General features: G+C 47.1%; 1 long non-coding RNA gene across 1 annotated transcript; it reads right to left on the minus strand.

Annotated features, from left to right (window-relative positions):
* Nucleotides 1–20,818: 20,818 nt before the first annotated feature.
* On the minus strand, nt 20,819–53,971 carry LOC137154062 (uncharacterized). The gene is made up of 3 exons (XR_010920054.1): nt 53,114–53,971; nt 27,780–27,903; nt 20,819–20,987 (listed from the first exon to the last, which is right to left on the minus strand). It is a non-coding gene; the product is annotated as an uncharacterized lncRNA (long non-coding RNA).
* Nucleotides 53,972–72,089: the final 18,118 nt, after the last annotated feature.

Here is a 72,089-nt window from a genome sequence, read left to right on the forward strand (position 1 = left end):
TATACACAGAGCATTCATAAACTCACCCTGACCTCTTGAGTTGTACAGTTTCCCCAAATGGCCAGAGAGGGTGGGGGGTCCCCTTTGGGCACATCCAGTCAGTCAGCAGCTGCGCGATGCAGTTGGGGGCACACTCAGAGAGGTGAGCTTTTAACGTGCCAAGAGGGCATGTGAGTGTGGGCGACAGCTCTGCTCCTCCAGCAAGAAGGGTAAAGCTTATCTGTGCAGTAGACAGAGCCTTCTCGGGGGCTGGTCCTAGGCCGTCAAACAAACTCCCCTAGGAACTAACAACCACCCCAAACGTCACCACCTTCCACTCTAGGTTCACTGCTCCAACCGGCTTCCTCTGCTATAAAAACAGAACAAAAAAAAAGAAAAAGAAAAAGAAAAACTAGTTTTTTCAAATGCCTGCATAACCAAAATACAACATTGCACCCACTGTTGACTTCCTGAGGAGAGGACAGGCCACATGTGACAGATTTGAGTCAGGTCACTTAATGCCTGACTGGAAAGTGCTCACACACGAAATCGATGAGGGCGGTCTATGACCCTACCTAGAACAGAATAGACACATCAGCATGACTTTATCACAACCTTCAGATGGGATCTTGGGTAAGCCATGAACTGAACCCAGCTTTATCCTTAAACACAAAATCATCTCTCCACTCCCTCTTTTGTGTTTAAGTATCTGTAAAGGCACAGCAGGAAGTCTCAGATACCCATCTATCATCCTTTCCTCTCCTTAGTAGGGCATCTTCCCCTCCAGTAACCAGAATACCCTAGTGTCATTAACTCAAGAACCCCAGCTGTGACCATGTTGAAGTCCCAGATTTGAATAGTCCCTCCCTTTCCATCTCACTGTAGTTTCACCAGGAAATAGGCGGAAAGTGTTGGTTTCCAAGGAACTTAAATTATTCAGTCAGGACAAGAGGGTACTTGCAGAGAATGTTAATGACTTGTGTGTAGGTATAATGAGAAAAACTTGTCTTATTCCTCTTCTCTCCCCTTCTGTTCCTTATTAAGAGCACAGAAACCCAGACTCAGAAGCCAACTTGATTCATGTAAAGGCAACTGCATCTCACTCTCAAGGAACCTGGTTGCGGCTACATAAATCTGAAGGCCTGACACATCTTTCTATGAGGAGTAGTACAGCCAAATATATAGCATATGAAAGAGTGCCAGGAGTGAAGAATAGCTTCAGTAAACAGATCTAAAATAAGAAATGGCAGGAAACTTTCAACTACCAGGAAAGCTCTGGGAGTGTTGAGCTGTAGGTTGTGGTGTTGATGGACAGATTACGTTCTCAAGCCAGTGTGATGCTCTGCAGTGCTTGAATAGCATGGGGGGGGTAGAGGGGTAATAGATGATTGAAGAGCTATAACCCAACTTCACGTTGTAGCCAGGGAAGAAAAAGTTTAAATAAGAGGGGAGAGATGGGTAGAAGTCTGGAGTGGAGAATCCATCACACACCACTGTGGTTAGTGTATTAGAACAAAAAACACCTCACATACAAAGGGCTCACATACAAAGCATCTATATCTTCCACGGTACCAGTCCTGGATGACCAAAGAGCACTGTCAAGCTGATCAGGAAAACCCTCTGTCACCTCATAGGCAAGTGGATAAGGCACTGGGCATCAGCAGATCTGAGTTCTAGTCCCAGCTCGGTCGGTGACTTGGGGCACTCGCTTTCCTTGTCTTCTTGAATAGCACCTAAGGTGCTAATTTAAGACACTGCAGTTATCCCAGTATGATCACACACGTTGACCCTCTCATTCTGGGACAAGTGTGCCTTTTACAATTGTGTTCATTTACAACGAGGAATATACTGAGATAGTGTACCAGTATACTATCTACCTGTCTAAATTCACACTTGAGATCATACCGAAAAAACTAAGCCTCAGTAGACAAAGCCTTAGGTTGTAAATTCCATTGGGCAGCGACTGTCTCTCACTGTGATCTTGTCTAGGCTAGGATAAGAGGTGCGCTGTTAGAATGTGCTAACTAACGCAATTGGAAATAATCTAGTGTAGACGAGACAGGCTGCCTTTAACACATGCTAAAATAGCCAGGGTAAAGCACTGGAGCTTGATCAGCTTTGCATGCATTAATGTCTACACTAGATTTTTCAACCAGGGTGGTCACAATGTGTTAGCCAACACATTCTAGCATTACACCTTTCAATCCCAGTCTAGATACAGGTGACGTGTTTGCACGGTGTGCCCCTAGCGTAACGGGGCCTCAATCCTGGTCAGCGCTTCTAGGTGCTACTGGAACACAAACTCACTAAGTGTGTGTGCACGGGGTGGGGGGTGTTAAATAAAGTTCTCAAATTAAGTGACTAGAGCCGCTTGGCATTTTTTGAATGTTGATGGAGATTTGTCAAAATTTCAAGTTTTGATGGAAAAAAAGAAACTATACTGACAGAACGGCCAGAACTGTAGCCCAGGTGGTTTTGGGTCTTCTATATTGTTGAAAAAAAAAAAGACAACAGATCCCTGCTCAGGGTTATCACTTGAGTAGCACTGGTTATCTCTGACCTGGGCTGTGTTTTCCTTTGTCCTACATTTGGTTCTCTCTCTTCTTCCGTGGAGCAGAAAGCAAACCCGGAGCCACACCCTCTGCCTGCACAAGCCTGGAGAATCACACACACAAAATTGAGCAATTCCTTACTGCCAACAGGAAGTTGGAGGCAGTTGCAGAGAAGTCAGTGCAATTATGTGGGCATGTAACCAGGGCAAAGGAGAGGAGAATCAAGCCCAACCACTTAGACTCAGGATATTAAATAAATACATAAATAAATAAATAAATAAATAAAAGCCCAAATAAGTGAGTTATAATCATCACAAAGCTCTTTTTCATCCAAGTGGTCCTGTTGGATCCCCTCTGCAGCCCTTCCTCAGGTGGCCCATTGAGCTCAGGGCAACTACGCAGCCAAGAGCCTGCATGATCCGAACAGCGGCCCATCGAATTAATTCCCATTGAAATGAATGAGTTAGGTGCCTATATTCCTTTGAGGATCTGAGCCAATATTCACACTCATGTATAACTTACCCTTAATTACTTCACTACACTCTCCATGGCTTAGGATAATCACGTTGCCCGCACAGAACAAACACTGGTCATATGTAGGAACTCCAGTCCAATTGGCAGGTTGTTTGCTTTGTATGAATGATTTCAGTGGGTCCTCATTGTTAGACGAAATTGCTCTGCCAAGTCTGGAGATCATTACTCAGTGTTTACTCAGTCCGTACTCAGACAGCTCTTCCCCTGAAACTCTGCTTCTGCCAAATAGGTATCCTTTGTTTATAGATTTATGGGAGACTCCTGTCTGAAAACCAGGCACAACTGGAATCCGTGTGAACACACGCATTCGCTACTGGATCACAAACATGCATACAAGATCTGGAGATCACAAGATGATCCCCCACAGATACAAAGGGAAAACAAAATCTTGCCACCTCAAGCTACTCAGTTCCCCACCCCCTCATTAAAACAGAACCTCCCAGTCATGAGCAAGGCCTGTCAAACTCAGGCTCCCACACACCAAGCCAGTTCCAACATCAACGGACGCCTCACTGATAGCCCCACCACGCTGACCCTCTTGCTTGCTGTGAGCGCCAGAGCCCAGGCTGATCACAAGGAAGAGATGGTAGCCAGGACCCAAACGATCCAGGGCTTTGAAGGTCAAGCGCAACATCTTATGCTGCACCTGGAAATTCATTGGGAAGCTGCATAGGTGGCGGAGCACAAGCGTGCCATTCGAGAAGCACCTTTAAGTAGCCAGCTGGTGCAGTGGCCAAAAGTCTCAAATGAGCTTGGGCTGCAGGCCCATGTAGTGCACTTGGGCAGTTCTGTATGCGCAGGCGCGTAGGGAAGGCAGGGAATGATCAGGAGAGACGGAAGAGTTTGGATTTAGGGATGGAGTGCAGGGAGCAAGTAGGAGACCAAATACTTGGGGTTGGGAAGGGTGGATCAAGACTCCAGGACTGGGTGATGGAGAATCTTTGAATCTGGGTTGGGCGGCAGGACAGACCCAGATGGGAGAGCCCACTGAAAGCACCTGGTGTTTGCACCCATTTACCTTGAGTTAATGCCATTACAAATCCCCACAGCATGCAAAACTTCACTCAGCGGTGGGTATTCATCACAGCTCTCGTTTGGAGTCTTCTTAGCTCTAGCATAGTGTCCCTCCCCGCGAAACCTCTCCCAGTGGGTCTGCACCTGTTAACCCGCACTGTTAGCAGGTACCAGAGTCCACTGTGTCAGGTGTTTAGTTGTTAGCTTCACCCAGATATCGGGCCTTGCCTATACAGAGCAACACCGGTCTAATTTCAGGTGCAAAAGCCTATGTGGATGCTCTTACTTCAGTTTAAAGCCGGCTTACTTCCATTTAGCTAAGTCAATGAGGAACAGATTTAAACTAAACTGAAATACACTTCTCTTGACCCAGAATCAGAGTGTCCACATAAACCAGAGCAAGCTTGTGTGTGGACAGAGTCTAGGAGAGGTGAAATTAACAGCAGTATTGCCAACCCCAAGCATTCAAAAATCATGAGTCAAGCTCCCAAACTCATGACAGTGGCTTAAAAATCATGTGATTTAAAAAAAAAATTGGATTCTTGAGTGGCCAATTCAAGTTGACTGAGTGCCAACTTCAGTGCAGACTGTGAAGAAGCAGGACATAAGCCCCAAACTGGTTCTAAGTTCTATACTTATATTTCACCAACCATGTATCAAGCGTGAACTCCTCAAGCACTACAACAGCCTTAACATGGAGTCACAGAGAGTCCTCTTGGGGACTGTGATCTGTCCTGCCACCCAGGCAAGCCTGCCTTTCTGATAGATGGTCCCTTACACCAAAAATCACATCATTATTCAGATTACTCCCAGTCCCAAAGGGCCAGTCACTTACCACAGGTCAACTGAACCTCAGATCTTACATCAAAGAAAACGCTTCTAGCCACTCCTATAATAAACTATCTAGAGACTTATTAACTCCAAAAAGAGTGAGTTATTTCCAAGGTTAAAGCAAGTAAACATACACACACACACAAATGAGTTACAGTCTTAGGTTTAAAAAAGTAATAGAAGCTGTTGTAATGTGCAAACGCTATATGTCCTTAGAGCTAACCCAAGCTAAACAGCCAGGGATCCCTTGCTTATGCTTAGAAGTCTGTCCTCTCCCTCAAGTCCAAGCAACCTAGGGATAACAATTTCTTCTTGACATGGAATTTTATTCCCTTCCTCAGGCATTCTAGCTGATGGAATAAGTGTTCATGCACCTCTCCTCTTCATGGTGTAGGGGAAGCAACCAACAAAGTCTTTTGACCACTGATGTTCCACAGTGGTTTGTCTTGTGTCTATGGGCCTTCTTTATCAGGTAGGAGATGGCATCTCTTGTGGCAAAATAGTATTTCACACTTGGTCTTGCTTCTCCCCTCCCAGTTTTAGAGCAAACACTTCAATATTACCTTTAACATGGGGGTACTGAACAGTGAGATTAGCGCACGCAACACCACAAGCATTTCACAAACTCTTGAATGCTAAACACATTTTAATAAATCTAATAACTATTTTAACACTATTAACGCACACAGGGGAGGCCTGGCTGGTTTCCAGCGCTGCATTTGTCCGTGATCAGTGAGGCCCAGGGGACTTGAACCGAGCTGACACCGGGTCCTGCCAGCACTGTGCCAATCAATCCCTGTTTTCAAGCTTTTCTCTGCAACCAAGATGACTAGAAACTTTTTTTTTTTTTTTTTTTTTAAAGTCAAGGTTCTCAAGTAATGTCTTGATGCCAACCCCTGGGGCTTTAAGGAAAACACCATCCATTGTGAGACTCATGATAAAATTGCAAGAGTTGGCATCACTGGGACAGAGACATCCTAGGAACGGGCTGAGGTGAGGTTTCCATTGTGCTATTGTTGTTTACCAACACAGCCAAACTCCAGGAAGTGGGTAAACATGGATTAGATAAGGACTCTCTCTTCTCTCTTCAGAGCCAGGTAGGAATTTCATCCTCTCACGGTCTTAGCGAGCCATGGAAAGCCATGTTGTATCAGTCCAGAAAGCTACATTTCACCCCAAACAATCTTAACTGGCTCCAATATTGAGCCTCAAGCATCCGACTTTCTAATGGAGACAGCGTGAGCGGTAACTCTCAGTGGCAGCGGTGTGATTTGCCACTCTCTCAGCGGCTCCCAGTTGCAATCGGCTAGTAGCATTCCAGGACCCCTCTCCCCAGGCGGCCAGAGCCATGATTTGAATCCAGAGGAGCGACTCTGAGTGGAAAGGTACCATGGTGGGTGAAGGGAGTCCTGGCTTTTCCCACCTGAGCTCAGCAGACTGGCAGGGAGGGAGGAAGGAAGCAAGCAGCAGGTAGAAAGCCAGGGTAGAGCGATTTGTTTGCTCCGCCAGCCGGGCACAGTCATTCAGTTGCAGAGCCCTGGACAGACGTCTGAAAAGAAAGTTTTGATCTCATCACATGCCTAAAGGGAACTCTCACAGGTCAGCTGGAAACGGCACAGACGGGACCCCATGTTTCTTTCCATGTCCCCCGCTCTGGTGCATCACATTCAGTTTGTCTGAAAGTCTACCGTCTCATCCATCAGAGGAAGCTAAACACACACCCAGAGAAGAGAAAAACCTTGCTCCACAGCTGCCCGTGAGCTCAGTGGGCCTGCTTTACCATTGTCCATCACCGTCCGCAGCGGTGCGAAGTGCTATCAGATCGGAACAGGCACCCGCGACACCCCCGAAGGTGGTTGCACACAGCGTGGGGAATCATAGAAGCAGGCCTGGGGGGGGAATCCAGCCATTGACTCGAGTAACAGCGGGGCACAGTTTGGATGTTTTAATGGGAGCAAACACTGCTGCTGCAGCAGGCGCTGAACTAAGTGGAAGGAGAGTGCCGGCTCTTGCTAAGGGTTGAGCAAACAGGATCAGGGACAATAAGGGCATGTCTATACAGCCACTACAGTGCAGCTGTGGGTATGCCTACCCTAGAAACACTGGCCGCGCTGTAGTGCAGGCAGTCACTACAGAAACTAGAAGGGGTTTTTCTAGCACTGTAATAAATCCACTTCTCCGAGAGGCAACAACTAGGTTGACAAAAGATTCTTTTTTCTACCTAGCACTGTCTACACTGGAGCTTAGGTCAGTTTAACTACATCTCAGTTGTGTGAATTTGTCACCCTGAGCGCAGTAGCTGAGTCAACCAAACTTCCTAATGTGAACCGGCCCCGTGTCACTGTAATGAAGATGCTTTTTCATCGGGGTTTTTCCACTGATGTAGTTAATTCCCTCTCAGAGGCAGTAGCTAGATTGACGGAAGAATTCCTCTAAACAACCTAGCTGCGTCTGCACTAGGGGTTAGGTTGATCTAAGCACAGCATTTTTCACAGCCTTGAGCGAACATAGATCAGACCTAAGGCAGGACCTGCACTTGAACCCAGATTTCTAATCCAACCCTCTTGCGATGTAATTCAGATGGGGTTAACTAGCTGTTCTTTTCGGCTATAGTTCATTCATCTGCACTTCTTAGTCCTGGCTGGGATTGGATGACACCGGTGCTGAAACACCAGGAGAAAGGACACTGCATAGAAAAGCAGCTGAAGGTGGGTCTGGTGGGGAATTCAGTGATTTGGGGTTAAGGGTTTCATTTCCAGCCATATCACAGACTCCTTTACAACTGTAGGTAAGTCACCTCATCTCTCTCTCTGCTTCAGTGTCCCACCTGTAAAATGGGACAAACAATGCTTCCTTGTCTAGATTTTAAACTTGGCACAGGGCCTTCTCTCACCCTGATCTTGGCTAAAGTCTTCAGGTTCCATTGCAATAATTATAGTTAATACTAGAACAGTAAGTGCTATTTATGGCTCCAGCAGAAGCAGGAAGAACTAGACAGTCTGGTCTTCCAAGGTTTCCACCTCATTTTTGCAGATGCAAAATGCTCCGCTATGCATCCAAGCCACGCACACTAACCTTTCATGCTTCAGGTCTGAATAGCTCTTGTTGCAGTGCTAAAAAGGAAGGTGCAACAAACAGTGTTTCAGAAAGCATCACTTTTGCCAGTGAGCAAGCTGACAACAGGAGTTACACTGTCAATGTTTGGTTTGGGTTGCAAATTATATCCTTAGCTCCCTCTTCCTCGTAGCATTTCCTGACTGAATGGCTGGCTCACGAGGAACAAATGAAAGTTCTTGGACTGGTTCATCTGCTGTTTCATGAAGGATTGAAACAGATCACAATTGGCACAATTATCTTAAGTCTAAATATTGAATGCCCAGCATATCAGCTTTCTCACCAGTCGAATATTCCAGTCCCCGCCCGGTCTCCAGATACACGATTTGCCTCATGTGATGGGAAACACTGAGTGTTTATGGAGCATTCCATTCCCACTGTTGATTTAAAATTAATCCCTCCCAACCTTATCAAATACAGAATAAACGTCAGATGCTGCTGGGCAAGTTGTCCACTGGGGTAGATTAAAGTCAACAGAGCTGTGACAGTTCACACCACCTGAATCTCTGGTTTTAAGAGTTTAAACAAATTGGGGGAAGCCTCATAACCTATTTGTATCCAATAATATTTCTTCTTAAATGAAAGTGTTCTTGTGCATTAAGTCTATGGGAAGGAAGAGCGCCTCCTATCCACCCACGCCACGATCTTGGTTTGTCACAGACAAACGTTCAGCAGAAGCACCTGTTTGAGAGGAAGTGGGCAAGGTGCTAGACTGGAAATCAGCAGACCTGACCTGCTCCATGATCATGGGTAAATCACTTCCGCTCTTGGCACTGCTGTTTCCCTTCCCATTTTTGTCTATGTTGATTAAAAGCTCTTGGGCGAAGTGACTGAGTCTTACTGGGGGAATATCTTCCACACTGGAACTTTGCACTGCCAAGCACTTGATGGCCAGTTAACCTGGGGCGGTTACACAGTTATAAAGGTGACAGCTGACGTACCACATGTTTGTGGTTTAACCTAAGTGGTAGGGCCCAGAGTCTGTGCAGAGTATTGGACTGCTGTCCGGATGATCTCTGATGGATCTGTCTGGCTCTCAGGAGATCCAAGCTATAAACTCTGCTTCACGTGCAGACTTTGTGCACGTCAGATTCCACCACAAAGATTACAAGGGGGCTGGCTCCAAAGCCCACTGAAGTCAATGAGGGCCTTTGATTTCTATTGGTCTTAGACCAGACTCATTGTGCATTAGAGACTTGATGGGAGTTTCTGAAGTTGTTGTCTCTCCCCCCCCAAAAACAAATAAACAAACAAACCACAAAACCCACAGATTGGGGGGTGGTAGAACAAAATAAACAAAAACAAAACTTGAAAATGCAACACCTAAGCTTTCCACACCAAAAAAAAAAAAAAAAAAAAAAAAAAAAAAAAAGAGTCTTATGCACCAGGCCAACAAAATAAGCCACATTTGAATTGTCTAGGCCACGCGGGTTTTGAGACATGATCTTAGCTCAGTAGGATTTTAAAAGGGATTGTGCATTCACATGGACAATACCGAGAATGCCCAGGGCTACAATAGCAAGGAGTAAGTCAATCAATCAATACAAACCCCAAAGAATGTGGGAAAGGATATAAACCACACACTTCAGGGCAAAAGCCAACTCACAACACTGGGGGGTAGGAACAAACTTTCCCTGAGGAGGAGATTCTCACATAACTGCCTATTGCTGCATTTCCTCTCCTCCTTTGAAGTAGGTGGGACCGGCTAGGCTGGTTCAGTGTTAGCCTCAGCATTAGGAGACTAGGTTCAGATTCTCTGCTCTGCTACAGGCTTCCTGTGTGACCTTGGGTGAGTTACTTAAAATGGTTCCCCAGAATAACAGTAAGGAGTGAGAGTTTTTATTGACACAGCTATGCCGGTAAAAAGCCCCAGTATAGACAGTTGTACCAGTAGAAGGTGTTTTATGCCAGTACAGCTTATTTCATTCTGCCAAACTGGAATGTGCTATATAGTTTAAGTAAGTGCATTTATACCAGTACAACTGCTTCCCCTGGGGAGGAGATGTGTGACTCCTTTAACTACTGCTACTGTTAATGTGGCAAACCTCTTTAGTGTAGACAAGGTCTAATTCTTTTTGTGCCTCTGGTTCCCTTCTATAAAAGGGGGATAAATAACATTCCCTATCTCACAGGGGCATTGTGAGGCTACAGCGAGTAAATCAGATATCATGCTAAGCACGTAAGATACTGGTTTCGATGTCTGAATCAATTGGGCAGTTCTTTTGGCCAAGAAATGAGAATTATTTTTGAGAAAGTGCCATGGATCTGTGAAACATGCACCTTTTCCAATCGTCCTCTTTCACAAAAGCCTTTTCTCTTCTCATCAACGTTTCTGCTAAGACTCCACTCTGACAGGTCCGGGAGAGGGGTCTGATCCCAGTATGAGAGGGCATGTGTAAAAACCCATGTCAGAACAGCTCGCTAGTCACATCCTGACCTGTGGGAAGCCCGCGCTCTTTCAGAACTGGCTAAAAATATACCAGCTGTAAGCAGGAGAGGAAAAAAGAGTCTTGGTAGAAAAAGAAAATTGTAAATGATTGTTTTTCCTCAGCTTGCCTCAAATTTAAAGGCACGCTCGGCTGTAGCTAATCACTTCAGGATATTTGCTGATAAATAATTATGTTCAGTGAAAGGTCTGACAGTGCAATTTGCTATCAATCATGTCTCTATATCAGTCCAGCATAATGGGTTTGGGGCATCTGATAAACTGGCTGCCAGTCATAGGAAAGGCGATGTTTAACATAAATAAAACTATAAGTCATCCAGTTTGATTTCCTCCCTTTCATCTTGTGATAATAACTCCATTTTTTGCTCTGGCTATAAACATTTTCACAAAAATAAAATTCTGCTGCTTTTAATAAGCATGCGCAGTTATTTATTTATGCTAATCTTTACTGTTCTCCAATCAAAGAGCTCTGCGCACACTGGATGAGCTTTAAAAATACTCAGCCTCATCAGTTACCCTAAGATCAGATATCCCAGCAACAGCAGATGTGACACCATGTATGCCAATCCTCCTGCAATCAGACTCCCAGTTGGACTTTCACTGATACCCGGCCCTAACAATGGGCTGTACTGTGCACCTAACGAAAAAAGTCAGGCTATTACAAACCAAGGTGCAGAGGAGTGAATTCTTAAGGCTAACGCGATGGCCTGATCCAACTTTCATTGAGGTCAATGGCTGAAACACATGCTTAACTTTAAACACAGTCTGGTCTACACACAAAGTTGCACTGGTTTAACTAACGGGGCAATGTTCAACCGATTTAATGTTGCATGTGGAGACCTGTACATCATAGACAAGCTTACTAGACCCTTCCCACTCTGTCCCCAGCTTCAGATAAAATGATCTTGTAACAGGCTTATTCTTAAGAAGAACTGTTCTTCCCTGATTTACTGAAACATGCATCACTGCACTCATTTAGAGACCATAAAATGTTGAGCAAAGACCCAGAAATCCCTCGGCTTCCAGCTGTGCGGGAAAATTCTCTCTCTGCCAGCTCTGATGGGTTCACTTCTGGGCCGTGTCCAAATGGGCTGCTGCAGTCAGCACAGATTTGACAGAGAAGATTCCAATTCTCTCCAGGCCGACATGGAGACTTTAACTGGGTTTATCTGTGCTTGATTTGCTCACAGTGCCATTCTCCCTTGTGTCAGCTGATGTGCTGTCTCAGCCCAGACAAGCCAAGGTTAGTGACAGGGTTTGACAGGGTCATGTTTTCCCCAGTGTTTTCTCAAGAAGCAGAAGCAGAAGGTGGCAAAAAACCATGCTCCGGAGCAGCAAAGCAGTTTATGCATTGTGTATTCAGCAGTAGAATCTTGCCCAGACTTCAGATGCACACACCCTTAGCAATAAAAGTCACAAGTCAGGAATTCGTGCAATACCAAAAATGGGCCACAATCTCCTCCCAAGAAAGTCCCAGACAAATAGCTGCAGGCCAGATTCGGATCCTCTCTGCTGCTAGGCAGAACCGGGCTACTTGAGATCAATCAAAGCAGCCAGAGTGAGAGGAGGAACTGTAGCACGCAGAGGGGCAGTGCCTGACCCCAGTTCAGTGCCCTATTACACTACCTCTAGACGCTAGTGTCTAGGGCATTGGAAGGGGACTCAGGTGACCTGGGTTCTATTTTTGGCTCAGCCACTCGCCTGTTGGGTGACCTTGGGCAAGTTTCAGCGGTGTGTCTCATTTTCCCCATCTGTAAATGGGGCTGGTCGTACTTCCCCGCCTCCCAGGGTAACTGTGAGGATAACTTGATGAAGGCTGGTCAAGCACTCAGTTAAACAGATTGATGTGAAAGGAAGGATAAAACCCAGGACAGGGCAAGTGAAGATGTGCAGAGTACAAAAAGTCTCTACCTAAAAGTGGCAGATGTTTTTGGGGAGATGACATACTCAGCTTCCTTGCTTTTCAAAAGAAAGAAGGAATCCAAACCCCAGACTCAGGGAAGCCGAGCTGGATTTAGGAGTCTGGGTCTAATTGTGGAAAAATCTCACTGGCCCCCTTGTGATTTTGCAAAACCCAACCCCAATCTGAGGGTGGTTGTGAGCCACGTTCCAGTTCTTCCAGACTAGAAACTAGGGCAGCTGTTGCTTCAAAGAAAACATTCTGGATCTGGCCCACCTCCCCCTGTCAGACAACATACCGCAGGATTTAATGGACCAGGGGAGTCAGTTTCTACAACCTCCTCTTGGATCTAGAGAGAACGATCCAGCCTGACAGGTACGTCACCCACTCGGAGCAGCCTTGCTGTCTGACTTAGCCCTAAGACACAGGTTTAACACAGCCCCAGGCTAGGTTCCAGCTAATGCAGTGAGAATGCACAGCAATGCCCATGAGATGCCAGTCACTGGGCCGGTCATTTCTCCCTCTCTTTCTCTCTCTTTAATGGGCACAAGCTGTGGAACCAACGTCAGCGGCTGAGGACTGGAAGGAGTTCCTAGGCACAGACTTCCTAGATGGACGCAGCTCAGGAGTGGATTCTGCCAACCAAAACAGAAGGGTTCTGGCTAACAGGGCAGGTCCTGGGATTGTTCTTTTAAGGCCATACATTCACGGCTCTTCAATTAAAGCTCTCCGAGGAACAGAGCAACAAACAAACAAGGCTCTGCCAGAAAAGACAAAGCTTTGTTATGGAGGAATAAAGAAAGCAGAATGCCTACCAAGCTGTGAAAGGCCCATGAGGCCTATGTATCTACACTGAATAAGCAAAGCACATCGAACGCCCCACTAAGCAAGAGCAAGTAGCATCAGCAACAGAATTACTCCAGCCACCTCTTGACACAGTGGCTTGGGTTTTGAAAATGAACGTGCAAGCCAACGGTCTGCCCCAGTAACCACTCCATGTAGAAATAAAAGGAGTAAGAACAGTACAATCACCCTAAGTTTATCTATCGCTAGCCTCTGCGGAAAGGGATTCCTAGCATCACTGCTAAATGCAAGGTAGAACACGTGGTGTACCTTTCCCAGGCCTGACAAGCAGCCGTGTGTGGCTCAAAAGCTTGTCTCTCTCACCCACAAAAATGGGCCCGTAAAAAATATGACCGCCTCCACCTCGTCTCGCTAATATCCTGGGACTGATATGGCTATGACTACCCTGCATTTCTACCACTGTGTCAGTCTCATTGCAGGGTGACAGGATGCAGTGGTAAAAATACCAGCAGGTCACAATAGCTCTCTGGATGATGATTGCGCTGGGGGAAGGGTTCCCATATAAGGCTATCACAGCTGAAATCTGGGAGACTTCAAATACCTTTCTCCAGCTCCTTTGTAAAAAGGAGCGGGGGAGGGGGCCCCACAGAGGCTGTAAACTGCTTTTAAACTGGATTTCTCACACCTGGTGGAAAGGACCAATAAAACTACAGGGGGAATGAGTCATTGCCAGCTCTGAACATGGCTAATTCTTTCTGTCTCTGGATTCCTAAGAACAAGCAGGCTACTTGTGTACAGACAGGCCCAGCATTTCCATCATGCTCAGGTACCCTCTGCCCTCGAAGCCGACGTGATTCCACCTCCTAGAGAATGGCAGCAGATCAGTACACATCGCACTGGCCTGGCAGCTCTGTAAAATGGTTTCAATCTGCTGATATCATCTTCTGCAGTCTAACGGAAAATCATGCAACGGAAAAGCAAAAAAGCCCCTGGCCAGCTATATCTGCAGTAGCAGCCTATGAATGTCATTCAACTCATTTATTGCATTAGTTACACCGTATTGTTATGAAATTGTGGGCAGTCTTCCATTTGACTGAGGCTCAATGTACAGTACTAATTAAACCATCAAAGACCATTACCCTCTCCCAGCTGTTTCTTTCACTGGGAAGATTTAACTCCTAGTAAATTCCAATTCTGGAGACAATCAAAGTGATTACCTTCCACTCCCTGCTTACTTTCAGGCACATCCATCCTGGCCTCTGACCTTTGAGGCAGCTCCTGCTGTCTCTAGTGTGTGCTGCTATCACTCTGGGGAGGGGTATGGGGCTGACCCATCCTTGGCTCCAGTCTAACATCAATCAAAAGCTCGCATTACTCCCTCTCTGGAGGAAGAGTTGAGATTACAAAAAAGGACCATAAGGCTCTGGAGAATTCCCAGACACCCTCATGCTTTCAGAAAATTGCAAGGAAATTTGCAACCCGGGAATTGCCATAGTAGCTGAGTATCTAGCCCAGTCCCCAGCCTCCAAATAACGATGATTGCTTCTGCAGAAGCCTTGCAGCAGGTAGTTATGGGATAACCTATCCCTAGGGGAAATGTCTTCCTAACCCCTGTTAGTTAGGAAGTGTCTCCAGCCCTGAAGCTAGAGGGTTTAATATGCCTTCCAAAACACCTGTCCTCTCTACAAGATCTGTGGAGATCCCTCTTCTCCATATATATGCCCGATCCTTTTTTTAATCCTGCTGAACTCTGGCTTTGATAGTATCTTGTGGCAGTGAGTTCCATGAGCTAATTATATGCTACAGATTTACTCAAAATAAGGTAACTTCAGGGAAAACAATTTCAATTTACCCTCAGCAGCTTTCCCAGTATGTCTGTCAGCCTCACAGTTATGGGGTCCCTCATATGGGGGTCTTGTTGGCCAGGTTGTATCATTTGAGAGGTTTCCAGAACCGTGAGAATGTTCCCAAACTCCTCCTAGTTCTTCCCTACACACCCAGGATGGACTGGGGTGAGGAATTTTGTATAGCTTTTATTGAAAACATCAGAGAGGTCACCGCTTCTTCCAACATTTCAGAATGACTCAGATTTTTTTTTGGTGATGAATAACCCTAGAAGGAACTTGCTAGACAATAGTCTGCACTTCTTTCATCTGGGGATCTCAACGCACTTTTGAGACATCAAGTTAAGCACTCCCATGAAGCAGATTTTATCCCCACATTGCACAGGGGGCACAGAAAGGGTAAGTGACTTGTTCCAGTTCACACTGCCAGTTGCACAAGCCACCAGCAGTCCCGATTCTCACCCCCTCCTTCTCAAAACACAGGATCACCGCCTCTTAAAATGGCCCTTTAATTCTCACACGCACAGAAAACTTGTACCAAGTATGGATGCCACTCTGCAGCAACTTGCATCCAGCCCTAAAGCAGAAGAGAGACACTGGTATCTACTGTCATGGCCCCTAATCACCTTTGCAAGTCACCAACTCTCCTGTGCTAGTCATATTTTTTCCAAGATGGCAGATACCAAAAAGAGGGGGAAAAAAATCCTTAAAATATTTGGGGGGGGTGGGGCGGGGGAGGAGGACTGCCCCAAGCTGCTCTTTAGACGGCTGTGCCCATCAACAGGGGGAATTGTTACCTAGCAGCTCTGTGTTCTTGGGGAACCAGGGCGCAAAACCCCAATTGCTCACCTGAATACCCCCCCCCCACCACCTGGCAGGCATCTTGAACCAGAAATCAAAGACATCCTCAATATGAAAAGGCAGGAGACACAACTGAAACCCTCCCATCAAGGGTGAGACAACTCCCCATGCCTCATAAGTATCTCAGTTAGCACATGAATGGAGAACAGAAGCTTCATCTACATCGAAGATGGAACACTAATGGAATTCTGGGATTGGTACAGCAAGGAACGCACTGAACTCTGGGATTGCTGAAGCAGGGAAGCACTGCATGTTGGGAAATCCCTGCTCTTGATGTAAATGAACTAACACCTGTACACATCCAGCTCTGCAGTTATCAGACCATTCTAGGTATTGATATGCAAAACACTATATCCTAGTTGCATTGTGAGCTCTCTCTCTGGTTTATAACGTGCTCAAATGGTGGATAGCAGACGTGTTTGGGTCCAGACCCTAAATGGTGTAAACCAGCCCAGGGCTCTTAGCTTAAATGGAGCAGTGCTGGTTGATATGAGCGGAGGATCCCTTACTCTAGCAGTAGCCAAGGATGATCACAGCTTACACGCCGACTTGGCCCCTCCAGTTCCAAACAGCGACTCTCTGCCACTAGTGGGTGCGCAGCTGAACCTTGCTGGGCCGGTTCTGAATGTGGCCCCCTCCCCAGGTATATCCGCGGGAGTGAAATCACTTCCCCACACGCGCGCTTGGGAACAACAGTGGCGAAGCGAACAGAACTCCCACAGCTGCCGTGAGCCGGGGTCCACCAGAACCATGCCCCGTGCCCCATTCCCCCTTCCCAGCAGGCCTCAGAGAAGCACACCACAGACAGAGCATAACATGGGTGCGGGTCACATTAACTGAAATTTGTACAGTGGGCTCCTGGTATCGTCAAAAATCAGAGATAAAAAATCAAGCTGCCGCCCCGCCCCACTCCCGTGTCAGGAGAGTTATTTATTTAAGACATTGTCATTTGGTGGGGGCCGTCTTCTGATCTTTGAACTCCCGCTGCCTGCTCTGCAACGTGCCTGTGACAAGGAGCAGCTTTGAGCCAGACTAGCTTCCCGGCCCGGACACGGGTTCCAGCTGTGGGGGACACATCGCCATTCCAGCTCGTTTTGCCCTGGCAAGATTTACACTTGCTTACATCCTGTGGCAGCCTCCCCCCGCCCACACAAGGAGAGCTTTAACTGGCACACTGTTACACAACTGATAGGAAGTTACACAAAAGTGTGCAAAGTGCTGCCTGGTGCTGTGACACGTCCAGCGGGTCCCCAAGCCCCCAAAGTGACAATTATTTCCGTTCCCTCCCCCTTCTACCAACGTCCACATCAGAGTTGTCCCTCCAGTCCCCACATCTACCCTGCACCCTCATGGGTGCCTCTGCTCCTCCTGTACTAGGGGCTCTGCACCCCACATCCCACTTCTGGGGAGGCAACTCCTGCTGGAGTCCTCTTCTCCCCATTCCAAGGTAAGGAGTTGCCGGGGTGGGGGAGGGGAGGAAAAGGGGACAGACTGACCCATTTGTCACAGGAGGGGGAGAAGATGAATGCATTGTTCACAAAGAAAAAATCGTTAAGCATCTAAAAAGCACCCTCTAACGTTATCGTTATTTGTATTATAGTTGTGCTTGGAGACCACAAACCATCAGGACCCCCTTGAATACATAGTTAGACAGCTTCTGCCCTAAAGGGCTAGTATCTAATTAAACAAGAGGATGGAGAGGAAGTGAATTTCGCAAGGTGATAAAGCAGATCAGTGTCAGAGACAGGAATAAAACCCAGCTTTCCTAACTGCCAGGCTTCTGTTTTATACACTGGACCACACTGCCCCGTTAGCAAGGAGGGGGCTCGAAATCTTTCCATGGCATTTGCCGCATATATTAATATGGTCGGATGTGAAAGCCAAATATGTCGAGAGAGGGGTCGAAGGAGAGTACATTAGCAGCATTCCTAATGGGAATTTAAATGGAGACCCACTTTCCCACTGGTTTGCGTCAGCAGTATGATAAATAAGATCAGAAATGCACAGGGTGGGAGTGAATGAAGGAGACCGAGCCATGTTTTAAATCACTTGCATCTCACTGTTTTATATTCCTCTTGCATTGTGAAGTAGCAAACAGCACAGATGGTTATGGATCTGTAGTAGCCATTAAAACATGTGCTGTGAAGTTGTTCCACAGGAAAGTTGTACAAGGGAATGAGTCGACAATACATTGGAAGGAAACGGATGTTCTTCAAAGGAGTATCTGTTCTGCAAAGCGTCTCTATATACAGCACTGTTGGGTCCCACCGTAGTTCTGGATCTATCACTCAAACGTAGTCAACAGGTAATAAGATATTCCAGCCCAACTGCCAGCTGTGCAAATTCTCCCTGGGACTAGAGAGCCAAGTTTTTACTTCTTGTGCCTCTGCCTTAGTGACAGAGATGCAACAGGCCAGTTCAGACACCCCATTTACAGGGCATGTTCTAGCACTGTGATTGCCTGAGCTTAACGAGGCGTTTGTCCAGACTAGAGATTTTGCTTCTGCCTTAAAACAAGTTAATTGGCTGCCAGCATGAGTTAACTAACACCGGGATTGTAAATGCCAGTCTAGATCCTCCCTACATTTGTTCTAGGACGTTTGTGGGGTAACTAGGACTCAGCCTACCGTTGTCTGAATAAGTAGAGCGGCCAACAGGCTGCACAAAACCCAGAGCCATGAGCCACCGTAGGACTCTAAAAGGAAAACACCTTTGAGCTGCTCAGCCCCATGAGACCCGACTCATAATTTTAACTCCCAACCCCATGTTAAGTCTCACTGTAACTCCAGCCCATGTATACCTGGCACAATTGGCTACTGAACATCGAGATCACGGGAGCTGAATTGTGACACTGGCGCAGTTGTTTAGGGAAGCTGGGCAGTGCAGTGGGTTAGTGAACCAACCTTTCGTCTTTAGAGACCTACAAAGATCAAATCCTGGCATGGATCCTGGAGGAAAAGAAAGTCGGGGGGCTTCATCCTTCTCTCCACTCTTGCCCAGTCTTTTCCAGTGGGGCTCGGGAGTTGGGTTGCAGGAGGAGCTGATAGGTCAGGATAGAGGTGCACCTGTACAGCACTTACCCATAATAGTTGATTCCAGGTGAGTTCTTCTAGCCCAACACTAAATTCACCCACAAACTGACAATTCAAGGTATATATGAGAGATTATTCCCCCATCATTTCAAACCCCAAACTCCATCTTTCCCTGTCTCTAATTCAGAGTCCATCATCCTCCTGCATTGGCATCTCATACATCTGCGGGTCATTGACTGCGATGCTAACTCATTCTCCCTTGCCAATGCTCCGCTCAGTTAACAGAAGAACGGTCATACTGGGTCAGACTAATGGTCCATCTATCCCAGTGTCCTGTCTTCCGACAGTGGCTAATGCCAAGTGCTTCAGAGGGAATGAACAGAACAGGTCACCATCAAGTGATCCATCCCATCAGCCATTCCCGGCTTCTGGCAAACAGTGATCCCTGTCCATCCATTTGCAATCAGTCGTCACCTTTCACAACCCCTTAGCTAGGCAGAGATGGTGCCACTAGCAGCGTCTGCAGCAGGAAGATTTAAATCTTGGTGGGTGCTGAATGAGGGGCGGGGGCGAGTGTTGAGTTATCAAACAGGTCAGTGGAATTAGGAGAAACGCGCTGAGCTTGTTTGGAGTGGCTCAGGAGTGAGCCCTTCCTATGTGAGCAAAGCACCTTCAGGAAGAATGTGAGCTATGTGGAGAAGCAGAAGAGCAGAACTTGCAGCATAGTTTTCACCAGAAGTCACAGGCAGCCGTCGCAGCAAGTGGCTGCTGTAGAAGAGAAAGACAAACCCAATAAATAAGGGTCTAGGACAGGGAAGGAGGCAAGGAGCCAGGGCCACCACAATGCACAGCGCTGTCAGTGGATGGTGCTCTGCAATAGCCTGAAGAAGGTGGCTTTTACCCAAAAGCATGGTTAAATCCGAACAAACTCTGATGGGTGATGCAATACAGAGCCTGAGTGGGGCACGTAGAAGTAGGACTGCCAAGTTTGGTTGGATGTATTCCTGGAGCTTTCATCAGATGATAGTCTTTAATTAAAGATTAATTTTTAATTCCCAGAAACTCCAGGACAATCCTGGGGGGTGGGAGGGGCGGCCACATTAGGTACATGTGAGTTGCACTAAGAACAGAGGAACACAGAACTCATGTTTACACAGCAGGCTTTGGGAAGGCCAGCAAATTCTTATCTGTTTCATTGACCCCTGAGAGAGAGATAACAAATAGGAAAGCGATCTAAAAAAATTAACCCTCAGGCCTACATATATGTTCTTGTAATATTGGTAGCATTGAGTGTTGGCTGTGTAGTAACTGCCTGGATAGATAGCCAGAGTCGACAGAGAAGGATTGATGCATGATTTGAAATCTACACCGAGTGCTTTCAAAAGGATTAACTAAAAGAACAGGAAAACCCATCCTATATTAAGGAGAAAGATCACAAGTTGCATCATGGTGTGTTTGTAGTAGATAAGGAGAAAGAACTGCAGGGGAAAAAAGGTCACACATACAGCAGTGTTCACTTTCAATCAAATATAAAATGGACATCAATATTTCAGACAGAAATAGAGACAAAGCTTCAGCTAGTGTAAATATAAACAGAGGTCAGTGGAGCTATGCTAATCGACACCAGTTGGAGACTTGCTCCAAAGAGAATATAAACAAGAAATCTAGTGCTGCTTGTGAGGCCATGCTCCATGCTACAGTAACCAAAGCCTGGAACCTGCAAAGTTGTGCACATGCATTATTTTTATCACTGGGAGTAGAGAGATCAGCTGGATTCCTGGGGTGACTGAAGATAAGGATGTACAGGATCAGGGCCTCCCTGTTTGTTCTTGCTAATCTGACTGGAGATATTTGGGGTTATAGTTCAAGGAGTGGGAAAAGCGGCTTAGTTATTTTTTAGAGTTATATTTCCATCGAAGCCAAGTGATTAAAATACCAACAACTGGTATCGAGTCCCACATTTTAGAACAGCCAGCACCTTGGCCTGGAGCAAGTCTTTCCTCCATGGTTAGTGGCACTTAGGAGAAACCATCTTTAAATTCGGTCCTGTGTGAGATCTTCACATTGATGTAATGGCTGTCGACAGAAACACCACAATCATGACAGTTGCATATGGGCAATGAGCAAGGTTAGGGTATTTGAGCCACTATATTGTCATCACTAATGGCCTGGCAATCACTGGTGTCTTGACAGCCTGAAAACCGCACTGCCACAGACAGAAATACACAGAGGAAACATTTTATGGGCAACGCTGCTGCTCTGCTTTTCACTATTAAAAAGCTTGACAGTTGAGAGTCAGGGCTCCAGCTGCTGCCCTTTGGAGACTGGCGTGTGAGAAAAGTGGCATAAAATAGGACAGAAGAGAGCTCCGTGGATTCCCCACTCAGCCCGGCTTCCACTCATTACTCAGTGCCAGGAGCCAGCGGAGCAAGGCTGAGTCCAAGAAATGCAGACAGAACTTGCAGCCTCGGGGGATGGAACGTGAGGGCTTTTAAGACAGCTTTGCACCCTTCTGGTTCTGGGCTGTTCTGAGGGCTGGAGAGAGACCCATGGCAGAGATGAGACAGCCCTATCTCAGTCAGAGTGGCTGCTCTCTGGAGAGCGGCACCGCCCACAATCTACACAGATGTGGAGACGGATGCTCTGCCCCCCACATGCCCTTTGCACTCACCTGTACACCAAGATTTAGGAGGAGGGCCTTGGAAGACAGCCTTACGGCTATTTGCACAGAGTCTGCACCCAGGCAATCCTCTCCCAGCTTTAAACAGGGATTTAGGACCTCTTTATTCTGCTCTGGCCTTTATACATAGCATAACAGGGCTGGTGTGGGGGAGAGAATCCCCCCCAAGAGAGAGAGAGAGAGAGAGACTAAAACGTTCAGGACTCCAAATCCATTGAGTTCTGCTGTCTATACTATGGCAAAATCTAAATACTAATTCTGAACAGGTCAAATTAATTTTCTTGAATATTTCTGTTGCCCTCTTCCCACTAAGAAACACTTGAAAGAAATTGGCCCCATTTGTTAGAAAGATTACCTGGTCAAAGTTTTCATGCATTTTTTTTCCCCTGTGAAAAAGGGTTTTTAAATTTCTTTTCTGCCCCAGAACATTTATTAGTGGAAAATACTGAAATATCTCTGGGGGAAAAAAAACCCCAAAACCGACTTTTTTTTTGTTCTTGTTTAAGTTATTGGCTTTTTCTTCTTTCTTATCCTTTTTCAGTGGCAAAAATGGAGAAAGCAGATAAACATGGGGGAAAAGAAGTGAAAAAACCCCTAAAAACCTTTAAAATGTTCAGGCATTGGTTGCAAAAAATGAGAATGAAAAAAGTAGAAATAAAAAAACTGAACAATCACAGAACCAGAAAACTTTATGGTTTTCTTTAAAAATGAGGGGAAAAAATGTTAAATTGATGGTGAAATAGAAATAGCATTTTTTGCCAACTCCATGCAAAACAAAAAGTATTGGGCCTGAATATCCATTGCTCTATAACTCTTTTATGCTGCTCCGATAGCATAAAAGGGACCATCTGTATTTGTACACTACCTAGCACAATGGGACCTCACTCTCAGTTGGTCTTTAGGCACTACCCTAATAAACAATAATTAAAGGCTCCACACAGAAAGTGGCTCTAGTCACCATTGTATACCTCTGATGTAGGAAGATTGATATTCTGATGAGCAGAGCTGGTCCCTCCTTGAAGGCATGCCCCTTTAAGGCATGTGTTGGGAAGTGAGGGGAGAAGAGGCATTCCTGGCATACCCCTGCATTCTAGCTATTCTTAACGGCCAGAACAGACCTTTGTGCACATGAGAAGCTGAATGCAGATTACAGCAGCCCTGGAGCTACTCTATTTTCCACCAGAGGCAGGTAGGCCCAAATTACAAGTGGTATGAAGGCACTTTCACTCCCCCCTTTCCCCCACTGAAAAAGGATGAGAAAAGAAAAAGCCATTAACTCAAAACCAAAAATAAAAAAAAGTCAGTTTTGGTTTTTCAGTTCTCAGGTGTTTTTGCAGAAAAAAATACCATCCCCTCCCATGTTCTGCATCCAGTAGAGCTGGTTATTGCCAGCTCTGATTCTATTTATTGTTTCTGATCAAGCCTCAGCTCCTGGAGGCAAGTGATCAGATGAGAATTGCAGCTTTCATGAAAAGTAAAAAGCAAGCTCCCAGCCTTCACCATTGTGGAGAAAAGCCTGGAAGTGACACTCCTAAAGGCTCAGACACCGGCAGGGAAATAAAAAGAACATTACGTTTGCTAAATCTCATGGTTTTGGTGGCCCTGCCTCATGTCTGATGACTGAGAGGTTGTGGCACCGCAATTCCATGTTTGTTTGCTGTGCAGAATGGAGCATGCTTATCCCAAAGATTATCTGCGATGGGAATGATAGTCACTATTGCTAGCAGTGGTGGTGGGAAATTTTCAGGCAGAAACTGTCATGTAGACAAGGCCTCTTATTCTTCAGAATACCCCCCTTGCTGAATGTGTTGTTTTAACCCATGCTCCTACCCTGTAAGCAGCGCCTCTTATCTAGAAGTTTGACACAACAGTTCTTAAATCTTGGGAGGTTGTTTTGGTTTGGTTTCATTCTCCGTTCATCCATTCTGCAGCTGGAAGCTCAGCTGTGAGCCCCAGCCATCTGAGAGGTCATTTGCAGAGGAATCCACTGCAGATGGGGCTCATCGAATGGAGTCAGCTAAGCCTTCCATCAGGCTGACAAGCTTTATGCTGGCTGAGACGGCAGAGTGCAGATTAGCTGGGTTTGAAGCAAACATTTTAAAGAAAACACCACAGTGATCGATTAGCCCTACAGTTGCAGAGGGGAAGATAAGATCTCCCTTTTCTAGATGAGAAAATAAACGTGCAGGGTAGCACATGGGGTGAACATAGAAATCACAGCCATCGTACTTTTGTAGAGACAGACTTTTCTACTAAATCTGTTTCTCTCAGCGAGCAGGTTCCTGGAAACCCCAGTTGGTGGAGCCCACCTTAGTAAATCCAGCAGGGTCCCTCCACCAGGCATCTTTAGTGCTGTTCTGCTCCAGGTACGTCACTACATAGCAGCAGTTATGGGGAACTCCCCTCCTGCTTTCTGGCTCAGCCTTTATACTGCTTACTTTCTTCTCACAGCTACCCAGCTGGTGACCCAATTACCTCAGAAGCAAGTGATGCCTTCTACCCTTCCAAACCCATGCGACCTCAGTCCTTCCTTTTCTAACTGCACCCACTTAATATGACCTTGTTCCCACCCCACCATAGCAGGCTGGCTGAAGCGGCCTTCTTTTCTTCCTGTCTCACCCTCGTGGGCCTTACCGCGGGAGGGATCTCATCCTAGCCCCCCCCCACTCTGTAGGATGAGCTGCTTTCTTTGGAAAAGGGAGCTGCTATACACACTCTGGTCCATTTTACTGCTGCCTTCAGCAGCTGCAGTTGGCATCCCCTAATTCAGACCTTCAGTGCCATGAAGTAGGTGATAAAGATTCCCAGGCTGGTGTAAAGCATAGGAAAATATGGCAGGGTTGGCAAAGGGGGTGTGATGGAGGTCAGAGAGGGTGGGCTTCAGGCTGTGTTCTCTTTTTCCACTTGCATTCCACAGCAGGAGAGCTTCTTTGTAATGACCAAGTCAAACACTTGGATGGGTGGATCTATTTATGGGAGATTCTCTATATCCTAGTAAGAAGGAGAGGATGGAAGATCCTAAAATATGGGTAGGATCGGATGAGAAACAGTCAAATGAAAGAGAGTCCCATTCAATTACATCCCATAATAGCAGAGAGCTAAAAAGTGACAATTTTTTTAAGTGCTTACATACAAATGCTAGAAGTCGAAATGCTAAGATTGGTGAACTTAAGTGCCTTGTACTAATGAGGATATTTATATAATAGGCAACACAGAAACGTGGTGGAATGAGAATAAATCAATAGGACACAGTAATACCAGGGTATAAAATATATCAGGACAGAATAGGTCGTACTGGTAGGGGGAGTGGCTCTATATACGAGAGAGTCAAATGAAATAAAAATCTTAAACGAACACAACTGTACCATAGAATCGCTATGGATAGTAATTCCGTGCTTGAATAAGAAGAATATAGCAGTAGGGATACACTACTGACCTGGCCAGGATGGTGATGGTGACTATGAAATACTCAGGAAGATTAGAGAGGCTATAAAAATAAAAAAACCTCACTAATAATGTGGGATTTCAACTACCTCCCTATTGACTGGGTACATGTCACCTCAGGATGGGAGGCAGAGACAAAAGTTTTTTTTGATACCTTAAATGACTGGAGCTTGGAGCAGCTAGTCCTGGAACCCACAAGAGGAGAGGCAATTCTTGATTTAATCCTAAGTGGCACAGGATCTGGTCCAAAAGGTGAATCTAGCTGAACCCTGGCAATAGAGACCATAACATAATAAAACTTAATATCCCTGTGGTGTGGGGAGAGGAGGGATGGGACTCCCTCATTCCACCCCTGCTCTGGGGGCGGCGGGGAACTGGAGTGGGGGAGAGTAGGAAACAGGCCCACAGACACCCCCCTCCCCTGTGGGGCACTGCTACCACTGATGGTGGGGTGGCACAAATGTAAGTATGAGGGGACTGCTAAGTGGAGGGGTGGGGGTGGGACGTGACAGACTCTGCTCCCATGGCCCTGCCTTTGGCTGCCTGGCTCCTGCGCAGCTGGGATCCCCGCGGCTCCCTCTCACCACCCAGCACGGGAGCGGAGAGGATGGGAGACAGATGACAGCGGGGGACGGCTCCTCTAAGGAGGGTCCAGCCAGTGCCCCTCCCAGGCTTGCGCCCGGGAGCATGTCCCACCCCGCCTCGGTACACCACAGAACCATGCTCTGAAATGTCCCTAGCCTCCGTTTGCCAGGGTCTGGGGGTGGGCAAGGGGGGGATAGATCACTTGATGATCACCTGTTCAGTTCATTCCCTCTGAAGCACCTGGCATTGGCCACTATCAGAAGCCAGGATACTGGGGTAGATGGACCATCAGTCTGAGCCAGTGTGGCCCTTCTTATGTTCTTAAACACCCTGGGCATAGTCTTCATTTGCTCTGCATATTGAGCTCACACCAAAGTCAAAGAAGGATAAAACGTGTAGATCATGGAGGTTTATTCTCCCTTCCCACTCTTATCTTTGCCTGTATCAGGGACAACAGACTTCTCAGTATATTTGGGAGGGCTGCTCTTTTAACATACATCAGTGAGTTTCTCCTACCTTATGTTTCTATTTAAAAAAAAAAAATGCTCTGTCACTTCTCCCAAAGTCTGTCAGCACGGTACCAGGCAGGGCCATCCCTAGGGGGGTGCGGGGCCTGGGGCAAATGAAACAGTGTGGGCCTCAGTCCCCGTTCACCACCACTCCCCTCCTGTCTGCTGCAGTGTCCCGTGGAGGGGAGGATCTGCAGGGCCGTTTCCCACTCTCCCTCCCCCATCGGTGGCAGTAGCGACAGCAGGGGGCTCTCCTCCGAGGGTCGGGCCAGCAGATGGGGCACCCCCAAAGTGTGGGGCTTGGATCTGTCACCCCTATTCACCATACCCTAGGGACAGCTCTGGTACCAGGTCACCTCCTGAAGTATCAAGAATTCTTATTTGCCTGTATCCCAAGTTACAGTCCAGCCACAGTTCATCCTTTCTTTTACTTACTTTTCCTAAATGCTTACCCAACTGCTCTAAGTGAATCCAACCTCCACCAGTGCCTGCAAGGAAACTCTGGAATTCCTACACAGAACTGGTCAAAAACTGGATACAGTTTTTCTGAACATATTTAGATTTTTCCTTTCCATTTTTAATAAAAAGTTTCCCAAAGTTTTTGGTGAAAGTGTGTCCTTTTTCCATTAACATCCCCCTCTGAAATTCAACATTTCTTAGCCAGTTTTATTCATATGCCCCAGCCAAATGACTACAGTGCCTGAAGAGAATCTATGAACAGCACAGACTGGGAGAAAACTTACATTGCTTTATCTCCTCCCCTTTTCCCCCCCAAAATCAGATGTGTAGATTTTTTTTATTTTTGGTAAGCAAAGGAGATTGTGAGAGTTGTGGATACAATTATATGACTGCTATTGAACTCCACAATGCAAATCCACCACCACCACAAGTTCATCACACATTCAACAGACTTTATAAAACGAGACTTAGGCAATTCAAGAACTTCACCCATACGGTCTTTTCAGGAGAAAGGATGGCCTTGTAGGTCAGACAATGAATTGGGGCTCGACAGATCTGGGCTCATTTTCTAGCTCTATTCAGACACAAGGTGCAGGTAGAAGACCAAGGTAACTGGGAGATTCTGCTCTAGCTGGAGGAATGGTTTATGCTGAGGTACCATCTGCTGCAGCTCAGCTATTTTTGACCACTATCAAAAGGCTGCGCAAACATTCACTATTGTCTTGAGGCAATAAAAGACACGTTCTTTCCTAGCCTTGCTAATGACAGGTTACAGCTCCTGGTTTCCTCTCCTAGATTAGTCATTCTTCTCAAATTTCCTCCCTTTGTTTCGGGATTTCCCCCATTTCCTGCTTCAGGCTTCATTTGCTTTACACATACAATCTAAATATTGGGAAACATTAGCACTGACAAATCGAACCAGTCATTTAATTCACTATTTTTATCCGTATCGCCATTGAATTTCTCGAACAAGCTTTTCACACTTAACATCTGAAGGCCAATAAGATCTTTCATTTTATAAAGAAATCCTTTGATACATTTAGGCCAAGTGAAGACAACTTCACCACGTCCAAGTTATCTGTGTTACAGTCTAACAGAGGCCCTGGACTCAAAGAGAAGTGTTCAAAATGGAGATGGCTGACTCAGGTGTATTAAAAACAGTGACTGTGATTAACTATTGGAACAACTTACCCCAGGCCATGGTGGATTCTCCACCGCTTGAAGACTTTCAATCAAGACTGGATGTTTTCTAAAATATTTGTGCTGTAGTTCAAAGAGATGGTATGGGCTTGATGCGGAAGTGAGGTTCTTTGGCCTGTTTTTCAAAATAATCAAAATTAGGGCTGGAAGGGACTTTACGAAGCCATCTAGTCTATCTCCCTTCATGGAGGCAGGACTAAGTACACCTAGACCATCCCTCCCAGATATTCTTCAAAACCTCCAGTCACAGGGATTCCACAACCTCCCTAGGTAACCTGTTCTAGAGTTTAAGTATCTGTACAGTTAGAAAGCTTTTCCTAATATTTTACCTGAATCTACCTTGCTGCAAATTAAATGTAGGATATCAGATTAGATTATCAGGAGGGTCTCTTTTGGCCTTAAAATCTATTAGCTGTCCTACTGTCTTTTCTGAGCCAAGATCACCATTCCCATTGTCCTGTGCTTTGATTTTGTGATATGCAGAATGTCCCTTTGGGAATTGATTGAGACATCCAAGCTCACTTGAAGAGGAACTGAAGTTACCAGAGGTGTAGGACTAATCACTGCACAGTGTAGCCCCCCTCCTGCACATCATAGTAAACACGACAACATATGGAATGCGGTCATCAAGAATATGGCAGACATCAGGAGGCGGCAGTGAGGAAAGGTGTGCTTATAATTTTTGCTCAAATCTGTACCAGCCGACATGGGTTGGAAGTGACTTAGGAACACAGATGCAATGGGACTAAGTTGCTCTGATGTTTTGAAAAATCCCAACCCTAATTGCCAGATGTCTGTACAATTTTCATGAGCAAACGGCTTTAACAAGGAAATAAAATTTCAGCCGGAAACCAGCTTCTCCTCCTAGTACACACCTCAGAAGCCGTGATCATCCAGCATTCTACGTATGACAGAACCCCAGGGTAGATGCAAGGGACCTGAAGGTTGAGCTTTCTTTCCCAAGGCTCTGAAATCCCTCCCCAAGGAGAGCAGACCATTGCCTGCTTCAGGTTAGACTGCAAGACACAGCTTTTCCTAAAGGAAGATTCGCAAAAGAACAGCAGAAAAAAAATTCATTGATGTGTTCAAGAGTAGAAGCCTGTGATTAAAGCCAAGAGGCATCTGAAGGTTTGACTCTTCTTCAGGTCACTTCTCACTGCTTCCTCTGAGGAACAGCTTACCAATGTGCAGAATAGAAATGCTATTGTGATAGGTGCATTAGGAATGCTGATAGGCACCATAATTAAACCCTGGATGGCAATAATCTTACCAGCCACTGCCCTGCCATTGAACAGGGTTAGTGGAAGAGAGAGTTCCCTGTCAGTGCCTTGATCTTCTCTGATGAGACCCCAGATGAGACTAGTGGTGTAGATAACTGCAGGCTTGCATCTGAAGAGCGTTAGGATTACTTCCCCGTGCCCATTGCCACAAGAATCACAGATCACCCAGAAATAATCCCCCTCCTCCGGCCTTCTACCCTCCCAGGTCACGGAAACGCCACTCAGTCCTGCCAGTCACCAGGTGGCAGCTTTAGAAAGAGCAGAGACTTTGATTCACAGCCTGGTTAGCAGAACTGCGGATCCCCTGCAGTTCCAACCTCTGAAATCACACTGCTAGAACTGGGCTTCTCTGGGGGTCCTTAGAAGAGTTGCAAAATGCCTCTTGTGCTCAGATTTACATTCTTTGCTAGCCCCCGTTTAGGGCTTGAGCCAAAGTCCATTGACATAGTGGAAAAGACTGAGAGGGCAAGAGCTCAAACCCCATGTGATCGAATAGGTATAGCGCATACACCGCCATGGCTACACGTTGTGGGACACTCAGGGAGGCTTTGGCCATTGTGCTGTTAGTGGCTGTGATGGGTTTGGGATTTTTTTAGTGGAGGCCAAATTGAGGCCCCAGTGAAGTCATAGGAAATGCAGCTATTGAGGTAACAGCACCAGGAGTTGAGCCTGCAAAGGTAGGAGTTGGATTCTACACTTTTGAGGTTGGGGAAGTGGCGGACCAAAACCCATTGCAGCCGGCCACAGAAGCCACTCGTCTCCAGGCTCAGCCAAACCGGAACAATTAGAGATAAACAAGCATCTGATTTAGTAATTCCTGCGTGTCTGAAAGATTAGGCCTCTTGTTACTATTCAGTCTTCTCAAATGTTAGAAAGCTGAGCCCCCCCGCCCCACACACACTTCAACCCTGCATGTGTTGTTAGAAGCCCTCACACTCTGATGTATACATATCTGCTGCATGAACACCCCCAGAAGGAGAGGGAAACCCCCTCCCCAACTTGGGAAATGCTGCTCTAAAGCCATCCGAATGCAGCCAATCAATAATGGTACCTTGAGTAACTGTACGTGTTCTGCAGTAGCCTGCTTCTGACAAAGTGATTCCATCAGTCATTTGACGGAATAGGAATAAAGTCATTGGCGCTGACAGTTACCGCAGGATCAGCATTTCCAGCTTTGAAAGCCTCCATCCACTTTGCTGTCCACAGAGCTGGGGGTGGGGAGGGGAGGGGAATGTTGCATTTTGCTTAGACAATGTCTTTGTTAGGAGGGTTTTCTTTGGATACAAATTCACCCCCGGGACACTCCCCTTCTCACTCAAAATTCACCAGGTGGAGCTAAAAACAACAGGCAGAAAGCTTGGAAACTGGTGGCTTTTTCTGGGGGCTCAGATGCAGCATTGCCAGCCCTAAGTCTTCAAAAATTAAGGGCCAGGGCTCGCTCCAAAACAAAAATCACAAAACTGGCTTAAAAATCATGGAATTCTGGAGAAAAAAATATTTGGCTCTTTCCCAGCCTTTAGGGATAATGTTTGCAAGCCTTTCTCCACAATCATCAGGACTAAAAACGTCTTCATTTTCCGTGAAATTGTGAGGAGGCCAGAAGCTGGGGTTTCAAGACAAAAAACCACCAAACATCCCGTGACTTGTATTACAGTAGTGAGAGTTGGCGATTCCCCATTTCTAAGGGAGAGAAATTTGAGGGTGTTTTACATTTGCTGGCTTGTTTCCAAGCAGTGCCCAGCCTGCTCCTAGTCCCAGCTTCAGCCCCCCCCCGCCCCCCCATGTGCAGACCCCAGTTAGCCCTCCACCAGGTCCAGGGAGAACGGCTAATGCCCGGGCATTGGCAGAGGCTGGGAGATCTAAGGGGGCATGGTTGGTTTCCCTATAAATGGATAACTGAGTGCACATCCTGTGCTACTCCACAGTACTTCCTCCATTAGTCAGCTGATCAACAACAGCCAACATCCTGCACAGGCTTGATATCAGTGCACCCCCTGAATGGCTCAGTGCTGCCATGGTGGGGACATGGCTGCAGATCACTCTGGTGGCTGGATTATCAGCCTCTCTTAGCAGAGCTGATTGTGAATTATTTGACAAAAGGTTCCCTCCTCATGAAAATGCCAATTCACCAAAACTGGGCACAGGAAAGGATCCATTTGGAAACTTCCTGTTTTGAAAAAGGTTTCAAAATGGTCAAAAAAAAAAAAGGACATTTGACACATTCAAAACTAAAAAGTTCCATTGGGGGAGGGGGTCAAAATGACTTGGGTTTTGAAATTTAGGTTAGTTTGTAGTAAAAATGTACATGTTTTTTGAAATAGCAAAAATCAAACCAAAACATTTCAAAATGATGGAAATGAACGGTTTTGATTGACCCTGCTCTTCATTTGTTTTGGAATTTTGATTTGCAAAAATGTGAGGTTTCAACTTGGCCTCGATTCAGGACAGGAAACATTTTTGAAATCTCAAAAATTCTCTGATGATGCAAAAACCGATTTCCCCTCCGTGCAGCGAGTAGCTCCAACCCTACAAACAGCCTCATTGGCTTTAAGGGTGTCAGGCCTTTAATCCTCAGATTTCACATGCCAGGCTTGCAAGGGCCGGTTCGTTATTACAATTGATTCAGTTCTGCTTTCGACAACAAAGCAAGCAGACTCCCCTCACTGCTTGGAGGGCGATGTGCCGTCCATAATCGTGTGATGAGATGCTGGCTGCTAGGCTGCCTACACTGTATGTGGTCTCTCGCTCACCAACAGAAGTTGGTCCAATAAAAGATATTGCCTTGTCCACCTTGTCTCTTGACACTCTAGGAAGCTGTTGCCAACTGTGTCTGTCTTCAAGCTGACCCAGTGAGCCAGCTGTTCCATTTACACTCATGCTTATTGGATGATTGGCGCTTACAGTCTAGTCCTATTCTGCTAGCTTTGCATCACATTGACACTTTCGCAGGGATCCACTGTTTGAACAATAGCTCTTGACTGCTGGTAAAGTGAAGTAGAAAGATTATACAGTGAAGGCCGCTGCAGCCACTGATTGCACCCAGCAGACTCTAACTCCCTTTTCTAATGGGAACGCACGTACCAGCTAAGCTCAAGGACACTGTAGCTTTGGAAGGTCACAAGACAGGGATGACCCAGCTTCTTGGACGTGTGGACACAGGGCAACTGCAGACCGTTAGCTGCAGCTATCGGTGGCTGGTTTCTTATCTCTGTCTTTTGATGACACACAATGTTGGTCTGGGCTGCTAGGCTGTTGTGTGACAGTCCTGCAGGCTGTACTGTCTGAAAAAAAATTAAAATGAGGGGTCTAATTTTTAGAGCCCTGCAAATCTACAGATATCTGCTTTATATCCGTGGATATCTGGGGATAATCTTTTTCTGGATGGTGGAGCAGATGTGGATCTCAAAGGCAGGGTAGCAGCTGTCTGCATCTCATAGACTTTGAGGCTGCTTCCCCGCCTTTGAGATCAGCTGTTCTGCCAGGCTCCCCTGCTGGCCATCAGATGTTGGAGAGCTGCCTGGAGGGGCTGGCCCTGGAACAGCTGATCAATGGTGGAGGCTGGCCTCCAAACAGCTGTTTGGGGGCCCCAGAGCTGCAGGTGCATGCGGGTGCAGATGATTAGACTGAGGATGGTGGTTGGAGATAAGCTGATTGGGAAGGATGCAGGGCTCTACTAATTTTCTGTGAAGGGAAAGCACCATCACATCTATTTTCCCTCCACTCACATTAATTCTGCCTCCCCTTTCCTGCCCTCCCCCAACCTCATCTCTGCTCCTCCCGCAGCTCCTCCCCTGGCCAGGCCTAAGGGACATTGTAGCAGGACCTGGCTTTGTGTTGGTTGCATGTTCTGCCGCCACCTGGCCCTCAAGCATCCTTTGACCTCTTTCCCTCCCCATCACAGTGATCTCTAAAATACTACCCAGCCATGCTACTGACTTTGCATGTTGCCAGGCTTTGATCATTTATTCACACACCAGAAAGATTCTACCTTTACGAACTACGGAGATCTACTTTGATTTAGGGGTGAGACGGTATATTTCCCTGTCATTTAGGTTTAATTAATACCCATTTATTATGGCCGGTTATTGATTGGGCTTTGGGTGGTTATATTCAGATGCTGACATGTATTTTTTCATCCTCTTCATTAACGGTTTCAACATTTCTTTTTGGCTGTTGACAGACAGACACACACAAGTGTTGACATTGGCATGAAGGAACATTTTTAAGGGAACTATGGGGCTGATCCAAAGCCCATCAACATGAACAGAAAGACTCCCATTGACTTTAGATCAGGGCCTAAGTCACAAGGGACAAAATTAGAAATACAAAAACTCTTCTTAAGTAGCTGTTCATTTTAGCTTTTACTTACTGAATACAGCTACTAGAGCAGGATGAAAGATGGTAAGGATTTTCCATGACTAATTTAGAAAGAAATTTAAAAAATGTTCACAGAAGTTTCTGGTGTCTCACTGAAACGCCCCCCCAACATTTTGGTTTCTCCTTTCACTCCCCCATCTCCATTTCCAGAACAAACCTGGAATTTTTCCAGTTTTTGATTTTTCATCTCCCCTCCCCCACAACAACAAGAAAAATTTTTTCTAGCAAATATTACTTCTTGGAAAAACAGCATTTGAGAGCGGTTTAAAAATAGAGGGAGAAGAAAAGCCTTTTTTTATCCCCCCCCAAAATGGTTTTGAAGAATGTGTTCTCACCAGCTGTGGTCAGTAATAATTGCACCGTCCTGCACCCGAAGAAGTCATCCCACTACGGACTGGTCTACAGTACAATGCCAGCTCAGCTGCGTTGCTCGGGGTGTGAAAAATCAGCAACATCCTTGTGTAGACAGCGCTACATCAATGAAAGAATTTTTCCATCGACCTAGCTGCTGCCTCTTGGGGAGGTGGAATGCCAGCACTGATGGGAGAAACCTTCCCATCAGCACAGGTAGGGTCTACACTGAAGAGCTACAGCTGTGCTGCTCTAGTGTTTTAAATGTAGACAAGCCCTGACTTAAGTCCAGCAATAATAACCATGTCACATGCCCAATGACTTAGAAGATAAGAGTAGCCTTGGAACAGATTTTCTGCTAGAGGGGACTCTTCACTTTGCCATCTTAGCAAGGGATCCTGGGGAAATTTACCCCAAACCATCCTGTCAGAGGAGGTGAGGTTTCATCTGGTGGCACCGACATTGCCTAGCAGCAGCCCCATGGCAGAAATTGGGGAAGAGGTGAGATGCAGAAACATTAATAAAGTTGTGGGTGTGTTAAAATTTCTGGCTAATTTGCATAGCTGCCAGAGGGAGCCCCTTTATCTCCACGCAAATCCTGATTCACCCACGTGCAGGCCCCAGACCATGCAGAGAGTCAGGGGTGGCACTGGGGTTGATGTCTGACCACCAGATCAAAGGAGGCCTGGTCTGCCTCCTTTCCCTGTAACTGGATAGCCCTTTTGTCAAACATCCCCTGCCACTCCATGGTGCTTACCACATAAATCAGCTGACACCTGGGCAAGTCACTCACCCTCTCTGTGCCTCAATTCCCCATCTCTGCAAGGGGGTAATAACCTGCCCTGCCTCACAGGGGTATTTAGAGGGTAAATACACTAATGATTGTGAGGTGCTCGGATCATGGGAGGCACAGAATGACTGTGGTTAGATGGACAGTGGGTTCAGAGCAGGAAAAGCCATAGCTAAAGGTTAAAACCCCTCCATGAGCTGGTACCTAGATAGCAAGGGCCAAGCTACCTAAGTGTTTGAGCTACTCGTATGGAAGGTGCTATACAAGGTCAAAAGCATTCTGCAACTTATTAGAGATCGACTCAAACCAGACTATAGAACCAAATCCTGTGCAGGGCTTGGATCTGAGGTTGCAGCTCAAATCCAGCTCAATATTTGGACAAATAGAAAGAGCCTGCGTTTTATGAATGTTCACATTCAGAGTTCAACCCACCAAGTTTAGGTATTTTAGAATCTAGACTTTTGATTGTGCCCTTGCTAGTGCTCCAGGGTAAAATTCTGTTCTCAGTTACTCTGATGCACATCTCATGCAACTCTAGTAAAGCAAATGGAGTTGCTCTAGACTTACAGCTATGTAACGGAAAAATATGGTCCATGAGTTCAGATACAGAGCCAGACAGTACCTAACCAGGATCTTGGTTTGGGCCCATCTCTAGGTAATATAAATCCTGTTCACAAGCAACAATGACTTGCATGGCTAACTTTCATAGTTTGTGACAGCTGGGGACAGAAGAAGATATTTTCCAAATGAAAAGAAAAGGAACGGTTCATCTGATATGTCTTACCAATCTCTCAGGCCCACCCTTCAGTGATTTAAGAGTAGAAAAACCATTAACATTCAATGGAACAAGTGCTTTTAAGTTACCAAAGTGCTTTTGAAAACTTCACCCTAAATAAACAGCCATATAGTTATAGCTATGTTAAACACAGACATGTAGATGTGCAGAACAGCTGCAGTTTGAAAGCCATTCGTGGAGTAAGCAGGTGCCACATCCATTCACCTAACCTTATTGACACACTACTATATGTCTCTGTCCATGAGGATGTCCATATTGTGTGCAATGTCACACAAGTGATGTACACTCATGGCATTGGTAATCAATGTGTGTGCAATCAGGGCCAGCCTTAGACCAAATGGTGCCCCAGCTGAGGAGTGTCTTCGATGGCCCCCCACCCCCATTTGTTAAACTTTTGAATACTTTATTTTTAATTACATTTATAGCCTATTTCATGACTTCGATGCACGATTTGCATGCATGATTTACCTGCCATGTAAGATGATAAATTTGCATGCTAGGATCTGTAAATCTGTATTTATTCATGCCCTATGAGCAACAAAGTTAGTTTCTTCTAAGCTCATAGAAATTTTAATTTTAAGAATCACTGAAATGTACTAAAGTCAAGAAATTGAACTGTGCACCAACATTGAGTGGACCAGTATTAAATAGTGTTACAGTAGGTGACAGCCTTACCATGTTAACCCTAGGCCTGGGACGATTGTTGCTGCTTGAAGCCCAGTCTATATTGTTCTGTTTCAGATATTTTCCCGTCATATTTGTCCCTTGCTGCAAACTAGATTGCAATTGAGCTTTTTGCTCTTACACTCGCTACTTACACTCAAGTCTTAAAATGCAAGTACACTTTCACAAGTACACAATAAAACAAGGTTCACAATATCGCAGCTGGGCTCTCACTTCACTTCATTCTTACATCTCCCTGACTAAGTGGCACCACCCGGTTTTTACCCATGAGGCCACGGATGACAACATTCAAGGAGGTTCAAGGAAAATGTAGTTCTCGGAAGGTTCCATGAGATTCCACAAGGTCCAGAACATTCTAGGAGGTTGATGAAAAAGGAATCCACATGCGGAATACCGAAAACATTTTACTTCAGACATTCTGTTTTCCCTTTTGTCGCTAACAACAAAAACAGCACCCTGTGCCCAGTGCCCCTCCAAACAGTCACCTGCCCCTAAATCTGGCCCTGTGTGCAATAGCCCATCTATCATGATGAATTATGGCCATATATATGAAAGGGTGACTGTCAGTCCCTGTACCAATGTCACATTTCGAGCTACAGACCTCATCAGAGCCAAACAAAGACATACGGTGATGCTGGCTGTATCAGGCAGCTGATCTGCGTGAAGCATCAGTCGTTACTACAGCCATTTCCTTGCAAGAATTCAGAGACAACACGTTGGAAATAGATTTATCTGTATGCAGATGCTGAACCACTAAAAAGCTATGAGGCGTATGAGCGAGATGGTTTTGCTTCAGCAAGGTCACCCAGCAAGCGAGGCACCTATGACCTTCATACTTAATGTGCTATGAACAGCACACAGCTGAAATGAAAGCTCCCACAGAGTGATACATACAGACATCTCTCTTTCCTTCCACCTTCACCTCTGTTCCAGCAGCTGTTAAATTTGGGAAAGAAAACATGTCACATTGAAAAGATACAACAGGAAGAAATGTGTATTACTGTCATGGTTATTGGGATGTATTAGATCAATGGCGGATCGGTTGTTTGGGCCTAGCAGATGGAACAGTCATATTCACTGCCGATGCATGGAATTGTCTGTGTGGATACAAGAGACCACGTAGCGAATGCTATCTTGCCAATATCTCACACTTGCATGTCATTAGAATCTGGGATGCAAGTGACATTGGACGGCACCGCCCACCCAGGTGAAATTCATTAGCAGGGAATAGGAATCAATTTGGAATGACAGCTGTCCATTAGCTCTCAGGGTGGTTGCTTTCACACCAGACATTACATGCCGCTTATACTGGCAGCTGATTACAGCAAAGTGGTTTTCTGTCAATGCTGGCACGCTGCACATTGTATCTCTCACTTCGGATTAATTTAATTGCAGCTGCTGGGTGTCAGTCACACCTGTTTGGAGCAGGTGTAATGCCCTGGAAGTGGAGAGAGCTTGTAAAAGGATTCCTGGAGTTGATAAGAAAGATTTTCAGTGCATTTCCCCACGTTTACTAAAAGGAGTGGTGGAGATTTCAGTGAAAGTTGGGGGAAAAAAAAAGACAGGAAAGTTTAGGCATTTCTTTTTTTTGGGTTTGTTCAGTTCTCCTTGTGAGGGACATGTGTGATCTCCACACTCTCCAGCTTTCCCTGATGAGATTTTGGTTACATCTCTGCCAGACAGAAAATAAATCCTTTCCAGTTTATACTTGGCCTGAAACCTGTGCAGAAGAGCTGTGTTCAGAGCCCAGCCTTCAAACCCAATCCCTCTCCTGACTTGCACCACAATGGCAAAGATTTGGAGTCAAGGTTCTGCTACATCTCAACATTTCAGGGTCTCTGCCTAGGGACCCACCCTGGAGGAGGTAACTAGGTGCAGTGTTGAACTGTATGCCTAACACAATGGGATCCTGGGACTAAAATAATAAATGTTTATTTAAAGGCTTTTTCTATGACACTCTTGGCAATAGTATCTGAGCACCTCCCATGCATTAATGAGTTGATATTCCATCCTCCAAGGGATGGAAATCTGAAATGAAGCTGGAATAGGTGAAATTCTCTGACTTGTGATATGCAGGAGATCAGACTAAATCTGAATGGCCCCGTCTATCTTTAAAATTGATGCTTTGAACCCAGATCCTCTAAGCCCTGACTCAAGTCTGTCCTTAGGCGAGATCAGCTCTGGGGCATAATCAGAAGTGCAGAATACCAGCTAGAGTGAAGAAGCTGCACAAACAATGCCCACCTCCTTGCGGGTGGCTTCAAAATATGATAAAAGAGTTAGACTGAGGAGTGCAGCAGGGTGTTAATAACTGGGTCCTGTGCCCCCACTTCATAGATCCCATGGCCAGACAGAGCCATTGTGATCACAGTCTCACCTCCTGGTACAGCCTAGGCCAGAGAATTTCCCCAAAATCATTCCTAGAGCAGATCTTTTAGAACAACGTCCAGTCTTGGTTTGCAAATGGTCAGTGATGGAGAGAACCGCTGGGAATCAGAGTCATTTGTTTGGTATAGCCAGGGGTTTGTTATAGCAAAAGAGAGGGTCTGACAGATCCTCTGGCCCTGGGGAGCTCTTGGTCCTTGCCCCAGGGCCGGAGGAGCTCTCTACCCCCATCCTCTCGAGGTGGGATCCAGGGACAGAGTTCACTGTAGCCCAAGCCTCGTTATTGTGAAGGGCATTATAGCGAGGATGTACTCTACACAGATAAAATAACCTCTACTCCTACTCAAGACTCCCCAGTTTATACATCTCAGGATCACATTAGCTCTCTTGGCCACAGCGTTGCAATATGAGCTCATGTTCAGCCAATTATCCACTACGACTCCCCTAATCTGTTTCAGGGTCACTGCTTCTCCGGATAGAGTTCCCCATCCTCCAGGTATGACCTACATTCTGTGTTCCTAGATATACACATTCACATTTAGCTGTATTGAAATGCATCTGTTCCCCAGCATCTAGTTCACCAAGTGATCCAGAAGTCTCAATCATTGACCTATCCTCTTCATCATTGTTTATCACACCCCCAATTTTTGGGTCATCTGCACACTTTATCAGTGATGATTTTATGTTTTCCTCCAGGTTACTGATAAAAATATTAAATGGCATAGTGTGAAGAACAAGGATGCCTGGGAGATACCACTGGAAACATACCTGAATGACGATTCCTTGTTTACAATTACATTTTGAGATCTATAATTTAGCCAGTTTTGAATCCATTTAAGGTATTCCATGTTAAACTAGAAGGGTATAAAAATCAATCAAAATGTCATGTGGTACTAAGTCAAACACCTTATTGAGGTCTAAGTAAATTATGTCAGTATTACCACCTTTATCAACCAAGCTTGTAATCTCATCAAAAACAGATATCAAGCTAGTTTAACAGGATATATTTTCCATACATCCATGCTGATTTGCACTAATTACATTACCCTTCTTTAATTCTTTAATAATGGAGTTCCTTATCAGCCACTCCATTATCCTGCCCTGGATTGATGTCAGGCATCCCGTTTCCCCTGTTTAAAAATTAGGAAAACATTAACTTTCTTCCAGTCTTCTGGAACTTCCCCAGTGCTCAGACTTAATTGAAAATCAACAACAGTCTAGAGCTCCTTAGCCAGCTCTTTTAAAACTCTTGAATACAAGTTATTTGGACTGACTGATTTATATCCTCCAGTGATACTAGTGGAACGGAAAGGGTGTTATAGTCTCATCATATGGTGAATGATATGGTCCATTTTATTCCTCCCAGTACAGTACAGAAATATTTATTGAACATTTCTACCTTTTCTGTATTATTATTATTGCTGTTTCTACCAGTTCCATCTAGTAATGGACCAAGATCATTGTCAGGATTCTCTGTGTTCTTAATATACTTAATAAAACCTCTTATTGTCCTTAACTCTGTGGGGCATAGATTTCTCGTTGGGTGCCTTTGCTTCTCTTATTGATTTTCTACAATTCCTAACTCCTGATTTATATGCCTTATTATCAACTTCACTTTCTTCCACTTATTATATATCATTTTTAAAGCTTCCTTCACTTCCCTGTCTGTCTACATTAGGTCTTCTTTTTAAACTAGTACAGCCTTCTTCCTTAGTTGTATGACTGATTTTTTTGAGCATCCAGTAATGTATTCTTTAAATGATTCCCAATTATCATTCATATTTTTCTGAATAAGTTCTTCCTTACAACTAATTAAGATGAGCTTTAAGAGGGCCAATTTTACAAGTATATGGATTACTAACATTGATTTTATTCTGCTTGCACGTTAGAAATGTGATCGAGTCATGATCACCCGAAGCTAAGCTACCATTAATTTTTAAATCCGTTATTTAAAACTTAAGCAGGACCTGTTGGTGCCTTTGCAATTCCGAGCCTCTAACTATTCCTCCAGTCAGAGTTCTACCTCCAGCAAGGAGAGGGTGAGACCATTACTTGGTGATCTCAGCCTATGGGGCTCTGTGTATATTGCACTCTTTTATAAACCCTCTGGCAGTGAGTAGGAGGAAAAGGACTGTCTGATCTTTCCCATTCCGGATACACTTCAGTACAGTGTTTCCCAGCTGGTGTGCCCCGGCCCAGACTCGACCAGGTGTGCCACGGAATTTTTTGAACAACTATTTGAAGAGTTCTGAATCGGCTCATGAATATTTATGAGTTCATTTGGAGACTATATGGGGATGTGCCTCAAAATAATTAAAGGTATCAAGATGTGCCACAGCAAAGAAAAGTTTGGGAAGCACTGCTTTAGTATAATCAGTACTTAATCAGCACAAGCTGCCTTGTGCTGAGACTCTACACCACCCTCTCCTGGCTTCTCCTGGTATAGGCCATTCCTGGGGGGCATGGTTGGAGTGCGCTGTGCTCCAGCAATGCCTGGCCAATGGAACAGACCAGGGCACTGTTCCTTCTGGCAGAACCTAGAGTAGGAGGCTGCTCTAAATTACTCGGGGGGGGGGGGGGGGGGGGGGGGGCTCAACCAGACCCCAGGATCTGTCCTGTAAAGTTGGGGGGGGGAAACAATGACTATCAGGAGAACATAATATTCAGTTGTGTCCAAGGGGCAGAGGATTGATTGGGAGAGTGGAAGGGGCTAACTAGGGGCAACGGGCTGCTGCTAATAAAAGGAAAATGCAAAGTGAAGGGGGAGGAAAATTTCTGGACAGCTAGAACTACTTGATCTCTGGAAGAAACTTGGGAAGAGAGTGGTGGATCCTGGATGGCTCATTGCTGGGAGTATTTAAAAACAAAACAATGCAGCCTGGTGACACAAGTGAAGATGCTATAGGGAACAACCCTGGACTCGCAGAGAGGTGGAGGAGATGACCGATAGCATCTCTTTAGTCTCGAGATTCTCTGATGCTGGATCTGGTTAAATGAACTGACGGCAGATGGAAACACGTCACAGGGTGTTGCGCTGCTGTCTGTAAAACCTTTTCCCAGGGGAATAGAGCACCTGAGGCCTGATTTCTCACTCAGCCAGCTCACTGGCATCCCGTGAATGGCAGATAAGAAATCTGACCTAATGATGCGATGCTGAGGAATGCTGTGGCGTAGGTGCCTTTCTGGTGGGCAGAGGAAGGCAGCTGTTTACTCTGTGCACGGCCTCATTCCAGTGCTGAGCTAGGACTTGTTGCTCTTGGCACAGTCTGTTGAATCTGTGGAACGGTGCCAGGTTCCAAGCAGAAAAAAACCTTTGTACATGGATCCCTCTGAGTGACGGGGAATGAGGTTCCCATCCAGAGTCAGCCATCAGGGTGCAGAAGAGCAATGGGCCCACGGGCAAGCTAAAAAAGCAAAGCCCTGAAAGCCACCCACTGTCAGGACTTGCAGACCTTCTCATTAGAGCTGCTGGCTTTGCTCTGTACATGTGGCCATGTCATGCAACTGCCAGCCCTGGCACGCCGCCCCTGCAGTGGCTGCCAACCCTACTCTTGAGGAGCGCACAAAGAAGAAATGCAAAGGCATCATCATGCCTGGGTAGGCCTGGCTGCCCATCCATGGGACTCGGAGCCAGTCTCACTTGTCATTCTGACTTTATTGACTAGATCACTGCCTCTGGTTGGATGGAGCCAGCAAAAAGAGCACAAGGCATTGGGGCAAATCTGGTGGAACTGCATTATCTGCACACATGGTCTATGAAACAGGGGCTGCTTGAAAATCATGGGCTAGATTTGGGCACTTCTCTGCCCGCCCCCCAAATCCCGGTGGTAGCGGAGTACATCACATACATTTAAGCATTTATCCTCTCAACCACTCCGTGAGTAGTGAAATGCTATTATCACATTGAAGTCAACGGTGCTATGCCCATTTATACCTGCTAAGGATCTGACCCTAAGCCGTATAGTTAAACTCTAGATATTTAGACCCACAAGTATGGACACATGATTCACAACAACTTGAATTTGAAATCAGGCTACAAATCCTTAAGGGTGTTTCTGTCAAACGTCGGTGGGATGTTAAAATTCAAGACTCTCTTTTGAACAAGGGCTTGTCGACATGGGAAAACTAACCAGAATAGCTATTGCAGAATAAGATCCCCATGTGGACACAATTCCAGGACAGAAGTTACTTTATTATGGATTAATTTGTGTGCTTCTAAAGCGGAGTAATTATTCTTGAATAAAATCACTTATTCTGGAATAGAGTGTCCTCATGAAGAGTTATTCCATAATAGCTATTCCTGAATCTTATTTTGCAATCGCTATTCTGGTCAATTTCTCCAGGTAGACAAGCCCTTACATATAAACTCTTTGATTGCCACCTCCTTTTTACCATTCCCGAGCTCTTTGCTTGCATTTGGTTATTTCCTCCTTTATTATTCAGAAATTGTCACCTCTCTGGCTTCTTATTCCCTCACATCTGGATTATTGCCATGCACTGTTAAGATTTATGGATAAACATTATCTTCCATGCAGGTAATTTAATATGCACTTTCTCAACCCGTTTTGAAAGCCAACAGCTTCTATCACCACTGCACTTTTGGCTGAGCTACATTAATTGCCTTTGATACGCAGAGAGCAGTATAAATATTTGGTTACCGACATTAAATCCTTTAATGTTGCTCTCCCACTCCCTGTGCACAGTTGTCAGTTGTCTGTTCTGCATTTGACAGAATAGCAGGCACGGGTCTGTCTGCCCAGAATCTGTAACCAGCATCTCTGGGAATGAGAATCAAGGGTTTGGGCATGAACAGTGGTGTTTCAAATTGATGCAGAGTACTCAGTAGACATGATGTCTCACAAAACACAAAGAAATGGTTCCTGTTCAAGGCAGTAAGGATCCCATTCATTCAGACTAATACAATACACGGGACAGACATGCAAACAGATGCCAAGGAGACTACATCAGTTTAGGCTGTGTTCACGACACCATTTACCCGGCCTCTTACCTGGGTTTTAGCCCAACCCTTGCCCTCTCCCAACACCCACACAGCAGAACCTCTGAGCTGGGTTTGGAGGTGCTGTAAATCCAAGCTAGCTGATCCAGCAGGGGGAAAAGTGGGTTAGAGCCCAGGCTTTGCTTTAACTTGGGCTGGAACCTGCCCACTTTGCAATGAAGATGCAGGCAAATCATAGGATATTAGGGTTGGAAGGGACCTCAGGGAGTCAGCTCAAAGCACTTGAGTACTAACAGTCTTCTAAAGCCCTTCCCAAAATCACCTCCGAAAGGCAGGCGAGCTCTCCCACAACTGACTGGGAAATAATTGCGTGACACTCCCCAGGGGTACCCAGCATGCGGCACTTCAGCACCACTTGCCTTTAGGGTGCGGAAGTCTCATCTGAGCGTGTTGTGGGTCAGCTACTGGAAACCATCAGCCTCTAGCAGCACAAGCACTGCGTACTCTGCCTTCCAGGGTCTGGCCCCTTCTCCAGGGACCACTCACAGAATGACTGGATCTGCTGTTCCCAACGGCACAGCACACACCAGCTGTAAGATTCAACTGGGGACCACCACGTTGATCAACATCACAGCACTTAGATACATTTATAGTGAAAACAAGAATCTGTTTAAGAAGAGTGAGTAAGAATACTGGGGTGGGGGAGGGGGGAGCAAATGGTCACATGCAAAACAAAATCCTAACACTTTCTAGAGACTAAACTGAACGGACGAGTTAAGCTGCTTTACTGAGGAGGCTCTCCCCCAAAGTTCTTTCCAGAGTTTTCAACCAAGCCTGGGTGAGTCTGCTCTTTAAACTCACTACCCATTTACTTCTTAGGTGAAGATAGGATATCTCCCCCCACCTGTTTACTACTTCCTGTAACTTAATTTCAAAGAGAGAATTCACAGTCCTTGATTAGCACTTGGTTCAGATGGGTGAGTGGTGACTGGTGAACCATACAATATTGTAACTTACATGGAAAGAATCACCCAGGTTAACTCCGCAGGGAAGACATACCCTTGGAGATCAAGCACCAGGTTGTCTCTGAGAACAACAGGCACAGCTACACATCCTTCTGGAATTGCAGGGGTAAACATGTCCCTTCATGGCCAGCAGTACTATTGGCAAGTACAGGGGGAGATGTGGGGCCTATCCTCTAACTCCTCCTGGGGTGGCCAGAATCCATAGGTTTGCACCGATTTGCTCTCTGCTAGTGGCAAGGATTGCCACGGTGTTCTGCTCCACCATGAGGCATTGGTGCAAGCAGGTGAGATGCTCCTGACAGCCCACATCCTCTGCCCTGCTACAAGGGACAGGCCAAAATCTAGCTCCAACCCTGGCAGGCTACATGAAAGGGAGTAGGTTTTAAATGGGGATGCGAAGGAGGAAAGAGGACACACAGCTGAAGTGTGGGCAATTTCCAGGCAGACGGGGCACAGAAGACCATGTGAAACCAAGAGCGGGACAAGAAAGGCCAGAGTTACAGGCCCAAATGTTGAGCTGCCCATCTCAGCATGTGCCATAAGCGTCCTTTTTAACTTCCTGAATTCTGGCCTCTACTTGGCCCCCCCAACACTGCTTTTCACAGCTTCCTCCAAAATGGCTTCATTCCACTATAAACCTGGTGTTGTTATACTGCTACAACATTTCTATCATAGGCCAGGCCCTGGTCAGTTTTGTGTGAGGCTCCAGGGGAAAAAGTTAATTATCTCAAGGAATCCTAGCACAGCACACCACAGGAAATCGGTGTGAAATGGCCTAGAAAGTTAAATGCACAAGGGGCATTGATTAACTCCCAGCAGGAGGGGAAAGGCCTTTAAATCCAATCAAGGGACTTCATTCCCTCTGCACCTGGCACCAAGAGGTGAGCTCAGTGTGAACCAGCCCATTCGACAAACCAAAGTGTTTCGAGTCAGGTTGACTCGAAACAAAATATTTCAATTTTTTCCCCAACAGCAGCAACAAAAATTGGAAATTTCCAGCAGAAAATTCCCCACCCAATCCTATCTATCCTTCCCCATACACACCCTGCTGTGTTCTCACTTTGCCTCTGACTGCCAGCAGCTGGGACTGGACAAAGGGGGGATGGATCATTCAATAATTGCCCTGTTCTGATCATTCCCTCTGAAGCACCTGGCACTGGCCACTGTTGGAAGCCAGTATACTGGGCTAGACGGACCATTGGTCTGACCCCATATGGCCGTTCTTATCTGAATGGCTTCCACAAAAAGTGAACACAAACATCGGTCTCTTTTCCCAGCCCTGCTGGCAGGAATAACGATGACACCACCTTGCTCTTATGTAGAACTTTCCATTGTAGCTAGTTAGTTCATTTGGTCGTTCATTCATTGTGTTGTGTGATGTTCTAATAAACTCATATGCTAAGTTATATATAAGCATTGTATGCTAAATAGATTTAAGATGTAGGATTACAGACATATAAGATAAGTTAGAAGGGATAAGTATGCATTAGGTACTTAAGAAGGGTTGAAACAACATCTACAGGCTGAGGCTTGTAAGATTTTAGTTTAACCATACTAGGCCTTGATACAAGTGACCAAAGAATGACCCTATGCTACAAAATTACAGGAAAGGATGTGCTAATGGGCGGTACTGCAAAAAATGAACCGCAAGAGTGATTTTGACTACAACATACCCAGTAGTCACTTTTTTTTAACATGTGCCCTAACCACAGGGTACACTACGTGCATGAATGCTAATGAGAGTAAAAGGAGCTACAACCAGCCTTTGAAAAACAGGGTGCCCCAATATTCTTGGGGGACAATACAAATACAGGAAAAGAAGGAGATGTAGTCAGAATCACAAGAGAAGAAGGGACACCCAGATCGGGTAAAATGAGTTCCCTATGGGAAAACTAAAGCAGAAACCATCTCTCTCGTGATGATCAATCGGCAAGACATCCATCAGAAGCTAAGAATATTGTTAAGGATTCAAGTAGGACTATATTTGTAACTTGTGCATAGGTCTTTATAGAATTTCTGTGCACTCGGTTATTAATAACTTTAATTGTAACTTTAATAAAAGTTGTAAAACAGACTACAACTTGTACACATGAGTGTGTGGTCACTACCCTTGATCCTTACATGTTCCTAGAGACTCTAAATCTGAAGCAAATTACACCCACAGGGGTGTAATACAAAGATTTTGGTATTTCTTTCTGACTAGAGCAACGCTATTGCTCATTCTGGTTTCAGCTGCCAACGAGCTCAGGTCTGAGTTCGACTCTTGTGAACGGTTGCGTGTCAGCCACTTCATCAGCCCTGCTGTGTTGTATTCCCCGGCCCTTATAAAAATAGGTTTCATTCTCGCTTCAAAGAGCTGCAACTTGATGGATTCTCTTATTTCCGATGGTCATCTGCCCTTCTAGGAAATGGCAAGTCCGTGTGTGCTGGAGGATGAAGGCAGGGAAAACTTCTTGCAGTACATTGCACCAGAACCTGTGCTGGAATGCAACAGATGAAAGATTTGCAACTGCAAACCTAGCAGGCACCCAGATCTCGGTCAGCCAACCGCACAGGTCTAGAGAGCGCTCCTCCGCAATTGTTCCATCAGGAGCTGCCTGGCAGAGGGGACTGAAGTTGCTAATAAAAACCAAACCAAATTAAAATAAAAGGTCAGTGAACTCCACTTCATTTCTCATCGCTTCCTCCTTTGCCAGCAGCAAGGGATTTTGATTCCATACACTGGGCAGCCCCTCTCCATGAGCCAGCTGTCAAGGGGAACTTGCTACAATGTCCACTTCTAAAGCTTTCCCCCCTCCCTTGCTGGTAGAATTGAGACAACAACTTTGCTACACCCACTGTTTTGATAGCTACCTACCAATGAATTCTTCTATAGAGGACCCTTTCCTTTCTTCCTTCCCCAGCATCTGACGCCACTGTGTGTGTTTCATCCCCAGGGGCTGCAAGGTGCAGAGTGTGCCACACAAGGTGCTGGCCTCCCACATGAACCCAATACATCATGCTGAGCTCAAGAAAACCGTATCCTTGTGCCATCTGGTATTACGCATATGGGAGATACTATGAAAATAAGATGACAGTGTGGTTTGGTGGATCGGGCATTAGACTAGGAGCCAAGAGACCAAGGTCTGATTCCCAGCTCCACCTGTGACCTTGGGCAAAATCACTTTACTTCTCTGTGCCTCTGTTTCCCCTCCCAGTCTTTATCTAGCTAGATTGTAAGCTCTTTTGGGCAAGCACTGTCTTTTACTGAGTGTTTATACAACAACTAACACACCAGAGGTCTGACCAAGGTTGAGTGCTACAAGAGTAGCAAGAATTCATAACAGACTATGCAGTCACTTTGCTAATGCCTGTATTAAGTCTCTAAGCACATCCAGCGTGAATTGGGTATTTCCAAAGTCCTGAGCAGACTCATTGTGAGTTGAACGATGGCACAGCTAATAAAGGACCATCTCTTGGCAAGTCTGCCTCCAAAGCCTTGCTAAATGGTACAGACGGGGAACGAGCTATTTACTTCTTGCTAGCAACTGCCTTCCTGCAAGGCAAAGGGAACTGCATTTGAAAGAACAGGGAGAAGTCAAACTGCTGTGTTAAACAAGGAAGCAATCAAAAGTCCAGAGCCTAATAGTCGACTTAACCAGGTGGAATGGAGCAATGCTGTACAATAAGGGAACAGCGTTGTGGCACACAGCACATGGTTACCGTGGTGCAGAGTGCGACACAGGCAGTTTTAGGGGAGGATGCTCTCCCTTGGAACACGCCTCTGGCAGCAGAGGAGTGTGGCGAGAGCTGCTTTAATCCCATGATTTAATTAGAGCTGAGTAGATCTGCCAAACGGTAGTTTTCTGAGCAGGCGGCAGCAGCGGGAGTCTGGTTACACTTTCTCTAGATCTGGAGTGGCCAGGTCTGTCCCTCCACGGGTGCCAGCATTTATTTGTCCTTTGTGTGTGCTTATGTATCGCCAGCTCCCCCAAATCATAGGGCTGCAAAAATATCTTACTCCAACCGTGCTAAACCAGCGATGGAGACGCTTTGGAGCCCTCTTCATTACAGGTTCCCATGGCAAGCATACGGGGGTCCATGGAATCCAAGCTGCCATGCAGTCTGGACATAGCCAGCCTTAGGGGCAGGGTACATGGATGGTTGTGCTGGGTTCTGAAGTTGTCCAGGGAGCTGCTGTCCAGCTTCCCTCCTCCCGACATCAGCCAGGATATTGCAGGGTGTCTCTGCCCCTTTGAGGCTGCTTCCTTGTGCCACTGGCCCGCTGCAGCCCGGCTGTCCCGCTTCCAGCCAGCAGGGACATCTCTTGCCACATCATCTGCATTGTTAAAGGCCTGGGAACAGCCACCAAGGCCATCTATGCAATTCCAGCTGGGATGTTGCCTAGGGAAGAGAGGAGGGCTTAGGGCACCCCCCGTACACACAGTGCCAGGGCAACAGAAATCTAGGGCAGCATCTAGCCTAGAAGGCAGGGAGGGCAAACAGCTACAGTTCCCACTGCTCGTTTACTAGCCAGGGGCGGTCTCCCTCCTTCTGCTTGAAGCTCACAGTAAAACCCCAGCGGGGGTGGGAGATTGGGTCTGCCACACGAATAAACGTCAGCGGCGAGAGGAAGGGGTTGGGTGGCTGGGATGAGCAGGACGGGGAGGCGAGCAGCAGCGCACCCAGAACGAGAAGGGGAAAAGCACTTCAGCCTCCTTCCAGACCGGGGAACCGACGGGACTCACCTGGTCGTCACTCTGGGCTACTCAGCAAGCTTGGGGAAATCGTCATGGGGGAAGCTGCTGTGACCTCGCTTCCTGGCCACAGAACCCAAAGAGTGGGCCAGAGGCCGAATGCCCTCCTCACTCAGACGCAGCATCCAGGAAAGCCAGAGCCTTCCCATGGGTATGTGCAAGCCCTCCTTAACTTCTCCACCGGGGGCAGCAGGGCTCACCTCTCCCAGCCCATGAAACAAGCATAGACTGGCACCCATCTACCATGGATGGACCCGTGAGCACAGGCCCTAGGGGCACAAGGGGCTCCTATTGCGCACTGTTTCCAGTGGAGCTGTGTTACAGGGGTCTCGGCTGCAACTCCCCCAGGACATCCCTTAAAGGGTGTTCCTTAGCATGGAGTTGCCTGCAGCTGTCGGGCCTGAGGGATCCCAGCCTCCATCCCATGGAGGGCCCTCTGTGGGGCTGCAGGAAGGCAGGGATGCTGTCCCTGAAGCAGGCTGCCCCATTCCACACAGGAGAAGGGAGGGCCGCTGATTAAGGGGCCCCCTCTGGGCCTCAATCTGAGCGAGGCCTGGAGAATCAGGTCCAGCCACTCCTTGTCTGTGCCAGGCCCCTGTGACACAAGTCACACTGGATCACAGCCCTCCTTTCCTAGTGTCGCTTGGATCCACAGTTACCCGGAGGTTCACACTAGCAGCCATACAATGAATAAGCATCTGGCCTCACCACAGTCAGTAGCAAAACTCCCAGTGACTTCAATAGGGTCAGGAGTTGACCCAGCAGGTGAGCAGTGAGTTGAAATAAAAATCAGAATCAACCTCATGCTTTGCCCAAATACTAACTCAAACCCAATTTTTATTTAAAGCTACAAAAAACAAAAAAAAAAACCCACCAAAAAACTCCTGTTCACTCATATAACGTCATTGTGCTGTGTCTCTGCATTTCCTAATTCTCTCCAAAAGCAGAAGGGCAGCAATCCCACAAGGAAGTCTATTTCAGGTCCTGTCAGAAGCAGGAAGTACAGAAAATTCACCAGAAAACTTTTCATGAGATTTTCAGTCCCAATTTGCAGACTCAGGAGGTTCAGCTGGTTTAAAATTGCATACACACTGCTGCCATCTGTACAGACCAATTCTCCTACCTCGTCAAGGACTGTGATTAGCAGAAGAGCTCTGTGTAAGCTCAAAAGCTTGTCTCCCTCGTCAAACAGAAGTTGGCCCAATACAAGGTATCACCTGACCCACCTTGTCTCTCTAATATCCTGGGACCAGCATGGTTGCAACACTGCAACGTTAGTATACTTAATCCTTCACAGTGCAGTAACGTGTAATCAGAGGTCAGGGCCCCACACTGCTAGGTGCTGTATGTATCCACCGTAAGAAACAGCCTCTGCCCCAAATTGCTTGCTGTCAACACATATCAGAAAGACAAGAGAGAAAACGTTTGGCAAGTCACTTCCCCTTTGTCACAGGTTAGCAGCAGAGAGCCAGAAGCAGTTCCACACTAGAGATGGGCCCAAACCAAAATCTCAGACCTAAATACACCCTGCCCTTTATGTTTGAGCTAATCGCACCTTCTCTCATTGGCCAAAGCAAACCTTGGATTCAGATCTTCCTCTAGTTTAGGTCTGAATTTGGAGCCCAGCTCCATGGTGTAGATCAAGCTCCTACCTACTTTGCACATTTCAAGACCAAAACTCAAAGTAGGGTGTTGGCTGTTTAACGAGTCAATAGAAGCCAAGTGGAGTTTGCTCCAATAGTGGATACAAACTTACGCAAAAGTAGCAAGAGGCCACCAATGTGCTTAATTAACATTGACTGGCCCCAATTCAAATACCTCATAGGATGACGCGGCAACCATGCTAACAATAGACAAGCAATTAAGTTTCCAGGATTCTGCAAGGTGAAAGAGCTTTGTACGGGAACCCCAGGCAAGGTGGGGGATGAGGAACAACGCTGACAAGCCCCCCACTGGCAAGCACCAAAGGGTCCGAGTTATTAAGTCGCCAGCCATAGTTCAGACATTAGGAGACATGCCAGTAATATCCTGCTCTCACCTAGTGCTTTTCATTGGTGGGTGTCAACAACCTTTACAAAGGAGGTCAGTATCATTAGCCCCATTTTACACGGAGATATGGAGGCACTGGGGGGGGGGGGGGGGGGAAGCAACTTGCTCAAGCTTAGGTTCTGGTGCTGCCACACCAAGAGGTGGTACACCCTCCCAATCCTGGGCTGCTCCGGTGGCTAGAGACACTCACAGTGTAACTCACACTGGCAAATTTTGCTTAACTCTCCATGGGGACGATCTCATGCCAGTATGAAGTGACATAAACTAAACGAGGACATTTCCCCAATGTAAACAAGCCCTCTAGACAACCAGAATCTCTGCAGCACGGTCCAGCACCCAATACACCCTCCCCACCCTCATCCTGTCCCCCCAGCAGACCCCTATGCCAGGGATTGGAGGAGGTCCTTGGAAGGCAGCCTTGTCTCTGCAGTGCCAGGATATGCCTGTCTGCTGGACAAGGGGCTTTTAGAGCTCTTAACTGGCATAGCGGCAGGCACTGGAGTGAGGATCTCAGGCCATGTACTGATCATCTCTTTAATCCGCTCCCCCTCCTAGACTCAACAGTCTTCTCATAGGGAGGACGTTTGCCAGCAGGGACCTAAGCTCTGGAGGCCTGCCACGAGGATGGTCATCTGAGCACTTCCCTGCCATTCTCCATTAGGCTGGGGGATGAAAAACAGCCGGGATTTCCATCGGAAGGTTCTGTGGTTTCATCTGAGAAGCAAGCCTGTCATTGCCAGGCTGTTCACGTGCCTCGAGCAGGTCTGTTGCCTTAATTTATTTCTGAGCTGATGAGAGTACCTGGAGGTACCAAGATGCTGGAGCATTTGTTTTGAAAAACTAAACCTTAAGAACTAGACTTGGTTTGCAGAAAGAGAGGACAAATCAAGAGATCAGTCACATCTCAGGCCAGACCCTTGGCAGGCATCAATCATCATGGCTCCATGGGCTCCAAGGAACTCTGTGTTTGCACCCACTGGGGAGTTGGCCCTTCATGTCAACTCACCATGATCGAGTCCGTGAAAGTGTGTTATTTTGTCACCTCCCAGTCTCCAGTTGCTACAGAGAGCGAATGACGTGACTAGGATTATTTCATTATTATTTGGTACTGCAGTTGTGGCCAAAGGCCAGTTAAAATTCAGTTCCCTTTGTGCTAGGCCCAGGACAAATGTACAAGAAAAGCAGCTCAGCTCCAAAGAGCTGAAAAACTAATTTGACACCACCAGGACTGGATTCTGGTCTAGACTAATGTTTAGTAATACAGATGAAGTCTCACTTTTTTTTTTTTTTTTTTTTTTTTTAAATGAAAACATCAACTGTGAAGGAAGCCATCTCTGATTTTCAGAGTTATTATTCTGTATTATGGTAGCCTCTGGAAGTCTCTATTGAGATCCGAGCCCCATTGTCTTAAGGGCTGTATGTTCATGTTGCCAAGGGGTAGCAGAGGAGGAGAAATCAGTGACACTAAGTGGGTGTTTTCTTAGTGCAACTTGGTTTTTCACCCTGTTTCCACTAGTCCTTGAACAGAGATGGTCACAAACAGCATGGAGGCAAACTCCTATCACAGTTTTGGGCTAACTGAGACTCTGGCCCCCTCTAGGGTCTGCTCAAGGATGCCCTTCTAGGTCACAGGCCTGTAGCCAGCACATCTCATTGATCAAGGATCCATGTCCCTTTGCCTTCAGATTTAGGCTGCTACCCCCTGCAATTCACTGTGTTTAGTCCAGCAAATCTGAGCTAGCTCAGCCCCTGCAGTTTTGCCTGCTGTCAGAGGCTGAGAGTGGGTCACCAAAGACCAGACAGACTTTCACAGCACCTCTATTTTAAAACAAAAGCATTACAGAGAAAACAATCAAATGGAAGATCAACACTCCATCACAGAGTGTACCACTCACTGCTTGCGGTGCCTCCTGCTGGTCACTCTAGGGATTAGCTCATTCAGTGAGCACTCTCTTCCACGTTTGCATACCTGTAGCCCCCCACTCCATCTCAGGAGCCACAGCGTCCTCCCTGTGACCTAGCCCTCCAGCTAGGCTGCTCAAAGTCCCCCATTCCCAGGTATAATTCCTCAGCAGTCTCCCCACTCACTGCCTCTCTGCCAGTGGCTGGTACAGGAACCCAGACCTGTCCTCTTCTCTGGGTTTCAGCCCAGGCACCCTCAGCTCAGCAGTCCAGCCTTTCTCTTTCTGTCCTCATTGCTCTTTCTACCACCAGTTCCCAAAGCCTCTTCCCAGGCAGTGACTACAGCCAAATCCCACGGCTACCCAAAAGCATTTTTCCTTTTCCAGCAGCCCTCGCTACTTCCAGTTTCCTGGCTTTACATGTCCTGCCCAGCTCATTCCTCGACAGCTGGGCTCCTTTACTCACTCAGAGGATTACACCCTCCCCCAGATCCCCAGATGTGGCCTCTTGGATTAATTAGCCGTCTCCTTGGCCCTCATTAACCTTAGCTGTGAGTGTGAGGAAGGGTGGGGAACACCCCATCACATGCTTAAACTTACAAGCTCTCTCTTGTCATTCCTATAGAGCCCCTGGCAGGTCTCAATCCTTCAAACCCTTCAGTAGGGTTTTCCCTCTTGAGGAACATTCATATCAGTTTGTGGGCTCAAAAAACTTGGGCCTTAAGTCATTTTAACCTCATCCTTTCTACCAAAAAGCCTTTATTTGTCTCCTGGGTTTCTTGAACCTGCTCTGAACCAGTCTATGCAGTGGATGGTACTTCTCTGGAGTTGTCTACCTGTCCCAGGGTCTACCATAATTTTCCTCCACTGACTTCAGTTGCTGGAGGGAGCTCAGAGACCCTCCCCACCCAGCCAGCATACAACCCCTGGCTCCCAGAGATACAGAGAACATTTATAAAGTGGCTGCAACCATCTCAAGCTGTGCCTGTATTCATCAGATCAGTCACAATCTCTTTCTGAAAACTCAGCCCAAACTCCCCCCCCCCAGGGAGCAACCAGCCCAAGAATCAACTCTACTGAGAGAAATGACAGCAGAGAGCAAACAGTTGCGGTTTGCAACAGCTACCCCTGGGATGCTGGCAGACCAGGTGCCAGATCAAGCCAAGGCTGCAGGCCTCACTGAACAGTGACAAATGCAGAGCTGGAAACCACTCGTGGGTCAGCATCTTCCCAATAGATGTTAAGTTGATAGGGATGTGTTTACTGTTTAGAGACTTTATAAAATGCTTGCATAAAATATTGCATGTACTGATCTCACTTATAACCTCTGTAGCCCACGGTATAAAGTTATACTGAGTGTTTGCATTGTAAGCCTCTGTATTGGAAAAACAGGGGGGGGAAAGCACTAGTTAAGGTAAAGTGCTCATCCATGGCCCGTTGAAGGCAAATGAGGTATTGTGTAGCATCAAAGGACAGAGGCCCTGTTGATTGCATTCCTAACTCCCTCCAGGAAAGAAAGATCTGCACGTGAATTCATCCCACCAGTTTGGACTCTGAAGGGGAGAGGATACAAAACCCTGACAAGGAGAAATTGAATCTCTTTTATGCGGTCTGGATTCTGAGGGGCATGGATTCCTAAACACACACAAACATGGAGATCTCTATGCTGCTGGCATAGGTGAGCCCCGAAAAGACATTCAATACTGACAGATTGCTACATCTCTGTTGCTTTTTGAAACCAGACTGAGCTCATATGTGTGTCTGTTGGCAGCTTTAACCTGTAAATAACTCATTTCTTTTTTTTAGTTAATAAACCTTTACTTAGTTTATTACAGGCAACCAGAATTGTCTTTGGTGTGAGATTTAAGCTACACATTGATCTGGGGTAATTGACTCATCTCTTGGGGCTGGAAGCAACCTGAATATTTTGTGATTTTTTTGGAGGGGGCGGGGGGATAATTGACCATTTTAGTCCAGCTTGCCTGGGTGGCAAGATAGACTGGAGTGTCCGAGGGGACTGTCTGAGACACCATTGTCAGACTACTGTAGTACTTTGGGAGTTCATGTTTGTTACTGGGTTGCTGAAACCTACTTATAAATCATACTACCATTTTGGGGTGTCTGCCCTGCTCTTTGACAGTCTGCCCTGTGGCCGGCACTCTCGAGCGTGAGCCATTTCCTGGCGTGACAGTGCCCAGCAAAACAGCATCACCAAACTAAATGACAACATGGCATTTTTTCCAGCATCAGCCTACTGCTTGCACACAGAGAGGCTCTGGGCAACAGCCGCACCGTCTGGTGACTCCTGCCATGACACTACCCTATGGGACAGTCCCTGCCCCAACGAGTGTACAATTTAAATCGAGAAGACAGACAATGGGTGGGAGGAGAAAAAAAAGTTAAGGGGCTGCTGGTGGTGGAGGGCATTCCATCTTGGCTAGGTTGTACCAAACTCTTACAGGCAGGGACACAGAATTTACCCAGGATTCGCGCTAACACAGAGATCTATCCCAGCCAGGCAAAACCCCAGGGATAATGCAAAGAGCAGAAGGACCCTGCCAACGTTAGTCTTGACAGCCCCTCCAGCTCAGCTGTTAGTCTTGGATTAAGACACCCCACCCTCCAATCAGAGAGGCGAGCCAGCAGCAGGGAGTAATGGCAGGATTTCCTGCCTTCTCTCTAGCCATGTAAGGCAATGTGGAGTGGAAAGGCCAGCGTCTCCTGGCCAACCAGTGCTCTGGGGACAGGGCCAGCCTTCCCAGCCCTGATGCTGATCTGGGGAGCCAGGGCTCCACAAGCACGGCCATACTGGACCCAATGCCCCCGATCTCGGAAGGTAAACTGTCCCAGCCCTGGCTAGTACTTGGACGGGTGACCGCGTGGGAATCTCAGGTGCTGTAGGCAGGCTTCACAAATAACTTGCCCAATGTCACCCAGCTGAGCAGGGGCAGAGCTGGAAAGAGACACCAGATCTCCTGAGTCCCAGTCCAGTGCCTTATCCACTAGCTCACACTGCCCCTGGTGCTGAGGGGGCAGCGGGACAGCTGGGCTGGGATCAGCTGGAGGCTGAAGCAGCAGCCATGGCTTGCCAGGTAACTGAAGGCTGCTGCCTAAGGCTGCATGTCCCAATGCAAATATTGCCAGGTGCAAATGATATTCCAGCACCACATCATGACAGCGTGTCACTGAAACTGGCTGCTGCTGCTGCTGGATCCTCAGCTGCTGTCCTGACTTCTCAGCTCTGTGGCCTTGTGATGTGGCTCCCTTGGCTTTCCAACAGCCTACGGAAATAAAATTAAAACCAGGCTTGCATGCAGCAAGTAGGGTTTGGCTGACAAGCACAAGGACAGTGCTTGGCTGTGTGGGACAATACCCTCCCTTCTGCCCCAGCCCTCTGCATAGATCATTGGGCCTACAGAGAGCAGACTGGGACAAAGCCACCGGGGAGGTGGTTGACTCCCCAACTCGTCCCTTCTGCAAGGCCTGGGCAGAGCCACACACAGACCCCGAAGGCACTAACAGGTCCTCAGTTCTCCTCTGTGCGTTGGTACTGATCCAACCCTCCAGCCTGGGTTGGGGGCACCGTGTTCTTAGAGGAATAACCCTCATTCGCACTGTGGCTTTCTGCCCTCCACACCTCCATGCCTGAGGTTTAGGAGCTGCTGCTGCCTTTAAGCCAGAAGATGGGCTTTGTTAGCACAGGCAGTGAAGGCTCAGCTTTTAGATCCACAGGGTCTAAGGTCAGGAGCTTTGTCACCAGCTGGCCTGGGCCCTGGGATTGGAATAGGCCCTGCTCTCCTATGCCAGGACTCAGTGTGTGACCTTTTTCTCTCCACACCTCCCCAGCCAGCTGTGGGGGGGCTGGGAGAACTACCAATAATGGGCTGATGCAGTCACTGGGTATATAGAGAGGCAAATATAGCCTAAAGTCGCCTTTCCCTTCCCCTGGAGCCCAAGCTGTGCTCAGTTCCTGTGCAAGAATGAATGGTGACCCCAGGGTCATGGAAATGCGGGAGATTAAAAGCCGGTTTCACATGCCTGGGTAACACACCTTAGATCAGGACTGGGGGGAGGGGAGAAACTCTCCCAGCCTTTGAAGGTAGGAAGCGTGGGACTAATCCTGCTTTCCTTGAAGCTGATGGACGTTTAGCCCCTTGAATTAAAGGGCAGAAATGCAAGCCCTGTGCTTGGAGCCTGGTTATTAGATTCCCTGCTGGGGCCCATGTGAAAGGCCGTGGATTGGTGAGTCAGCCAAAGGATACTTCTGTTTGTTGTGCAGGCTCAACAAAGGTACTTTGTGTGCCCTTCCCCCCGCTTCCAAACTGCATCTCAGCCCCTCCTTTGCCCAGTTAAGACACCTTATCCCTGCCTAGTTGGGTCAAGGTGGAATTTCTCCCAGGAATGAGTCAGCTGCAGAGGAATCTGATCATCTTGCCAGACTTTCCCCCACACCTTCAGGCCTCGCTGCAAGTGCCGGCTTGAAAGCTCCCGCCGGGCTGTCTCTCCTGGCACAGCTGGGAGGAGGATTATTACTTACAGTGCAGCCGCTTCGCTCCCACTAGCACCACTCCCCTTTCCAAATATTTAGACCAGAGCTGGGAGTCTGTGCTCGAAAGAGAAGCGCTTAAGAAAGGTCACAAGGGTCTAGGAACAACCTGGAGCCGGGGGGCTAGATTCAAAGCTGTTCCACAGCTCTATTTTGCCAGTTCATTCTATATGGGGGAGGAAATAAGGCGTAGCAATAAAGGAACCTTTATACCAACATAACTGAGTCCACACTGGGGCTGTGCTGGATTAAATATATTGGGGGGTGGGGATTATACCCCTAACTGAAATAGTTTTGCCAGCACAAACTCTGTATGTAGGCCTGGTTTTATACTGATTTACAACCAGCTTCTCACACTTTGGATTCCTGTACCGGTAAATCGATGCAGACTATGTGTAAACAGATGTGGACACAGAGCGGCCTGCCCCTGATTGGACTAGACGGGTTTGAAAACACACTTTAAGTAAACAAGGGCAGGTTGATGAGTGCACTCGCTAATCATTGCCTTCCTCTAGGAGCTGATTGCTGGAGAAACACTCGGAGAGCAGCAATAAAAGACAGTGTTCTTTGAACAGGGAGCTTCCGGCTGGCTTTGAAGCACCCAAGGTGTCCTCTTTACATTGATGGTCTGTCCATTGTGCTGACGTTCCCGTATCAGACCCCACCTGAACAGCTCTGGGGCACTAACAGCTTATTCTGCCCACAGATCCCTGCCTGGGGAGTAGGCGCTGCTCTGTGACAGCATTAGAAAGGCTCTTCACCACAGGGAGGCAAATGGCACTCTCTGGGGTCACGTGGTGATTAGGGCAGCAGGCGGGGGGCCTCTCTGGTATTTCCCAATAAAGCCTCAACGTGTCAGAGGTGAGGCCGTGGAAAATACAGGCCCCTTCATTCCCCTGAGAGCTAACGGATGAGACAGCTGAGAAGGGCAAATTTCGATACAGATCCATGATGCAAGATGACCCCGTGAATAACAAACAACCTGCTGCTGCTGCTGCTTTGCACAACTAATCACCTTCCCCCAACTCCAGGCCCTGTTCTGAGATCAAACCACACAGAAGGGCCAGGCTGGGTTTGGCTTTTATAGGGCTGCCCAGGGGAATGGGCAAGGAGCCCACCTCATGTGGCCTGTCACAGTCCACGTGGGAACGCAGGCACTCCTCACCACACAGAGCGGGGCCCAGGGCATGCAGCTAAAGGATGATAAAACCTTTGCACCACAAAGGGGATTGAGTCCCTAGCACCCCTCTGAACCCCCCTCCCTTCACACATACACACACCCTGTCAGTAAGGCAATGCTTCTGCACCCAAGAGCAGCCCCTGGGACCACCTTTAAAGAGGGTTCCTGGTTGACCCTGTGAAGATCTGCTCTGATCCCAGCACAAGACTGCCTCTAACTAGCTTAACCCACTGATCAGCCCAGGGACTTGTGACAAGAGTGCAAGGAGAGTTTAGGAGACAGCATAAAGGTGAACAAAAGAGATCAACTGGGAAGGGGGAAATGAATGTAAGATCCCCAAACTGAGTTAATCAGCAATGAACTTTCCATTCGCTTTCTCAGTGCAAATACGCCTACCAACAAAACAGTGGGGACATAAGAGAGGTAAGCCCTGCTCAAAAGCCCACTGATGTCAATGCGAAAATTCTCAATAGGGAACAAGGTGTACAGCAACCTAGCACAACGGTCCTTGATCTGGTTGATTTCTTGAAGCTACTGCCACATAAATATTTATCAGCAAGCAGTGACTTTGCTTTGCTTTGCTTCTGACTTACAGATCATGTTCTTAACAAGAAATGATTTTAAAAGAAGTGATCAGAGACAGTTCCATGGCCCTTGCGGTCTGACGCTAGCCAGATAGCAGGGGACGGAGGGGCATTGTGGCTGGGAGACTCTATTCGGAGTCACTGATGAAAAGTTAACAAGTAGAAAAGGACTTACTGAATATGCCTCCACTAGAATGAGCAAGGATTGAACCCTCCCGAGCCAAGAGATAGCCTCTACAGGCTGAGCTGAAGAGAGGAAGGATTGCCCACCGGTTAGGGTGCTGCCCTGGGGCTCACAAGACCTGGTTTCAATTCTCTGCTCTATCACATGCTTCCTCTGTGGCCTCGGGGAGTCAATGAGTCCTCTCTGTGCCTCAGGTCCTCACTGGAACAGGGAAATGCTATTATTTGCAACTTGTGTTACCGTAGGGCCTGGCCACTCCAGTCATGGGCCATGACCCTACTAAGCTAGATGCTGGACAAAAACAGCACAAGACAGTTCCTGCCCAAAACTGTCCCCTGACTCCCAGTGCAGGAGAAGGAGTTAATCTGCTCAGGCCTACAGAGACAAATTAAAGTCTGGGGGGCAAAAAAAAGTCTGTTGCTCCCTCTAACCCAGCTCCCTGCAGCCAGCTTGCTCGCCACCAGGGCTGTCCTTCCTCCCTGGGGCCAGCTCCAGACCTGGTACCTCCTCCTCTGCCAAGCAACCATGGGGTCTCTCCCAGCGTGGCTCACTCCCCTAAAACTGTTGTTTTTTGCTCTCCTTGTCCATCAAGCTCCTGTTCCAGCCCTCACAAGCGGCTGCTGCACCAGTTCCACGCTCTGCTTCTGTGAACTCATCTGTGGGAGCTGCTTGTCTCAAGTCCCCCCCCCCCCCCACACACATGGTCAAGGGCAGTAGCTGTATTCACACATATCCACTGAATGGCGGGGATCTTCAGGGAGACAGTCCTGCAGGACCAAGCCCTCTGAGAAGTTAATCAAGCATATCCCTATTCTCACTAAGCAGCAGCATGGTCAAGTAGATAGGATCCTAGCACGGATGGCAGGAGACCCGTGTTCCAGTCCCAGCTCTGCTTGGGGCAAGTTGCTTTCTCCTCCCACCCTTTGTCCATGGAGACTAAGGTCTCCTGATCAGAGACGGTGTATTGCCCAGCACCATTAGAGCCTCTCTCAGTGCTCCTACACACAGCTACTACACACAGTCACCTCAATCCAAGTAGCGGTTCCTGGCTCATTTGGCCCTTTCCATGTAGTTCTCGGAATCCCTCAAGACCCTGAGTTGTTTCCCACAGCTGCATATTGTGCTGCTCTCTGTACTGAACTGTCCTCCTGTCATGGACTAATCACTATAACCAGAACTGGGTGAAGTCCAGCTGTTTTTCATTCAGATCCCCTCTTCACATGCTTTAGATTTGGCCTGGCACACGGAGCAGCTCTGCTGCCAATGATAACGTTGTTACATTTGCCACTTTCCAACCCCCTGGTCTCAGACTTGTCAGCAGATCAGAGAACTGCTAAAAATACCACTCGAAATTCACCCGGGTCTCAGCCTCATGCCTCTCAGCTCAGGGCTTGCTTCTCTGTAACAGCTGCTGCTGGCACTGGCCTCTCCGTGGCTTTCATCAGCTCTCGAGAGAAGAATTTAGGGCTTAAAGGAACAGAGCTGGACTTGAGCCAAACAGTCATGTTTGCTTTGGACTGGCTGTCACACAAGCCCCTGTGATGCTTTATTGCTTATAAAATTACCAACTGTCCTGCATTCAGAATGTCCCCATTGACTCCTCATTCATGATCTCTGACCAGTGTAGGCCTCTGAATAAACAATGTCCTTAATTTAGCACACGGTACTTAAGGGATGTTTCTACCCCAGGGTTCCCTCTGCTTTCAGATCAAAAATCCCATAGGCCAGATTCCCCATTGTGCCATTCCCCTGGGGGCTTTAATCCACCGTAGTGCACCCCCTCTTTTGGTCCCTGCTCAGCCCCTAGCACAACATAAAGCAATAGTAGTTTGTAAGGGCCAGACATTAAGACTAGCCAGAGCACGCCGGATATGCAGCTGCTATACCTATCCATTCTCACACTCAGGGCTGGTAGGGAACAGTCTCTCTGCCGCATAGGGAATTCCGGGTAGCCAGCCGTATCCCGCCAATGCGGAGAGGAAAGGGGATGCAGATCAGCACTTGCTGTGCTGAATCAGCCAAGTTGGGCACATTTTCCTTGCGCGCTTTAGCAGAGACAAGAAGCTGACTTGATTGAACCATCCTTCTTTGTGGGTGCCTCTATGGATAGGACGCGAGCCTAGGACTCAAGAAAGCAAGGTTCTATTCCCGGCTCTGCTGTGATTTGAAGCAGGAACCCCGGCAAGGCAGTTAGTCTCTATGTGCCTCAGTTCTCCATGTGTACAATAGGGTTAAGAGCAGTACCTTGATTCACAAGGGCGCTGGGAGGATAAATACAGCACAGCTCATGAGATACTCAGATGGTCATGGGGCCTGTACAAGTGCCTGAGCTAGATAACTTTCCTTCCCATATTGTCACCATGTTCTCAGGGAAAAGAATAATTGTAAGTAGAGTAAACAATGCTGTCTGAGGACTAGCAGGATCTCACGTCCCTTGTAATTATTGGAAATTGCAAAGGGGAAAGGAAAGAGAAAGTCTCCAGTAAAACAAAGTCATTTCTGGAGCATGAGCAGGTAGAATTTCAAAGCCATCCTATAATGAGGAACATCAGTTCGGTTTATGACAGAGGTAATATATTTCCTGCTGCTGTATTTAAAGCTGGTAGTCAGACGGCTCCGAATTGCCCCTTTCCATTAGTTGGGTGCGAGCAGCTTCCAGTACATCTACACAGGGAAAAACAACACGTGGCACAGCTGTGGCTGGCTCAAGCTGACTGAGGGTCTCAGGGCGCACGCTGCGGGGCGTGGTCGCTATGTAGATGTTCTGGCTCTGGGACTTTCTACCTGTTTTTTACCCCTGCGTAGATGTAGCCCCACAGGGCTTTTCAGCTCAGTCGATCCTGTCCACACAAGGAGGAGAATCAAGCCGCTACCTGGTGGAGTTGGTTTTGACACCCACTGTCACCCGTGTCTGGAGATCACCCACCCAGCCTGTTTTATTAGAAAACCACACACAGAAGGCCCTGGCAGGAGTGGATTTTAGAGCCCTGTGCCATATCGAGGGTGGCAGAGGGATACTAAGGAGAGAAGAGAAAAAAAGATGGATGAAAAGAGGGTCTACGTAGACTCAATCCTGCTGCAGCACCGGGGGAGGGGAGGGGGGGGGCTGAACGAGATGACCTCTTGAGATCCCTTCCACCCTACGTTGCTACAATAGGGATCAAAGGATGGAGAAAAGGAAGCAAACTGGTATAGGATAGGCTAGAAAAGCAAGGACAAAAGCATCAGAGAAGCAACCAGTCAGCACTGCATTGAGTGGTCCCCCCACCACTTTTTCCATTAACCATAGACTGGGCCCCTCTGGGTGCTTCTGCTAAAGGGGTGGGAGGGGCGTCCCACTCACAAGCCTTGCGTTGCACGAGCCCCTCGGGGAGCAGAGTGCATCGAAGGCTGAGCGGCTGGGTGCTGGTTTTATTGAAGCACGGCAGCTCAATGCTGTGGAAGAAACAGAAACACAGTCAGCGAGTCTCTCGTGTACAGCGTGGCTGACACAAGAAACCAGATTCAGCCATGAGCAGCATCCATCCGCATGACTGCCCAGCGGGGATTTGAGCCGAGATGAGGTGAATCAGCTGGGGCGGGGGAAGGAGGAAAGGGGATGTGGTCAGGGCGCAGGGGTGAGTCAGCAGGGCAGGAAATGTGCTGATAACAGCTGGACAAACTTCAGTCACAGACAGCGGAGCTGCACAGAATAAACTTGGAGCTGCCCTGGAGGCCAAGAGAGAGTATGGATCAGCACGGGAGAGAACTCTCCGCCACCAGCCCGGCCGGGTTTACAAAAGGAGCTTGCTTGCGATAAAAAAAGGCTGTGACTTTGGCCGTATTACCATGACTCCTCCCTGATTTCTCCCATATTTACTTGCACCAATCTTCAGCTTTAATTCAGTCACCCAACAGCTTACACAGGAGCAGGGAAACAGCAGCAGAAGACACCTACGCTAGGTGGAGGGGAGGGGGAAACAGTGACATTTTCATGCCTTTCCAAGGGACCGGTTACATGCCCCCTGGCTGTTGAAGAATCACACCACCTGCCCTCCAGAACTAAACCCAGGATGTTCCTCTGGTGTCCCACCCTGGAAAGAACCTGGAAGCCAAGTGGCATTTCAGAAGCAGGGTGGGTCTGCACTAAAATAGAGGCCAGGGGTGTTTTAAAACTGAAGATGGAGGTTAGGATCAGCCCCACTGAATAGCCATTAACAACAGGCCCTCTTCACATATGAGCTCATGAAATGGGATGACAGGTCTGTGATTTTGTGTGTGGGGGTGGTCCTTGTCTGAGGAGGCAGAGCAAGGTTTTAGGTGGTAGGGAGGCTGGGGACTGACAAGACCGTCTGGAGGGGACACAGCCCAGGCTTCCCCATATTTTTCACTGGTGCTAGCAATAGAGCCTAGTAATAACAAGATCCAGGGGTTTGCATCCACAGCTCTCGCAGCACTTTACCAAGGAGATCAGTATCATTATCCCTGTTTTACAGAGGTGGAAAGTGAGGCACAGGGAGGAGCTGCGACTTGCCCCCGGCAGAGGTGAGAACAGAGCCGGCTCACCTGAGTGCCAGCTGAGTGCTCTATCCATTAGGCCAGGCTGCCTCCCTGCTCCTAGACACAAGATATCCAATACCTGCACTTAATACTGGTTTCACACTCCACCAGGCCGGTGCCTTTATTTATGACCAGATCATACTGGGTCCAGGCCTGCTTTTTCCCAGCTCCATACGCCCTAGCCACCGCCACTGGCACATACTCTTTGCAGAAGCAAGTGCCTGTTCTGTGTGCAGACCCCGGCAGAAGTGGCCTGTCTGGAGTTACCGTCCATGGGCACCTGGCCCTTGCAGCCATCACAGCCTCTGCTGCGTGGCTCCTGGAAGGCACAGGCTGTGTATGACCCCTGCCACCCTTTGGCGCTGGGCCCACACAGCAGGATTCTGCTGGTTGGTTGTGTTCACTTCCCTTGCCTGGGTGGAACTGGTTTGCCCAGAGGGCCCTGCACTGGTAATCACAGGGCATCTTGTTGTGCGAGGTGGCCACTGGGCTGTGGAATCTCAAGAGTCCTATGCACTTATTTCAGTAGGAATTAGCCAACCCCTCCAACCATCCACACTCTCCCTGTTACACACAGGACATTTGGAGCACACAGCCTGCAGGACGACTGCAGAAGCCTCTTGTGTGCAGTTCGCACACCTGTTGCCACTGATGATTTTCTTGTGCAAAAGGGGATAAGGAGGTCCCGGGCTGGATATCCCAGACACCTCACAGGTCTAGCACACACAAGAAAGTCTGTCTCCTCATCTCCATTGCTTTCCATGACCGGCTAAACCAAAAACAGATAAAGGTGGACTGCTTAAAAAGGCAGACTCAGTTCTCAAATCAAATGATGGTGGATCAGCAAGAATGATAGGTCAATGATCAGTAAGAATCCTGGCAGAGAGGGAGATGAGATGACTCACTCATTCCACTTTTCCTGTATGAAACTTAATGAATAGCAAAAAAGACAAGTCAGTCCTGCCATCTCTCTGCTAGGCTTCTTCAGCGGCTGAGAGCCGATCCTTCAACAGCTGAAAAGTTCCAGTCAGCAGCTTTCAGTGGGGTCAGGGGGGTGGGGAAGGGATGTGACAAATGCACACAGGATGTGGGTAATGGGCTTTCTGGAGGCATCAGGCAGGTTTGCTTTCCACTGTGCTTTTCAGAACACGATTGCTTGTCTCTAACGTGCATCTAGTGGCTGAGGAAGCAACACAGAATAGCTCCTTCACGGCACTGCCCAGCTGCATGTCTCAGCTTCGCTACCAAGTCATTTCCGAAAATGATCTGTTACTGACATTGGTGCCTTTGATATCTAGGCTGCTTATGGAGCAAGACAAAAATGGAGAGGGAGGATGATGAAGAGAGAGAGAGCGAGCGAGCGAGAGCCTGGCATGAAGAGCCTGCGTGTGGGAGACGTGGCGCTGGGGCTCCATATCTGGCTTCCTGACCTACTTCACTGCAGGCCGTGCCCCACACTGCCTTCAGTGGCGGGGACCTTAGGACTGACCACAACCAGCGAGCACGTTTGCAGACAGGATTACCCCGTCTACACCAGGTGCAAAGCGGTGTTAAACACTGGGCTAGTTAACGTCCTTTCCTACAGGATATATTTTCCCAGCACAGACATGGCCCCTGTTAGTTTCCACCCTGTTCAGTGACCCCAGTGGTTAGTTAACAGGAACGTGGTGCCACTTACCATCTCTCCCCTTGTTTGGGTGGATGAACCTTTCTCAGAAAGCAGGTGCTGGGGGAAGTTCTCCTCGCTGATGGGAAACCACAAATGCTGACAGTACACCCTGCATCAACCTACAGCTCAACGGGAAATCCAGACGGCCTGGTGCATTTGACACATTTTGACCGCTGACATACACAGAACTAGTTTGCAGCCAGGGCCAAACGCCAGGCTTTCTAGAGACAGCAATGGCAGCCTGAGGGAAGAGCTAGGAGGACGCACACTGCCCCAATTTGAGAAAGAAATTCACAGACATAAAGGCCAAGAGAGACAGGTCTGACCATCATGACAGGCCAGAGAATCCCACCAAGGCATACCTGCATTCTAGCTGAACCAGAGCCTCTTTTACAAAGATATCTCATCTTGATTTCAAGATTCCTAGTGATGGAGAATCCCCCTTCAGCCCCTTGGAAATCTGTTCCAGTGGGTAAAGACCTGTTGTATTAATTTAGGCCAACATCACGACATTGACACCGCTATGTCACTCAGGGGTGTGAAAAAAGTTAGTTAAGATGATTTAACCCCTAGGTACCACCGCTTGGGGAAGCGCTTTACCTATATCCATGGAAAAACCCCTTCCGCCACTGAAGCATCACGGTGCCACTGCAGCCCTGTAGGGTAGACAGCCTGAGAGGGAATAAAGGTGTTAACATGACCCTGAAACTGTCCAACGTTAAACAAGGTTCAGGGTTTGATATACAGAGACCTCAGCCTGCTTAGTACCATGGCAAACACATCATTAAATCGCTTTAATGTTTTATTAAAGATACACAAAAAAACCAGGGGGTGATGGTTAAAGTATTTGAAATGTAAAGTATTATGTAAGGCTTTCATTTGGTCCCTTTCCCTTTATCTGGAGAGAGCTTTTAGAAAGAAACCGCCCTTGTCTGACAGGTATTAAAAATGGTAGTAATGACCCTTTGGGGTAAAAGAGAAGAGGTTAGTTGAGAGCGGCTGGAGCTGTTGTTGATGTCGGATCCTATTTTCTAGAAGACAAAACAAGACACACGGACACAGAGAGGGGAAAGAAAAGAGCAGCAAAGGAAGAAAACGCCACTTCTGTCTCTGGCACTGACTCTCATTTGCAGCTTCACTGCTGGAGAAACACAGGCCAGCACGTGGTGTTATCAGCCACTCCAAGACCTGGCAAACTTGGACCAGCTTCCGGCCATTTAGGGCTTTGCTTTCAGCTGCCTTTCCAGTCACAGGCTTACAGAGGTGTTGCCAAATATCTGGTCATGTCTGACTAAGCCAGGCTCTTATTAGACAGAAGGCAAAAAAGGACAGAGATAGGAAAGAGAAGAAAGTGGGTGGGGAAGGAAAAGGACACACTGGGCAGAGTGACAAAGTCTCACATTCCAGGTGGTGTTCGGGAGTTGGTTGGAGCCGGTGGAGGTAGCGATGTCATCTGGATCCCTCTGTCTGGCCTGTCGGGGACCTCTCTCAGAATCAGGATGACAAAGGCACAGTGTTGTCACACTGGATCCTGAAGTCCCCAGGTGGGGCTGGCAGCCATGATAATAAAGCTTGATCCTTCTTCATCTCTCAGCAATAGTAGTCAGCTTTCCCTCCCGATGTCTTTTTCTTTTTTTAAGGACACAAAAAGCGAGTGCGAGGTGGAATAGCCCCTCCCCTTATTATTTTGTCCTCTGTTTCGGCCTACCTGTCAACACACTAATTTTGGTTCTCCCCTTGTTATGAGGGATGATCTCAACACAGTCCTTGAATTGTGTCAGGCGGCCTTTTTGTTTGGACTAATTCAATCTGTGTTTCTTTCGCTCCTTTTCCCATCAACGTCTTTTGTTCTTGATTATGGGGACGTCTGATGAACTTTCACACACCCCTCACAGTGGAGCGGACAGGTGGGGGACTTCTGAAGGCCTGATTAGTGCGGCAGACCTCACCCTTACAAAGCTGCACTTTATTTCCAGCAGGAATTTTTCTAGCTTCCACTTCCAACCCCCCGGGGATTTGGTTCCACATTGGTTTGCTAGATTAAGGAGCCCCCCAACTCAGTCTCGGAGCTGCTGCCTGAAGCCACTTTGATTTTTCATCATCCATTATGAAGAATGGAAATCCCAGCATGGCACTGGCCAAGCATCTCTGACCCAGGTGCTGGTCAGATGATAAACAGCTGCAGGTCATTCTATGACTATACTCCCACAAGGTAAAGGGGAAAAAATGCAGCCATTTGCAGTCCATCCCATGGGTCACTCTGGGTGTGTGTTCCAGCCCTTGCCTGCTACCCTTTGTTCACTAAAACGGTCAACTCTTCCAGGCAGGGCCTGTCTGCTACCTTGTGTTTGTGCAGCACCTTGCACAAGAGGGGCCTGTTCTGGTTTGTTCCTAGGCACTACAGTAATAAGCAACTGGCTAGGGATGGACTTAAGAACATGCTTCTGTTTATGCACAGGCTAAAGCAAGGCTCGCAATTCTGTTCTCTCTAACGAAGGATATTCCAGAGGGCCAGACTGTGCCAGGCAGGGAGGAAGGGAAGTTCACAAGGACCATAGCGTGCGAGTTCCTGTGCAAGGAAGTCACGTTTTCTCCCTCAGACTGTCCATAGCACAGGTGCCTCAAAGGGCAAGGAAAGAGGGGAGGCCATGGGTTCCCCAGGTACTGGCTCACAATCTCTCAACTCTACTGTGGGCTCTACTCCAGTGGCATCTACAGCCACATGCTGTCATAATGGAGGGGCAGCAGGGTCAAACTTGAGTGGGCACAAAGGGCAGGCAGGTGGCCAGGGCTACTCCTCTTCATCACTGCTGTGGGGCTGGCACCTGCCCAGCCTCACCTCACTTCCAGGGGGGCACATCCCCTCACAGGGATGGGGAAGGACATTGCACTTGGGTGGGCCAGGCTGGAAAGCAGGGGCTGAGCGCCAGTAGCTGCAGGGCAGATAGCTCCACAGGGACGGATGATGCGCACCATGGGAAACATTTCAGAGGGTGCCCCCGCCCCTGGCCCCCACCCCTATTTCTGCCAGAGGATAAGTCTATGAGTCACACCTTGGGACATCGAGTAGCTACTAGGCACTGCACAAAGCGAGAGCTCAGTGGTCCAGAAGGAGGAGGGATTGTCCCCTCTCCCGGAGAATGCGAGCAGCTGGTTTCCTCTAACTGGCTTTCCTGAGATATCAGTGACTTGAAAGAAATTCAAAGTGACCTTCTCAATGCCTTGCATCCTTCCCAGTATTGCCAATGGCAAATGTTCATAAACCATGAGTCAGGCTCTCAAAAAATCATGAGATTGGCTTTAAAATGATGAGATTATGTGCAAATAATAGATCTGGTGTGCTTTTTATTTGCCTTCTGCTTTTTGAGTTTTTAGGGTGCCCTGGGGTCACATTTGAAGCTTTCTCCACAGCCACAAGGCCTATCAAATTACTTTTGCTTTAAGAATGAAAGCTGAAGTAATCATATATCCACTTGACTCCAGAAGCTGGGGATTTAAGGAAATCTTCCTGAAACTGATGACAAAATCATGAGTGTGGCAACACTGTAAGTCTTCCTCCGGGTTTTGATAGGTGTCTGTTCTGTTTCGACTGCAATTCCCTGTTGTTCTGTGGACTACATGACAAATAACCAGGCTGCCATTCAGTTGGATTTGGGAAACTTCCTGGGAAGATCCTTGTGGAATTTTCCCTGCCTCTGGATCCCACCCCATCGCAATGGGAGGAGATACTCTGGGCCGCTATGATGCACTTTCCAAAGCCCACTGATGTCAATTGGACTTGTTCCACTGGCCACAGAGGGCCCGTAGTTAATAGAATGGGAAATGAAATTCAGCCTAGAGAAGGCCCAGCTGACAAACATGGGAAGGAACAATTTGCACTGCTTGGCTACATTGCTGAGTTCTAAATGAACTGTCACTGCTCCAGAAGGAGACTCGGGAAACAGCTCTGGGAGCTCAATGAAAACCTCTCTTCAGTGAGCAGCCGCAATGGACAAACAGGCTGGCAGGTTGGATCAGAAAAGAGAGTCTTGTTGCGAGTAGGACAAAATGTCATTGGAACAGGTGGGGGTGAGCGCCACCCTTCTTTGGGGGTAAATGTAAAACAATCAGGGGGAACCACACGCGTAACATTGGAGCACCAAAACCCGGGTACACGTCACCATCTGAAACAAAAAGCGCATGCGAGTCTGTCCAGGAATTAGCACTACGTGGAGAGGGTTTTCACTTGGTATTGTTTAGTGGAGGGGGTGGAAGTTCCAGACACAGCCTAAAGAAGCACCTTTTGGGCTCAGTGCTGGCTACAGAGAGGCTTGGAACTGTAAGCAACTGTCCTACTGTTTGAGTCCTGGTGTGATAAGGGAAATTGGACTAGGTGGACATTCTTTATAAACAAACAGGAATATAGCACAGATACCTGACTCCACCATCAATACTTCCTCATAATGGAAACAATCAACAGGGCCCTGAACTTGGGCTAATTGCTCAGGTCAAAAGGGGTGGCAGACTAATACAAAAAACATTCCCACGCCATTGCATAAATCAATGGTACCATGTTGAATTGTGTAGCTCCCTATTAAAGAGACGTGGAAGAGGTAGAAAATGACCAGAGAAGGGCAACAAAATAAGATAGAGGTTTGGAAAAATCTTGCCTCTGAGGAAAATTAAAAAAAAAACAAAAAAAAACAAACACCGGTTTCATTTTGACATTTTAAAAACAAAATGTTTTGATTCAAAAGAGTTTGGTTTCAAAATTCCCTTTAATTTTATTTTTAGAAAGTTAAAAATGTTTTAAAATGCTGGAAATGGAAATGTAACATTTTGTTTGACATGAAACTTTCTGATATTTCCATTTGTCAAAAATGTTTAAAAAAAAAAAAATGTTGGGGGGTTGTTTCAAAACAATTCTCTCTCACTTTTTTGGAATTTCCGACAATCCGAAAAATCCATTATTTGAACACTTCTAGATGCAATCTCTTCTCAATGCCACTTGTAAGCAGGTACTTGTGGCACTGTTGTGATAATTAGGTCTATAAGTTTGCCCTAACTGTGAGCTCAACTGTAAGAAAAGAATGAAAGCTCATAAGACGTCACAATAACCTATAACAACAAATATTGATGGGAAAAGATATGAAAAGGAGAAAGAAAAAGTGAATTAGTCCAAACAAAAAAGTCCTACTGATAGAACTCAAAGACTGTGTGAACATCATGCTTGGTAAATAAAGTGTGGAACCAAAAATCAGTAAACCAAAATGATGTGTCTGAACTAGGTCTAAGTGGTAGCCAAAATAATGGGAGGTTGGCTTATTCTGCCCTTCACTCCCTTTTAGGGTTCTTAAAGAAAGACTTGGGGGAAATCTGACTAATGGAGGAAGGTTCACCATCATGGCTGCCACCCCCATCATCTTGTAGGGCCCCAGGTCTGTATCATCCTGATCTTGAGAGACATCCTGACCAGACTGGGCCAGAAAGACCCAAGTGAAACTGCACCCCACCAGCTTCAGCTGAATCCCAGCCGCCACCTCGGATAAAATAGGATCCAACTATAACAGCAGCAGCTCCAGCCATCTCAACCAACGTCTTCTCTTTCCCCCCAAAGGATAGTTATTGCCATCTTTAATGCCATTTAAAAGACTGTCAAACAAGGGTTATTTTCCTTTAAAGACTCTATTGACCTAAAGGGAAAGGGAACAGGGGCTGTTAAAATAAAGCCTTACTTAATACTTTATATTTCAAATGCTTTAACTGATCTTCCTTTAATAGAATCATAGAATATTGGAGTTGGAAGGGACCTCAGAGGTCATCTAGTCCAACCCCCTGCTCAAAGCAGGACTAACCTCAGCTATATCATCCCAGCCAGGGCTTTGTCAAGCTGCAGCTTAATAACCTCTAAGGATGGAGATTCCACCACCTCCCTAGGTAACCCATTCCAGTGCTTCACCACCCTCCTAGGGAAAAGGTTTTTCCATTGTTTCTGTATCTTTAATAAAAGGTTAAAAATTATGTCTAATAATGTGTTTGCCATGGTATTAAGCAGGCTGAGATCTCTGTATATCAAATCCTGGACCTTGTTTAACACTGTTGAAAGTTAGACAAGTACAGGGTTATGTAACACCTTTGGCCCTTATATTACATCTAAATCAATACAACATTTTCTAGAAATTTGAGAGAGAGATCTATCATGTCGAAGTAACATTTCCAGACAGGCAGCACTCTGTAGTAGGGATAATACTGCTGTTCCAAAAGGAGTTCCTTGTTCAGTGTTAGAAGA

The sequence above is a fragment of the Emydura macquarii genome, unplaced genomic scaffold (genome assembly GCF_026122565.2).
Source record: "Emydura macquarii macquarii isolate MOO-44397 ecotype Brisbane River unplaced genomic scaffold, CSIRO-AGI_Emac_v2 contig_1253, whole genome shotgun sequence".
In the NCBI taxonomy this organism is placed as follows: domain Eukaryota; kingdom Metazoa; phylum Chordata; order Testudines; family Chelidae; genus Emydura; species Emydura macquarii.